Source organism: Lipotes vexillifer, unplaced genomic scaffold (genome assembly GCF_000442215.2).
Source record: "Lipotes vexillifer unplaced genomic scaffold, Lipotes_vexillifer_v1.1 scaffold521, whole genome shotgun sequence".
In the NCBI taxonomy this organism is placed as follows: domain Eukaryota; kingdom Metazoa; phylum Chordata; class Mammalia; order Artiodactyla; family Lipotidae; genus Lipotes; species Lipotes vexillifer.
Window position 1 is genome coordinate 1,264,911 of NW_006778737.1, and position 72,089 is coordinate 1,336,999.

At 37.2% G+C, this 72,089-nt stretch overlaps 3 protein-coding genes across 3 annotated transcripts in view; 1 reads left to right on the top strand and 2 right to left on the bottom strand.

Annotated features, from left to right (window-relative positions):
* Window positions 1-9,638: 9,638 nt before the first annotated feature.
* On the top strand, window positions 9,639-41,401 carry APPL1 (adaptor protein, phosphotyrosine interacting with PH domain and leucine zipper 1). The gene is made up of 22 exons (XM_007451765.1): window positions 9,639-9,800; window positions 15,040-15,138; window positions 16,376-16,435; window positions 16,960-17,031; window positions 19,501-19,588; window positions 21,394-21,435; window positions 21,994-22,052; window positions 24,805-24,951; window positions 25,852-25,934; window positions 26,668-26,826; window positions 27,522-27,710; window positions 29,181-29,223; window positions 30,418-30,474; window positions 34,606-34,697; window positions 35,103-35,285; window positions 36,804-36,856; window positions 37,456-37,630; window positions 37,731-37,767; window positions 38,402-38,548; window positions 39,119-39,169; window positions 39,469-39,558; window positions 40,387-41,401. Exons 1-22 carry the CDS (start codon window positions 9,747-9,749, stop codon window positions 40,531-40,533), a joined length of 2,127 nt encoding a protein of 708 aa, XP_007451827.1. The 5' UTR covers window positions 9,639-9,746; the 3' UTR covers window positions 40,534-41,401.
* Window positions 41,402-45,121: 3,720 nt separating this feature from the next.
* ASB14 (ankyrin repeat and SOCS box containing 14) lies at window positions 45,122-59,172 on the bottom strand. Its single transcript, XM_007451766.1, has 9 exons — window positions 59,051-59,172; window positions 56,161-56,238; window positions 55,605-55,738; window positions 55,349-55,507; window positions 52,883-53,128; window positions 49,486-49,657; window positions 48,471-49,017; window positions 46,669-46,822; window positions 45,122-45,928 (listed from the first exon to the last, which is right to left on the bottom strand). Exons 1-9 carry the CDS (start codon window positions 59,170-59,172, stop codon window positions 45,750-45,752), a joined length of 1,791 nt encoding a protein of 596 aa, XP_007451828.1. The 3' UTR covers window positions 45,122-45,749.
* A 1,922-nt stretch (window positions 59,173-61,094) lies between these two features.
* DNAH12 (dynein axonemal heavy chain 12) overlaps window positions 61,095-72,089 on the bottom strand; it is a 222,311-nt gene continuing 211,316 nt past the window's right edge. Inside the window, exons 70-73 of the mRNA XM_007451772.1 lie at window positions 64,440-64,577; window positions 63,892-63,983; window positions 62,501-62,568; window positions 61,095-61,285 (exon numbers count right to left, since the gene is read on the bottom strand). Coding sequence (XP_007451834.1) covers window positions 61,095-61,285; window positions 62,501-62,568; window positions 63,892-63,983; window positions 64,440-64,577 — 489 coding nt within the window. The remainder of the gene's footprint in view (window positions 61,286-62,500; window positions 62,569-63,891; window positions 63,984-64,439; window positions 64,578-72,089) is intronic.

Consider the following 72,089-nt stretch of genomic DNA (forward strand, 5'->3'; position numbering starts at 1 on the left):
CAATGCAGCCAAAATAAATAAATAAATAAATAAATAAATAAATCTTATATTATTAAAAAAAAAAAGAAAAAAAAATACTTCAGGAAAACCCAGAAAGAAAACAAAGGTAATTGAAGCAAGTGTTGCAAAATGTTGATAAGTGCTGCATTGGACTGATGGGTATACGTGGATTCATTGTCTCTAATGAATAGAAATATAGTAATGTGGGTTCATTATTTTCTCTACTTTTGTAAATATAAATAACAGAATTCTCTCATTCTTCTAGGAACACCAATCAATAAATACAAAATTTCAATATAAGAATATAATAAAGATGTGTGCACAAGAGGCTATGGGAGCAGAAAGGGCCCAGATCACTTGAGTGAGACTGAGAAGGGCTGAGGAGTGGTAAGAGCCCAACTCTGGTGTCATACTACTTGGGTCCAAATTCCAGCACTGTGCCTTTTTTTAACTATGTGACCTTGGGCATGTAACTTAGCCTCTCTGTGCTTCAGTTTCCTCTATAATTAAATGGGGGTAATTATAGTACCTAATTGAGGATGAAATGAGATAATACTTGCAAAGCCCTTGAAGTAACACCTGACACATAGTAAACATTATGTAAACTACTTGCTATCATTTATTACCATTATCAATGTTACTATGAAGGCTTTTCAGAGATGTCTTCAGGTAGAGATGTTTCAAGGAAAGGTCAGAGAAAAGCAACGTAATAAAGGCCAGTCAGGTATAGGGGTGTGTGTGTGTGTGTGTGTGTGTGTGTGTGTGTGTGTGTGTGTGTGTGTGTGTGTGTGTGTGTGTGTGTGTGTGTGTGTGGGTTGAGGGGAGTAAGAGGAAGGAAGTGAACCTGATTCCCATATTTCTAGCTTACGTGACCAAATGGATAATGACATCGTTAACAGAGGGAACAGAGATAAAGGAGAGTTTACACTTGAAAACTGTATTTCTAATTATATAAACAAATGACAAAGTATTTAGCAAACTGAATTACCTCAGAATTAAAATATAGTTCCCAGATTGAGAAAGTAAAAAACTGATGAAAAATTGGCAGCATGCAAGTTAAATGATAAAGATTCTAAAAATACTTTAGGGGATTTTATCTGGAATAGTAAACATTATTGTTATACAGCTCACATATATAACCTAAATAAATGAGTTCATTTTAGTACTAGAAGATAACTGGAAATAACATTTCAGAAATCTAGCAACTCAGATATTTGTGGAATTGCCTTAAAATAAATACATATTTCTAAAAGGTTATAATCAAATAAGGCAGGTGTCATGGTTACCACTGGATCCTTTTACATAAGTACTACCTGAGAATTCTCGGCAGTGTTTGGGTCCCCATTAAAGCAGATATATGTATGGGGGGCAGGGGCAGAAAAGAGCAAAAATCATCTCTGGAATATTTTACATTGAGTACCCTGAGGTCATACCCCTCTCCAGGAACTACGCTTTCTTCCTGTCAACAGCCATGACATCTATTTACTTAATAATTTCTCTTTAAGATCTGAAAAAACTTTAAGGGAAAAATAAACAATTTAGCAATATATCATGTCATTGGTCTATTCATGAACATACCTATGCACCAATTTTCATTTTAATATTTTCTACTTAATTTTGAAAGAATCTCAAACTTTCAGAAAAGTTGCAAGCATAGTACAAAAAACTTTTCTCTCCAACCATTTGAGAGTAGTTGCTGACATCATGCTCCATCACCCCTAAATACTTTAGTGTGTTTTCCTGCAAACAAGGACATTCACCTAAATAATCACAATAAAATCATCAAAGTCATGAAGTTAACACTGATACATCACTACCACCTAACCACCAAACCCAATTCAAATTTCACAATTGTCCCAAATAACATCCTTTACAGTGAAAGGATCCAGTTCAGAATCACAAACTGCCTTCAGTTGTGTTAACTTTAGTCTCATCCACTCAGCAACAGATCCTCTAGTATTGCTTTGACTTTCATGACCTGGACACTTTTGAACATTACAGTCAGTTACTTTGTAGAAAGTCCTTCATTTAGGGTTTGTTTGATGTTTCCTCGTGATTAGATTCAGGTTAAGCATCTTTGGCAGGATGACACAAAAGTGATGTTGTGTTCTCATTTCCTATCAGGTAGCACATAATTTTGATTTGTCTCATTACTGGTGATTTTAACTTTGAGCATTTGATTAAGATGGCATCTGCCAGGTTTTCCCACTATAAAGTTACTCTTTTCACCTTTATAATGTAGTATTTTTCTGGTGAGGTATTTTAAGCCTATGTAAATATTTTGTTCCTCAACAAACTTTCTATTTATTCACTTCTTTATATCAGCAGGGATTCATGGTTTCCTATTATATTTATTTATTTATCTTGGGCTGTGTTGGGTCTTCGTTGCTGCGCGCAGGCTTTCTCTAGCTGCGGCGAGCAGGGGCTACTCTTCATTGCGGTGCGTGGGCTGCTCATTGTGGTGGCTTCTCTTGTCACGGAGCACGGGCTCTAGGCAGGCGGGTTTCAGTAGTTGTGGCTCGCGGGCTCAGTAGTTGTGGCTCGCAGGGTTTAGAGTGCAGGCTTGGTAGTTGTGGCGCATGGGCTTAGTTGCTCCACGGTATGTGGGATCTTCCCGGACCAGGGCTCCAACCCATGTCCCCTGTCTTGGCAGGCGGATTCTTTTCTTTTTTTGGCGGTACGCGGGCCTCTCACTGTTGTGGCCCCTCCCGTTGCCGAGCACAGGCTCCGGACGCGCAGGCTCAGCGGCCATGTCTCACGGGCCCAGCCGCTCCGCGGCATGTGGGATCTTCCCGGACTGGGACACGAACCCGTGTCCCCTGCATCGGCAGGCGGACGGACTCTCAACCACTGCGCCACCAAGGAAGCCCAACCGGCGGACTCTTAACCACTGCGCCACTGGGGAAGTCTCTCCTATTTTATTTAATGAGTTAGAATCTCATTATTTATTGTGACGTTTAAATTTCCCCTGATTTGGCTAATGGGATCCCCCTTCAAGCTGACTTCTGTGTTCTTCTGACACATCAGTTTTGAGCACTTTCTACTTTCTAGCACAACAAGATGTCTCAGGCACGTTTTGTTCTTTTCTTGCTCTAGCCCTAGTGTCAGCCATTTCTCCAAGGAGCCCTAGTTCTTTTTAATGGAGAATGCGGTTTGGAAGCCAAGATATGGACTCAGATGTGCATTCATTGTTATTGGGGCATCTCTGCTCACAAGCCTTCTTGATGAAAAAGCTAAGAAACACATGCAGGTATGTGACATATACGCACTTTACATCCAGTTTACTCCTATACATTTATTGAAATCTGTGAGTTCACATACACACCTCTAATTCCAGTCTCGTACCAGAGGATTCATTCTAAACTTTCCCCCTTTCCATATTTGTAATTCCCTTCTCTGACAGTGAGAAATCTGGCTTCCCTTATCCTCAATATATTTACCTACTGCATCTATCCCCCTGTGTAACCAAACTGCCATTGCTTCCACTCCTTCCCCGCAAAGATGCCCTAATTCCTCACTTGAGCTCTGACACCTCGTCCCAGGCTGCCCTACTTCATGGAAGCCTTCCTTACTGCACTAGAGTACCAATAACCTATCCTAGGTGCACAAAAGCCCTTCTCTCCCTGCTTGGGTTCTGACACTGCACACCCAAGCACTCTGTGTGCCCACTCTTCACCCCACTAGGACTCTGAGACCCTGCACTAGGCTGCCCTTCTCCATGGATATTCTCCACACCCCTTGTGTTCTGAAGTCCTGCAGCAGGCTTCCAACCTGAACAAAAGCCCTCCTCATCACGCTTGGACTCCGAAACAGCCCTCTCAGGCACCCTCACCCCACATTTGCTCCAACATCCTGCTGCTTGGGTGCTGCCCCTCCAACCAAAATGCTGTTTTTACCCATCTTGTGCTCTGACGCCCCCCTATGTAGATGAGGGGGCTCACCTTGCACGGGCTCTGGCACCCCCACACCAGGGTGTCCCTTTGTGAGGATGCCCTCCTCACCCCTGCTGGCTCCAACACCCCATTCTGGGCCCCCGTGCCTACCCACCCTGCATAGACTCCTACTTTATTTGGCCACACCTAATGGCTTTAGGGCTGAATTATTCAGAAAGGGAAGAGAAAAAAACATACAGCTGCTTTTACATGAAATAATTGTCTTCTGTTATTAAGACTTTACTTTTGACCCTGTATACAGAACATGACTTAGCTAAATCACTCAGGTAATTTTTCCTTTAAACCAATACATCTCAGAAAGTATTGAGTTTACTTAAGACAATGTTAATTTGCCCATGATTTATGATATCTCATATCACTAATTTATACAGTTTCTCCAACATTTCTTTCAAATCACGTCAGTTAAAGATGTTTTTGGGACTTCCCTGGTGGTCCCATAGGTAAGACTCTGTGCTCCCAATGCAGGGGGCCCGGGTTTGATCCCTGGTAGGGGAACTAGATCCCACATGCACACTGCAACTAAGAGTCCGCATGCCACAACTAAGAGTCCGCATAGCGCATCTAAGAAGCCCGCATGTTGCAACTAAGAAGCCCACATGCCACAACTGAAAAAAGATCCCACGTGCCACAACTAAGATCCGGCGCAGCCAAAAACAAATAAACAAATAGATAATATTAAAAAAATAAATAAAGGTGTTTTTATCCAAAATCAGGGTAGAAGTCAAAATCCTCACACCTTTCCTGCCACCCTGATCTCTATGCAATTCTCAAAATAGCCAGCCACTCCTGCCTTAGGGATTAGGGCGTCTGCCAGGTTGTTCCTCTCAAGGAACACCTTCTCCTCAGATGTCCCCATTGCTCACTCCAGTGACTCTTTCAAGTTTTTGTTCAGATGTCACCTTCTCAATGAAGTCTACTCTGACAAGCCTATTTAAAATTGCAACTGCCCCTCATCCCATTTTCCCTGCTACTTTCCATAGCGCTCCCCACTTTCTAATATACTACTGATATACTTCTAATACTACATATTATGTTTATTTTTCATTGTCTTTCTTCCTACCATCTCCACTAAACTGTAGCTCCGCAAGGGCAGAGATTTTGAATATCTTGTTCATTACCTAATAAATATTTGTTGAATGAAGACAGCCATTTCCTGAGGTAGTTTGCATCCTAAAACTAAACTCAGAGCACCATCTAGTGTTCTTAGAAGGATGTCCTGATTAACTCTGAGACTTCTCTGCATCAACCATGATATAAACAGTGCTGGTTTAATCAATTCTCTGTAACTATTTTTTTACTGCCCTCTGTGGTTCCATAGAAAGTAAAATGATTTCAGTGATTAACCTGTCATGGGACTTACTGGTTTCTCTAAGAGAAACCTCTTCTCCACTGACTTGCCTATTGCTCCCCAGAACTTCTGGGAAGTAGGAATGTCGTGAAGATCTTATATCTTTTAATCTGAGGGCATCTCCCCTCCCCACACTGCCAAAAACCAAAAGACAAAAACAGGGTAATAGCCTTTGCTGGTTTGGTACCTACACCATTTCTCCAGAATATCACAATTTATATATAGTGATTAAAAATTTTTTGATTTGACCACAAAAGCCCCTAAATCAAAGTGATAAAACACTAGCAAGGGTAACGGTAATATTATTTAAAATAGTATCAGGATTCTCTAAGACAATGAGGACAATCTTCTGATTTAGAAAATATTGGCTTTAGTTTTGATAAAGAGGGAGAAATGAAGAAAATGAAAGCTGCCTTAAAAGCACTGAAACATTTAATATTTAAGAGTAAATAATGAAGGGAATACTTAGCTGATTTTTACTGAATGCTTATTGTGCCCAGCACTATTCTGAAAGCTCATTAATCATCTTCCCAACTCTATCATGTAGGTTCTCTATATTAAGCCCCATTTTTTAGATGACGAAATGGAGACACAGAGAAGTTAAGTAACTTGACTCAAGTCACAGAACTAGTAAAGAGTGAGGCCAGGATTCAAAGCCAGCTAGGCTGGCTCCACAGTCCACGTCCATGAGCTCATGCCCATGCATTTATTCACCTCCCAACAGAAACAGGAATGATGCTGCTTGGTTTCACAGTTCTTGGCTTGGTCAAAGAAATTAGTTTACAATGTCCTCATCTTCCAAAAACAAATCAAGGCAACCATAAAAGAAACAGGCATATACAATTATCCTAGAAATAAAGTTTTATTCTTTTCACAGTCAAGAAAGTAGAAGCTATGGAATTTGCCTTTCCAAGGATTTATGTTTTAGCCACAAATTTGCAATCTAAGGATGCTGTGGCAAAGAGCAAAAGCAACATTAATATTAAGGTCAAAAACTAGAGGGTGGTTTGCAATGGGCACAATGAAGAATCGGTTGGTCCTGGCTGCCCACCCACCTCTTTTGGAACACACTCCTCAGAACTTTTTTTTTTTTATTCTTTTCCTTTCCTGCGATACGCGGGCCTCTCACTGTTGTGGCCTCTCCCGTCGCAGAGCACAGGCTCCGGACGCGCAGGCTCAGTGGCCACGGCTCACGGGCCCAGCTGCTCCGCGGCATGTGGGATCTTCCCAGACCGGGGAACGAACCCGTGTCCCCTCCATCGGCAGGCGGACTCTCAACCACTGCGCCACCAGGGAAGCCCATCCTCAGAACTTTTGATTCTAGCCCCCAATTGCCCAAAGCTTCTCCCTACTCGACCACTGGTTCAAATGTTTTAGAGTCGATGGAATGACTCAGGTTCCCCAAATATCAATTAATATACTCATTTCTTGAATTTGGTTCATCTCAGCTGAATGCTAAGAAAACAGCTGGATTATCTGTTAAAGTGAGTCTCATTAAGGAGTGATTTATTAGGTAACATCTAGAATTATTTGCATTATATATTATACTCTCAAAATGAGCATGAATTACCCCAGAATTTCAGATTGATGGAGTCTTTCAGGGGATGTTTGTAAGTGGGAAGATTCCCAAGCTCTCTAGGTAATTCTGGAAATGGTGCCCCTCTCACCACCCTCAGCTGGAACCAAAGACTCTTTCCTAAATATTTACTTGACCCTTTAAATTTTCTAAAATACAAGGTTATGTGGTAAAGGGAAATGGTTATTTTCCATTTTGGAGAGAGTTTTTCAACATGTGGTTTGAGGATGACCTGCTTTGGATTCACCTGGGAGATTCCCAGTCCTACCTCTGACCTACTGCATCAGAATCTTCAGCTGGGCTCAGTAATCTGCATTCTAACAACCTCCCCCAAATGACTTTTATGTGTGCATAAGTCTGGTCACCACTAACCTAAGGGGATAATTTTAAAAGGTAAAGCACCAGTGTCATTTGGGTTGTTGGATTCTTTCCTATTATATACCGCAGACCAGAACTTCAAGAGGTATCATGTAGAAACTTAATTATAAGAAGATCAAATATAATTTTAGGAGACTAATAATTAACAAATCTACTTACAAGACTGTATGTCTTTTTGTTGTAAATTATATTGTGAAACGTCTCAATGAATTCTTTGGTGGATGTCGTTTAATGCTGCCTTGCCTTCCGTAAAATTAACCTGCTGGCCAGTTTTTACTACGCTACCCACACAAGTCTCCAGTAACCCTTGAAGCATTCTCTGAACAAGCCTCATTTCCTGTATAAAAGGAAACGAGTTTGGTCGACTGTACAGAACTTAGGCTGATTAAACTTAAACTGGTTATCAGACTGCAATTCTGCAGTTTTAGAGGTGTTTTAAAATAAGAAATACAATCATTTTTCTGGTTGAGCAGAGTGAACAGTAGCCTAAAGCTAGAGGATCCAAATGGAAAGCCTTTTAAGATTCTTTCTAGCTTTATAATTTGACTAAACTGCCTCTCCACCCAATCGAAGTCAACTTGTTTTTGTTTGCTTTGTTTTTTAATCAGCTGAGCCTGGCAAGAATTCCTTGCCTCTCTCTGATAATATAATAGCCTCTTGAGAATCCTTGCACAGTTTAGGTGCACGTAAAGTACAAAAAAGGAAACCATTTAACTTGATGATAATACCCCACCCAGATAATTCAGATACCTAAGATAATTTTTCATTAGAATTATTTAGTTTGGCCAAGTTAACTGGCCGAACCCCTTCAGCTGCACCGTATAAGTCTCCACTTTGTTTTCACGGATCACTTACCCCTGATTCTTATCAATTGTCACTAACTTTCTTCTTCTTCACTTGTAATCTAATTACAGTTCAACCAAGAATGTTACTTACCCTGAAAGTCTTCCTTCTTTATAGCCAGGTTGCATGCCACTGTGCTGATAGACAAGAAATGTCGAAGGCCAGAGTTGTATTGCTGAGATCTGTATGATGCCGGGTACATCCAAGCAGCTGAGAACCAGTAACCCTGTAAGAACTGACTCCAAACCACCTTTCCAAAACTAAAGATCTCTTCTACAGGGTGACTAGTTGATAAACAATCTAAGGGGAGAGCTCTTATTGAAAGTTTATTGAAATCCAAGGATTATTCTGTGAAACTATACTGCAAGTCTACCTGGTAAAACTTTAAAAGCTTGATTCTATTTTTCCTTCAAGAGATCATGGTAAAATCTAGTATTTGAGTTTAAAATAAGTAACTTCCATTCCGGTTACTGTATTTGGATTTGTTCCACTGTATCTGGATTTATTCCAATTTATCTGTGGAATCGGGCAACTAATAATTTTTATTCAGCATTTCTTATACTTCTTGAATGAAAATGGGATGGACTGGTGGGATTAATGGCTAGATATTTAGAAGACACTAGTGATTCTGCCATTTTCTCTGTATAATGATTCTTCTCTAAGAAATGTGGACATATAGAGATGGACAAAAGAGGCAGAAGTTCTAATCCAGGCCGAGTTCTAGACGTAGAGCTTCACTTTTTTTCCCCGTAAAAAAAGTTGGCTGAAGAAGCTATTTAAAGATTCTTCCAAAACTTTAACAGAAATGCTAATCAGTTACCAGCATAATAAATCAGTGCACCCTGACTTTAAAAAGATGTTTTGTGATTTATAGGAAATATGGAAGTCTGAATTGTGGCGTGTCAGTCTCTCAAGGCCAGGTAAGAACTGACGAACTGGCAGCAAAGTCATGTTTTTAACTGAATATACTGATATGCAAGTGCTCAGAAAAAAATCATACGGAGTCTACTGTCCACGAATTTACCAGAAAGCCAAGTTAACGACACAACTGATCGTTCAGATCTGAGTTAGCCAGCACCATTTTGCTGGAGAGGGGAAACTGGACGCTTCAGGCAGGGTTGGGAAGGTTATAATTTGAGGAAACTAAAGAAGGCGCCAGCAGGGAGGTCTCCGTCATGGTCTCTGACGAAAAATGTTGCGGGAGTAGTCAAACCGCCCCAAATTCCCCAGTGCTGTCCTCACTCGAGGCTCTGGTCCCAGGTGACGCACGCCTTGCTGGGGGAAGACGGTCCCCTACGATTTACAACCAAACGCGCGGAAGCACGGCTGGCACTCGAGGTGCGCAGTAAGTGCCGCCTCCACCGCCTCAGAGGCCCAAGCTCGCAGGCAAGCCCAGAGTAGGGAAGGAACCTCCGGGCCAGCCCCGTCGCGGTGACGGGCGTTGCCGCGAGCCAATGGGCGCGCCTGGAGGCGGAGCAGTCAGGCCAAGGGGGCGGGATTTCCCGCGCGGCAGCGCAGCTCCTTGGCGCCTGGCGAGGGCGGCAGACCCATCGAGAGAGGGCGGGTCGGGGTCAGCTGCTGCAGGCGGGCGGGCGCGGGAGCTGTGGGCGGCCGCCGCGTCTTTTGCTGCGGCCCTCCCTCCGCCACGATGCCGGGGATCGACAAGCTGCCCATCGAGGAGACGCTGGAGGACAGCCCGCAGGTGAGGCGCGGGCGGCGGCGGGCTGCGAGGGAAGGAGCGGGGCTGGCCGACCCCAGGCCTGGCATCGCAGCGGCCGCAGGTGCCAGCCCTGGCCTAGGTGGGCGCCGCCCCCAAGTGCCCCCGCCTGTAGCGGGCGGCGCCCCGAGCGCGGAGACCCGGCCGCCCTGCCGAGGCCCGCGTGGGCCTGCGCCGCTGGGCCGAGAGCCGCGCGCGGGGTCTGGGACGTCGGCAGGCTGCGACAGAGCCGCGGCCGCCTTGGCTCGTGGGCCCGGCGGTCACATACGCGCGCGGGGCTCCCTTGTATTTGACAAAAGATGCTTTATAATCGCCGTGATGTGAGGTGGTAAATCCCGATCCTGGAATTTTCTCTTCGAAAACCTCTTCGGAGAAAATGCAGAAGGAGAAAAGACCCCGTAGACTTAATGATTTCTGACCAAGCTAGGGAAGGAAATGGATTATTTTTGGGGGGGGGGAGATGCTGAAAGGCTGTTGATATGCCCGTGCGTAGAGTCCTCGGCGAAGCCCGTCAAGGGTACCAGAGCCTCTCGGCCGAGTGTCGTGGCCGTGAGTGTAGCCGCTGTCACTTGGACCATGCACGCCCAGTGGAGGATGGCGCCTTCGCGGCTCCACGACTGCTGCGCCCTCGTTGCAGACTTGGCTTTAATAAACTCATCAAAATAAAAGCCCTGTGTTTTGTGCGTTGGGAATGATGCTAGTGTGGTTGCTCTAGCTTAAGATAGTCTAGGAACACGTAACCATTACTGATGTTTTCAGTACTGAAGTATGAAATCAGCGATGTTAAAAACCATGTTGGTAGGTGCTGTAACTTGCGTTGAGAAACTTCATCCCTAGGTCTGTCTCTTACACAATGAGGGATTTAAGACGGTGTTGCTGGTTGGCTACCAGTTAGAATGAAGAAAATTTTCTCAAATGTTGTTCATTTAGAACTACAACTGCACATATTTCATGTGTCTTGACGGTTTAATATGACTCCAAAAGAACAGAAGGGAGGGGCTGGATCCCCCTTTACTGTATGATATGTCTGCCATGGGTGTGGTGCCAATTTTGATTGCCAAGTTGAAGTTGGGCTCTGATTGTGGAATTGATTTGTGTTTTTTTTCACGCTGAAAGTTATCTTTACAGGCCAGTTGCCTGCTGGTAATGTACTCTTATCAGCCTATATTGACACAAAGAGAAACTGACTTCTTGGCTTATTTTGACTGCCAGAATAGCCAGTTCAAATGCTTAACGATTTCTGTAGTATAAAGTCATAAGCTACATTTGTTTCAGATGTTTAGCAAAAATTTTGTGGGATGTATTGGTCAGGTGTACTTTTGTCATTTTACTTTTTTATTTTATAAGACTCAACAGGTGCCTTACCTTTCTTCTCATACCTGGGCTCGCTTTTATAGCTCATAAAGACTACACACTGCTCAGAATGGGTTACACAGTGCCCTAGCCATGACTTAGGAGGGTATAATCTCTTGACTCATCTAATATCTTGAACTTTTCACACAATTAGTTTACAACTTGAGCTTCTTTTTTTACAAGCATGTGCTGTATTAGTATTAGTTTTTTGGTAATTTTTAATGAAATAGCCACGTTGATAGTCTTTCAATTTCTAGAAGTAGTAAATTTGAACTAGTTAATGTTTACTTGGGAAAATTAATTGGGACAACTGGGATTTAGAAGGGTAAGACACTGAGAAGCAATTCTTGGGGAAAACCTGTGGCAAGATGGAAAGCCCTGGATTGGGGATTCAGGATATAAGGGTTTTAGTCATTACTGCCGCTTAGTCATTACTGCTTAGTCATTACTTTAGTCAATACTGCCGCTTCTACCTTAGGGCAAGTCACTTAACTTCTCTGAACTTCAGCTGTTATAGATAGTGAATGTTTTAATCTTTGTACTTGATTATAAAAATAATAGTTGTTTGCTTCAGAAAAATTGGAAGATACAGAAAGCACACAGTTACCTGTCGTGCGCCCAGCAGCAAATTCCATTAACAGTTTGCTTTCTTTTTTCTAGTTTTTTTCTCTTACACCTTCTAATGTGATTGAGATTATATTATGCATAACGATTTTTATTTGGCTTTAACTACACATTGTAGCTTAAGTACCTCCACACTTTATTACATACTGAATAAAAAATTCAAAGGTTGCACATTTCCTTGACTCACTTAATATAGTTGTCCTGTTGTTGGACTTTTAGAGTTTTTCCCAAGTTTTGCTTTTATATATAGTGCTAAGATGAATGCTTTTGGGCATCAATTTTTGTTCTTATCTGTACTATTTATCTAGGATAGAGTCCAAGAAGTTGAGTAACAAAGAGGAGGAAAACTTCTAAAGCTCCCGATAGAGATGTTTTTATTAGATTATTTGATCCTAGTCAAAAGTGGCCTGCCAGTTGCTATGTAAAAAAGTTAGAGCCTGGGAGTCTTGAAAGACTACCCTGAATTACAATTATCCTTTTTTAGTTTTAATTTAAAGTAGCAAAGTATTAAAATAGGGGTATATTTGCAAGTCCAAATCCAGCTGATGGCACATAAACATCTTTAGAATTATGTTGCACAAACATACCATTCTGCAAAAGATACCCTCTACTGAAGTAGGAAATCTTAAGACTATACTAGATGCCTTATCAATGCTTATATATTGTTTTGAAAATCAGAAACAAAATTAAACATTCTATTTAGTAAGAAAAGATATGATCTTTAAAAAAATAACTGATTTTATATGTAGGTAAAAATCTTATCAATGATCCATCTAAGCTAGAACTGTGAAGGCAAACTCCAATCCCAAATGGAGGCTTTTCTCTTTGACATAATATGAAATACTCAAAGATTATGAGATGTACTTTTTTTAAATTCACGTTTTGACATCTCTTATATTGAGATGCCCCTTACATTTGATGTTGTTTTACTTGTAATTGCCTGCAAATGTACACACTTGATTATTTCTCCTAGAGACATGAGTGGCTAAGTGTAGCCTTTTAATGTTCAGCCAACAAATCAATTCACAACCACTTGAAGGATTATCAGTCTTGTTTTTTGTCTGAAAATATTTCTTTGACAGCTAGTAACATGAAGCAAGTGCTGCCATCAAAACTTGCTGACTGGGTATCAATAATTTGGAAGAAAATATTGGAGATAAAAGTGGAGCACTTCTGAGAAACATTTGTCACCTGCTCGTGGCACAGAATAATATTGGATGTGAAAACATGGCTAGCAGTGTCTCTTATGTCAAAAAATTACCCACAAGAGTTGAAATTTTAGGGTTATATTAAATTTGTGCAACTTGTGTTTTCTTTTTTGTGTTTATATGAGAGTTATATAAAAAATTCTGTCAAAGGTCTGTTTCCATAAATATAAAGTAAAAACTTCAAGACATTAGAAAACCTGAATTCATAGCTTAATTGCCAGCATTGTTTTATTTGTGACAGTAGTATATTAAACTGGCACAGCTCACAGTGGATGCCGTCATAGATTCAATGAAATGGTACCATATTGATTGCATTTTTGCAAGCTGCTAACTTTAAACAGTCATTATACAGTGTTGAACTCAATCTTATTAGCTTTACATAAGGAAGCTGTTTCAACCCCGTCTGAGGCTAAGAACATCTTTTTAATTTAAGTCCACTACACATTTTTGCATAAATGTGTTATTCCTTGAATTAGAATGCTAATTTTTGAAGAAAAAAAAATGTTAGTGGCACACTTTTCTTAAGAATGGCACTAGCGAAACAAGATTTCATGATGCTTTCTTTTTTACATCTTAAAATAGCACTTGGGGAATGGCAGTAGGGCACTAGAGCTAAAAAATAAAAAGATTCTGCCAGATCTAAATCTCTGGGGCATTGGGAAGTAGAGGACTGAGATAACTTGGACTTCATATACTGGCATAATGATTTTGTGCTGCTTTTTAAAACAACCATAGTGACTTAGCTTTCTCTTCTGAAAATAGGAAGCTAAGGAATAAGTTGATTTTTAGAAACCAGCTTCTGAGGCTGAGGTATAAATTAACTATTTGTAGAATAAAAGTACAAGGTCATCTTTTAGATTTTAAGCTGTAGTTATCTCAATAATCGTTGGAATTTAATTCTTATCCTGCCTTTGGGATATAAAAAGGTGAACATACTTTGCCTTTATGCTGAGTTTCCTTATCTCTGATCCTTTTTATTGACAGTCTTAACATTTACTGACTAACAAGTTTTTACTCTTAAAGTGAAGGTAATTTTTACACGCTCATGCTCATTGTGGGGGGGAAAAAAAAGCCTAACAACATAGAAATGTATAAAGAAGAAAAATGATTCCAAATTCTGCACTCAGAAAAAACCCAGTTAGCATTTTACAGGTCATGTTGGGGAGGAGAAGGGGTACTATGGTGTTATTTTGGATTATGAGGGGGAGGGGTTTGGCACTACTAGAAGAGACTATGGAGAAAGAGAAATAACCAGGGACTTCCCTGACGGCACAGAGGTTAAGAATCTGCCTACCAATGCAGGGGACACAGGTTCAATCCCTGGTCCAGGAAGATCCCACATGCTGCGGAGCAACTAAGCCCGTGCACCACAACTGCTGGGCCCACGTGCCGCAACTACTGAAACCCACGTGCCTAGAGCCTGTGCTCTGCAACGAGAGAAGCCACTGCAATGCTGCGGAGCAGCCCGTGCACCACAACTGCTGGGCCCACGTGCCGCAACTACTGAAACCCACGTGCCTAGAGCCTGTGCTCTGCAACGAGAGAAGCCACTGCAATGAGAAGCCCATGCACCGCAACGAAGAGTAGCCCCTGCTTGCTGCAACTAGAGAAAGCCGCTGTGCAGCAATGAAGACCCAACACAGCCAAAAAAAAAAGAGAGAGAGAGAGGGAAATAATCATACTAATTTATCCTGAAAAAAGATTTAAAATATTTATACATAGAATACTGTTAATATAGCCTTGACTGATTCTGTAGATTTGTTCTTAATTACAGACTTTTTAATTCATAAAAATATACCTTTGTTGTTCCTTCTGAGGTTTATATAACATAGTTGGAAAATCTATCTGTTTTAATGAAGTGAAATTGAGAATAAAGAACCCTAGCATCTTGGCATTACTATCAAAAGAGAGAAAATAGATCAAAACTCAGAATTGTTAGAGTTCTGATATCCTGTGATTTTTGCATCTTTTAGGAAAAAAAGATTTCCACTTGATTTGTATAATGGTTAACATAAACTTACTGCTTTTATTTTATACAGACAAGGTCTTTACTGGGTGTATTTGAAGAAGATGCTACAGCTATTTCCAACTATATGAACCAGTTGTATCAAGCTATGCATCGGATTTATGATGCACAGGTAAAGAACTAAAGGCTGACTCAGTACATTTATAAAATAAATCTTTAAGCCCATGAGGACAGAGATAGTGTCTGTCTTATTTACTGGTGCCTAGCCCTGTCCAGGGTGCATAGTAATAAACATTTGTTGAATGGATGAATGAACATTAAGTATTTTATATTACAGAGCTTACATTTCACTTACTAGTGTATAGTTTGTAGCACTACAAAAGTGATGAAGATTGAAGCATCTGCTCCTTTTCCCCAAACATAGTAAGGGCTTTCTTAGTGAAACTCATTGATAGTGATCTTTGTGTAAGATTTGACTTAAAACCCTGTATTGTCACCAGTATTTTCCCTAATCATGCTTTTAATCTTATGGGATACTTCCCCTTTTTGAGCAGAGGATTTGTAAGTAGCTAGCCTCTATCTAGTTAGAAGGTAATAAAGAGTAGATATAGCTCTGGGGTACTAGGAGATGAATTTTAAAAGGATGTGACTAGATTATTTTGGTTGAACAGGCATAAGATTTGAGGCTCTGTTTATGTAACTTAATTATAAGCCTTAACAGCAACCTGGGTTCTATGATAAACTCTCTTTGGGATTAATTAAGTGTACAAGTTTCTTTTTTGCCCCTTCTCAATTTCTCTTCTTTCTGGACTCAAATTTTCATTATGTACTAGTTACTTATTTATTTTTTTAGTGATAGGTTGCTCAAGAATTTGATTCTGACCACACAGATTAATATGTAAAAGAAACATTACATATGTCATTATATTCATCACTGAAAAAAACCCTTTAAATTAAAAAAAGTATTTCCTTCATATGGCTACATTGCTATATGGTATGACTAGGTCATATGGTTGTATGTTATTAAATGCTTCTCATGGTCTAGTATCAGCATCTAGAGAGAGGGATAATCAGTTATCAATGTAGACTCTCTGAAGATTCTGGCTAACATTTTGTACAGTTTACTTCTAGCTTTAAAGCTTTAACTATTCGTTTTTATTAGCTAAAAAGAAAAAGCACACACCTGGAACACTGCTGAATTCTTTGATGGTGTCTATTTCGTGGTTTGAGTTTCCCTTTAAAGTGCTTAGTGGTAGTTCCCTTTCCAATGGCTTAATGAGGGGTTTTGAGAACATGTTGTACAATATTTATGTTAAGTGATAAATAAAAGTGGCATAGGAATCTTCAATTATAACTTTTTTCTTAATCTGTACTACTGTGTTAATTTGAATGCTCATCTTTTCCTGTAGAATGAATTAAGTGCAGCAACACACCTGACTTCAAAACTTTTAAAAGAATATGAAAAACAGGTACTATATATGAAAGTTTTAAAAGTATAATTTAAAATATGCAGTGATACAGTATCTGTATAGATAAATAGAATTTCTTATCAATAATTCTAAGCCTTTTGGGATTCACAGAAGGTAATTTTGATATGCCGTTGAAATTCCATTATGCACTTATATCTAATTTTAATGATTTAATGTTAGACACAGAGGTTATCTAATTTACCTCTCTTTTTTCAAATGAAGAAACTGAGGCTTGCTCAAGGTTACATAGCTGGCTAGTAGAGAAATTGGAGCTAATTTTAAATCTTTGAACTTCTAGTATGGTGTGCATTCCTGTATACCATGTTGATTGGTCACTTAGCAAACATTTTAATTAATGTGTACTACTTATATGAATTACATTATTTTATTAAAACGATGTTTTTAGAGCTTATTCAAAATTTTAGAAGTTTTCTGAAGTTATTTAAAAATTAAAAATTATAATGTCACTCACAAAAGACATACAGCATTGGACCTTTACCTCATCTCTGTTTCTCACTTTTCAGCGTTTTCCACTGGGGGGTGATGATGAAGTTATGAGTTCTACTTTGCAACAGTTTTCAAAAGTTATAGATGAGGTAAATGCTTATTTTATTTTGCTTGGATAAGTGATCTTATAATTAAGTTACTGAAGTTGTTTAGCTTTTATTGGGAAGTTTTATTATTATAATTTTATGAGTAAATCTCAATGATTAAAGATTACTATTTAAAGAAGGGCCTTATTTCCAAATCTTGGTGCCTGTCTCGTAAAAACAACACTATCTTTGTCTGATTAAAGCAAATTGTTTTCCAGGAATAAACATATAGATGTGCTGTCTCTACTTTCATGTACCATTCAGCCTTTAATTGTGTAGTTTGATGTAGGCAGGGAGAGAAGAGTTAAGCTGTTAGCCATAGCTGGGCTCTTTATGGTTTCTCTGTTTTTTACATTGAGCAGTATTTTACCGTTCATTTTCATTAATCCTTGCTTCCAAAACAACCAATACCAACCCTTAATTTCTCTACCAGTCAGCAGAACAAATCATTAAGACCTAGAAGCCAAGAGGAAGCAAGGTGGTGAGAAATGTTTGGAGAATCCATCCATAACTATTTTGTACTACTGCAGTGAAAGCTCTTCTTTTCAGATGAGCCATTAGGTAGTTCTGTCTTTTCTAGTCTCTTAACTGGAAAAGTAGTTTTTTGAAATATTTTAATAACTCATCATAGCAAAATATTGTCACAGGAGATCAATTTAAAGAAATATTTATAGGAAATGGAATTTTTTATTGTGGTAAAATATACATAAAATTTACCATTAATGACATTTCGCACATTCACAATGTTGTACAACCACCACTGACGTTCCAGAACATTTTCATCATCATCCCAAAGGAAACCTACTAGGTGCCTATTAAGTAGTCACTCCCTCCCTCCCTCCCCTCAGCTCCTGGCAACCACAAATCTGCTTTCTGTCTGTATGGATTTGCCTGTTTTGGATATTTCATACAAATGGACTCATACAATTTGTGGATTTTTGCGTCTGTCTTCTTTCACTTGACATAATGTTGTCAGGGTTCATTCATGTTGTAGAAAGCATCAGAATTTCATTTTTTGTTTTTATTTTGTTTTGCTGAATAAAATTCCATTGTATGTATACCACATTTTATTTATCCATTCATTAGTTGACAGACATTTGATTTGGGTTGTTTTCCATCTTTTGGCTAATGTGAACAGTGCTGCTGTGAGCACTCATGTACAAGTTTTTTGTTTTTGTTTTTTCAAACGCCAGTTTTCAGTTTTTTTGGGTATATACCCAGGAGGGGGAATTGCTGGATCATATAATAATTTTATGTTTAGCTTTTTGAGAAACTGCCAAATTGTTTTCCACAGCTCTTGCACAGTTTTACACTTCTGCCAGTAATGTAGGAGTGTTCCAATTTCTCCACATCCTTATCAACACTTGTTATTTTCATTAATTTTTTTTACTATAGCCATCTAAGTGGGTATGAAGTAGAATCTCATTGTAGTTTTTTTGTTTTTTTTGTGTGTGTGTGTGTGGTACTCGGGCCTCTCACTGCTGTGGCCTCTCCCATTGCGGAGCACAGGCTCTGGACACGCAGGCTCAGTGGCCATGGCTCACAGGCCTAGCCGCTCCGCGGCATGTGGGATCTTCCCAGACCGGGGCACGAACCCATGTCCGCTGCATCAGCAGGCAGACTCTCAACCACTGCACCACCAGGGAAGTCCCCTCACTGTAGTTTTTATATGCATTTTCCTGAAGGCTAATGATGTTGAGCATTTTTTCCTATGCTTATTGACCATTATATATTTGAAAAAGTATCTATTCAGACCTTTGCCCATTTAAAAAAAATTGTTTATTTTTTCATGTTTATTTTACTTTACTTTTTTTGGCCGCGCCTCACGGCTTGTGGGATCCCAGTTCCCCGACCAGGGATTGAACCCAGGCCCTTGGCAGTGAGAGCAAGGATTCCTAATCACTGGACCACCAGGGAATTCCCTGCCCAATTTTTAATTGGGTTGTCTTTTAGTACTGAGTTTAAGAGTTCTTTATTCTAAAGTATACAAGTCCCTTATCAGTTATGTGATTGGTAAATATTTTCTCCCATTCTGTGGGTTGTCTTTTTATTTTCTTGATAGTATCCTTTGATGCACAAAAGTTTTCAATTCTGATGAAGTCCAGTTTATATTTTCTTTGGTTGCTTGTGCTTTTGGTGTCATATCTTAGAAACCATTGCTAAATTCAAGGTTATCACATGTTTTCTTCTGAGAGTTTTAAATGGAATTTTTCACATAATTTTAGGGTTCCCTTATGTAAATGTATTAGTACCTTTTTAAACTTTTTAGCCGCACCACTTGGCATGCAGGATCTTAGTTCCCCAACCAGGGATCGAACCTGTGCCCCTGCCATGGAAGCACAGAGTCTTAACCGCTGGACTGCCAGGGAATCCCTATACCAACACCTTTTTACTAGGTTTTGTTCAGTTTCCATAATGCTGGTTGGTTGTCTCTTTGTAGTTATTTGGCCTTTTTGGTCTTTCTTTTACCAGCTTAGCTCTTGTCATGCGGTACTTTCAACGCAGCTTGCTGATGCCATGATGTTCCCCATTACCCAGTTTAAAGAAAGAGATCTGAAAGGTATTGAAGTCAAGCTTATGTTTACTTTCATTAGCTGTCGGAAGATCACTACTTGTAAAATGTGTAATACTCTATACCTTAACCATTTTTGACTGTAGCAGGTGTCACTTTTACTTTAATTAGTTGCTAAACATTTACAGGAGCTCCTGCTAGATGTTAAGCTAGATACTGAGGAGTACTTACATGAATAAGATGTCACATCCCTTGAGAAAGCCCAGAGAAGGAGATGGGTAAACAGATAATTCTGGTACTCTTATAATTAGGGATGAGCAAGGTGCTGTGGGGGCTCAGAGGAGGGTGTCAGAAAGGCTCCCTCACGGATGTGCCATGAGCACTGAGCAAGGAAGAAGAATTTGCCAGGAGAAGAGAGTCACTGTTCTACTGGAGGGACCAGAAAGCACAGAGTTATGGGTAGAAATGCATGTGTTGTTTTGAGAAATTGAGTGTGGCTGCAGTGTTGGATGTGTTGGGGGGATGGCGGGAGACAACTCTAGAAATAGATTAGTTGGGATTAGATCATGCTAAAGATGTTGGACTTGAGTTTATAAGCAAAGAGAAGACAATGAAGGTCTTTAAGAAGTATACCTTTGTTTTTGGAGGATGGATTTGATGCTAGGAGAATGGACTAGGAAGTTGTGACACTCCAGTGAGGTGTTACCAGGGCCTGAACTGGGACAGTGGTGCAGGAGATGAGGCGTGTTGGTGGGCTGGAGTGGTGGGAGGTAGGGGCTGGTCCATCCAACAACCCATGTCTCAGTAGCTTGTGGTGGCTTTCTTTTTTTCCCATTTAGGATTATTATGTGATAAAATGAGAGTGTTTATAGACTTGGCTCTGCTTTCTTATAATTTACAGTCTCAGACAATCATACAGACTTGTTTACAAAGTATGTATAGATAGGGTAAAAACATTGTACTAATGTATCAGTGGATGATAAAGTATTTAAATTATACATGGAATAAAGACAAGTGTATTTTAGAGATAGAATTAATATTTGTCTTGGTACTCTTCAAGAATAATCTTTTCCAAGGTCAAGAAACAAGACCTCTTTTCTCCATCTAAGGGGACTGAATATCATAATCTTGTCAATAAAATGTTCTTTTTATCATTCAGCATTTGAACTTATTAGAGTCAGTATCAAAAAATCAGTAGGTTGGATTCTGGTACTAAATCAGAACATTTGTATATCTTAGAATTTGCAGTGTTTTTTTTTTTTTAATTTACTTATATTATGTATTTATTTTTGACTGCGTTGGGTCTTGGTTGCTGTGTGCAGGCTTTCTCTAGTTGCGGTGAGCAGGGGCTACTCTTCGTTGCGGTGCACAGGCTTCTCTTCTCTTGTTGCAGAGCACGGGCTTTAGGCGCGTGGGCTTCAGTAGTTGTGGTGCATGGGCTCAGTAGCTGTGGCTCGCGGGCTCTAGAGCGCAGGCTCAGTAGTTGTGGCCCACGGACTTAGTTGCTCCGCGGCATGTGGGATCTTCCCAGACCAGGGCTCGAACCCGTGTCCCCTGCATTGGCAGGCGGATTCTTAACCACTGCGCCCCCAGGGAAGCCCTGCAGTGGTTTTAAAATTTTGTTTTTGGGTCATATAACAATTTGTGGCAGGTACAATTTCTGGTGGTGTAACTGTTGTTAATGATAGTAAATGTTAGGCTAGTTGAAACACAATAACTTTTTCACTTTAAACGTTGAACTTTGAAATATTTGGAGTTTTAATAGTAGCTTAAATGGCAGTTACTGTTTTCTAAACAAAATTTAAGAGAGTTCATAAATATGCTAAACTGAAATTATTCTTGAACTTTTCCAGAAATATTGACATTAAAGGAAGTGTTTCAGATTGCTAGTAATGGTAAGCTCTGAATACTTTGTACATTTATTTCTTGTAATGATGCATTTGTTTATCAATACAAATCTGTGGCCAGATTTTATGTAATAATTGAAAAGAATGAACCTAATTAAAAGTTTAAGTGAATATTATTTAAATCCTTGTTATTTAAGTTGCACTATTTATGCTAGAAGAAATATTTTAAAGGAAGTTAAATCTTGTGGTTTCTTATCTTCATAATACCTGAGAAGGCGGTATATTTTCCCCTCCTTATTTTCCTGTCTATTCCATATTTTCTTTAATGAGCATTTGCTATTTCTGTACTAAAAACTACTTCAGAAAACTTTTAGTGGACTACTGTTTCCTTGGAATTAAATGTTTTTACCAATTTAATAAACAGAAACATACTTTAGGGGGATATTTGGCTGTGGGGAACATTTGGGTGGAGTGATCACATAGTAGGGAATTCTTATTTTGCTTTAGTACATTTGTTGAAAGATGCACATGTGAAAACCGTTAAAGCACTTATAAGTTTTGCAAAGTACTGTTGTATTTTTGTTAATAGTCATTTCTGTTTTCCAGATCATGACGCTGCAATTAACAGATATAGCAGATTGTCAAAAAAAAGAGAAAATGACAAGGTGTGATACATATTACTCCTGTTTCATTAGGTGGTCTCCCTTTTCCAGTTTAAAAATGGTAGCCAGCAGTTGCTTTGTATGCTTTGCTGTATTGCCCTTAGTTTATTCTTTCCTTCCAGTTATTTCAAAGCCTTTCTGTTAATTGTTAATTATCAGACAATTAATAATTGTCTTTTTAAACAAAATATTTTTCTGTTGATAGAGTTTTATAAGTAAACATAACTATTCCAAAAATGTAATTGATGCCAGGTGTAACATTGCCTCCTTTTGCTTTGTATTTTGATAACACTGAATTTGATTTATATATGTATTCAAAAGTATGTTCTGATATACAGTGGTTAAAAAGTTGAATTGTTACATACATAATTGAATGAAATTCTGTTTTGAAGACCTCCTCATTTACAGGGAATATATATATATATATTTTATGCTTCTTCAAGGAGTGAAATTCAGAAATATTATACTACATTTGAAGAGAAATGCATTTGAGTAAAGAACAAAGAACAGAGTATTAACAAGTTCATTTAGATGCTCCCTAAGATCATTTCTCTCTCAGTGCCTAGTCCAGGGCTTGATCAGAGTAGGCCTCCTCTAGATACTTGTGAGTGAGGTGGTCTCTGTGCCCAGGAATTGGCGTCTGCAGCCTAGGCTGCGGCTGCTAGTAGGGACACAGTGACCACTCTGGGAATCCACAGTTGGGTGTGATTACTGTGCAACAGCCCCTGTGACCCAAAAACGGAATATTTCTCTCACAAATTCAGTACAAAGATCTGCTTTCACTGAATACTTGATGGTGCAAATATTTATAAAATACATACATTTTTAGATCTACATTACTTTGTTACTTTGCCATAGAGAAGCAGTTAAGGCTCTAAGTATGAACTTTGTTTTATTTTACATTGCTTCTGGCTGTTCCAGGTATTTTTAAATACATTTTTCAATTTATTTGAAAAATTTATTGAGCACCTACTATATGTTGGGTACTATGGGGGAACAATGTGAGTAGGCTCCACCTCTGCCCTCAAGGAGTGGATAATCCACATCTATCAAAAGCTTCCTGTATGAAGGCATGTGACTAGAGCAGCTGCCAGAATACAAGGATGAAGAGAACACATGAATTAATACTGAGTTAAGTGCAGTAAAGAAGTCTTAACAAAATGCTGGGAGAGCACAGAGAGGACAGTATATCTTTGATTGGTAAGTTGGGAAAGGTTACACTTTAAGGAGGTGTCATTATGCATTGAAGCTGAGCAGATGTCAGTGGTTTGGGATTGGGGGAGAGGGCATTTCTTGAAGAAAGACGGCCTTTGCAGAAGCACATGGGAGAGTCTGGAGAGTGTAAAGGTTAAGAGCACTGGCTCTGGAATCAGACTGGTTGGGAACTAATATCAGCTGTGCCACTTATTTTCCTGAGGTCAAATAAGCTGGTTTGGTTTGGTTACACTGATTACTTAATTTCTCTATCAAAAAAACTCAGTAGTTGTGAAGAGGAAGGAGAATGCATGCCAAGTACCTGGCTTATAGATTTTATTATTATTTCTAGCAATAATTATGATAATGGAAAGATAATCATTTCAGTGTGTCTGGGTCATAGGATGTATTTGGGGGAGGTATGGCCAAACGACAAGAAAGAGGTAGTTTGGGGCCAGGTTACTATGTTAATGACTAAAATGTATGTTAGCGGGAGTGGGCAGCCACCAAAGGATTTTAAGTAGATGAGGGACACCATGCAATTTTGATAACAGAATGAAAATATTAGTGGAAATATGAAGGGGACAAGACTAGAGGGAATCCAATGAAAAGGTATTGGAATAGTTGGCAAAGATATTAGGAGAGTCTCAGCTAAGGTTGTTATTGAAAGTGGAGAGGAGGGAATACTTTTGGAAGATACTTCACAAGTAGAATTGACAAGACTTATGGTAGGAGGAGGAATAAAAAATGAGTCCCAAAATTCTTGGTTGATGGGATCGATCTAGGAAAAATTAAGAGAGCTAAGAAACAAAGTAGAGGAGCAGGTTTTGTGAGGAGGATACTGTCTTCAGTTTTGTACATTTCCAGCACATTTGCACATACACACACACATTCACGCATACAGGACCCATCTGGAGAACTGCTTCCTCTGACAACTGGGAGAGTGAGGGGCAGGAGATAAAACTTCGGGAGTCGTTGGTGTATTAGAATATTCTTGGTACTTGCTTTGGTATTCTGTGGAAAGCAGGAAAAGAGAAGAGACAATGTATGTTACGTAACAGGTGCTCAATAAATATTTGTTGTCTGAATACAAGAACTCAAGGGACATAGTTTAAGTGTGGGTGAAGGAAAACAAGTACAAGAAAAGAGGAGCAGTAGGGAGAGAACCAGAGAACTAGGAGGCAAGTGGTATGCTGTGAACTGAAAAAGGTCAAAGATTAATGACTAAGCTAATACCAGACTGTTGTCTTCTTTTCCTCCATGTGGTAGACCTTATCTGCCATGCCTAGTTTAGTTACTATAGCTACTATAGTTACTATAGTTCATAGCTATGTGTAGAATGCTGCTTTTAATGTGCATTTTTAAAAATAAAGTGGTTGGTAGTAAAACAGGAAAACTATCTTAGCCAATATTCTGCAGGATTTCTATCTCAGAAAATAAGACAGCTATGTACAATTGCTGGTGATGCACCTTTTTCCTTGGGTAGTCTCTTCCCCTCAGCCACTACTAAAGATAATTCAAAATTAAATAAATAATAGTATTTTTAATCTTTCACTCAAAGGTGAAGTATGAAGTAACAGAAGATGTCTACACTTCCAGAAAAAAACAACACCAGACCATGATGCATTATTTTTGTGCATTAAATACTCTTCAATACAAAAAGAAAATAGCATTGTTAGAACCTCTACTTGGGTACATGCAAGCTCAGGTGAATACTGTACTGTGTTTTGGATTATAACTGTCTTAAGAACTTTATATTAAGTTTGATTTTTATGTTAAATGTAAGGATATTACAAACTAAGGTCAAATACTCATTTGTGTCTGTGATTTTAAAGCATTTTTTAAAATGTCAGAGTGCTATTTTAAGGAAGTTAGGGAGAAGGGTTTTCCTAGCAAATGAAGATTTCAAATATTTTAGGGTAGATGAAACCGCTTACCTTGTATTTAGACCTTGCCCATCACAGTTGGGGACAGGGAACAGAAAGATAAATGAATTCCAAAGCTACTCCTATTGCTCAAGCTTCCATTCACTCTTACTTCATAATAGATCTGAAAGAGAATGGACATGTTTGAGCTTGTCTCATGTTCCTGGCATACTTCCTGAGTTAAAATTAATGGATGAACTCCAAAGTATTCCAAGAGCTGTACATCAGGAAGGAGGCTAGAAAATTAAATTTGGGTAACATAAGATGAAATAGCAGTCCCCTAAAAGCAAGAATTTAAAGAAATTTGAATATTCCTTTGAATATGAGTACTTATTATTCCTCAGATGTAAAACTTATCTTTGTAGTAAACATGAAATAGTTTATCCATATGACTTACTTGAAATATTTAAAAATATATTTTCCAATTTTAAAAACTTGCTTACTATATGCATGTGTTAATATATAAGATGATGCACAGTGAAATTTAAGTGTAGTTTCTTCAGTGGCTCTATGCCCAGTAGTAATCATTGTAAACTACGACCTATTTTTACACAGATGGAAATAATCCTTTGTTTTTTACTTAACTATGTGTCTTGGTGATTGTTTATATGATTCACTCTAAGTATTTTGTGTGTATGTGTTTCTGTTGTTCACCCTCCAATTCCCACACCCTCTTGCCCCAGATAAGTTTCTTTAAGATGGGTTCTGAAAATCTCAATGACCAACTGGAAGAATTCTTAACTAATATTGGAACAAGTGTACAGAAGTAAGTTTTTTCTTCCTTAAAATTGAAAATGAAGTTATGAGAATGATACGTTAACAGCTACGTACCATAATCTAGAAATATTTACCACTTAATTTCTGAGGGGCTATTTTCCCTGCTGTGAGAGTTTCTCGAGTGGCTTGTGGATGCTTCTTGGTTTTCTCACCATCTTTTCCACAGAATTTGAACTCTGAATTTCATAACAGTGTCAAATCTGATGGTATTTTATTGATTGTAGACTAGGTTTTATGTCTGAATACAACAGACACATAATAGTAATTATCCATAAGTGAATTATCTTCACAGTTATCTGAATTGTAGGGGATGGATGGGAGAGTACTAAATGAATCTTGCTTTTGCAAGCCATGAGAGATTAAAGAGACAGAGAAAGTAGTTCTAATCAGGTTCAAAGTCTGAGCAGTGATGTGGTTAATCTGCGATATGGAGGGAGATGAAAATGATTGTTTTAAATGCACAGGGAAGAGCAGTTTGAAAATTCCTCCAAAGTATGAGTCATTCAATGTGGCTTCATTAGTTTTGGAATTTGGTATTGTTCCCAAATATCTAAGTTTCAAATAAAACTTAAAGCTGCTTTATAACACGCCACTTTAACCACCCATGCCACTGCTGTTCTCTTTAGGAAAATATATACAGAACAAATATACATTTAAATAAGATTGGTAAGGAGTTCTTTGTCTGTTGTAGTTGGTAGTAAATAATCTGTTCCCTCTGTTAGTGTTCGCAGGGAAATGGACAGTGATGTAGAGACCATGCAGCAGACAATAGAGGATTTGGAAGTAGCCAGTGACCCCTTGTACGTGCCTGACCCAGATCCCACAAAATTTCCTGTTAATCGAAACTTAACCCAAAAGGCTGGATACCTTAATGCTAGGAAGTAAGAAAACTATTGTTATTTTCATATATTGTGTATCCGTTAAGGTAATAGCAAGTGAATATAATAAATGATATCTCCGAACTGTTCTGATTTTACTAAATGTTGAATCTTTTTACTAATACCACTATTAGTATTTATGCCAACTTTTTGACAGATGAGGTACATGAATAATTTTCAAAAGTAAAATTCTATTTAGATATTTATCAAATGATTTAGAATTATTTTAAAAAGTGAAACCAATTTGAGTTTAAATAAATCTAGCATAACATGTGAATGCTATTAAATATCATTATCATACTTTAAAATATATGTAATTACACCATCAAGTCAAATTTTAGTTTTTACCTGAAGATAGGATAAAGCAAGTTAACCCTAGCAGTAAAATAAATTCTTTTGTTTTGAATTTATTCCCTTGAAATACAGTTGGACTGTATTTTATGGAGCATCATAACAGCTGTAATTTGATCATTTCCAGCCTTGTTTTGGAAATATATACATGCACAATCACACATGTGGGTCAGTTTATGTGAATTTATTTTAGAGACTGAAAACCTGATGTTTATATTTTCTAGGCACCTTGGTGCCTTTTTGCAAGGTGGTTCTTTGTGATGTGCTTTACCTTTATCTTGTGTCTGGCTGATGATGGAATTTTAGGTGTGTTGTTATTAAAGAGTGAATGTACTTTCTTCATTTAGTAAAACAGGCTTGGTGTCATCTACCTGGGACAGACAGTTTTACTTCACACAGGGTGGAAACCTAATGAGTCAGGCCCGTGGGGACGTAGCAGGAGGCCTGGCCATGGACATAGACAACTGTTCAGTAATGGCTGTGGACTGTGAAGACAGGCGATACTGTTTTCAGATCACTTCTTTTGATGGCAAAAAGTTAGTATTTTTCCCTACTATTAAAAAAAATCTGTCATATTTTAAACTACTGAAATGTAGGATAATTCCTTTTCACTTGGACAATGTACACATATGTTAGAATTATTATGTATTAAGATAATTTTCTTTTTAATCTTGTAGAAATTAGTTGAATTTTCCTTTTTGACTTAGATAAATGATGTCTTAATATTTTGAGGTTGTCAAAGCAAGTTTATGTGGTAAAGACCTGGGATTTCATGTTAAGAGACTGGTCACTGAAAATCCAGCATGGTATGGGGAAGGCAGCACAAGTTAGTGGAAAGAGCTCCAACCTTGGGGTCAGAAAGTTCAAATTCTGGATCCACTACCTACTTTGCAGGGTTAGACAAGTTACCTGACCTCTCTGAGCTTCATTTTTCTACATGTAAAATGGAGGTGGGGGGGGTCCTTCATTTCCATTTTGTGAATTGTTATGTAGAATAGAAATCTAACATATGTAATGTGCCTAGCATGTCGTAGGTGCTAATAATAATATTTTTAATGTTAATCACATATTTCTGATCAAACTAATTATTTAGGCCATTAATGTTTATGTGCCATTTTTTAAACTTCTGTTACCTTTGCATTAAACAAGAATCCCATAGAGCAGCTTTTAAAACAAATTTTTGAGAAGCACAGAACTATACAAAAAGATGTATGAAAAAAAGCTATAATCTCATTAACCAGAAGCAATAATTAACTTTTTGGTCATTGCCTTACAGTTTTTATTTTTTATTCTAAGTACATTTTTAAAATAGGTGAGGAAATACTGAATGTTTATTTCATATTCCTTCTATAAACAAACAATGTCAATTATTGTGTGTCATTTATCACACTGGATGTTGGGAGTCCCTTTGTTCATTTGTCAAAATTACCAAACTGTTAACGTTACTGGATGTCTTTACATTTTGTTTTTTGCTAATGCTTAACATGATTTCCCATTTCACATTCCTGGTGTGATTCAAAATTAGTGAAAAAAAATTTTTTCTAACTCTTAAAATATTAACATCTATAGAAAAGCTACATATCCCTATGTTAGTGATTAATATGTTGAAAAGTTTTACTTAACCATATTCAAGGAAAAATAATAAATAATGAAGTAAAATTAGTATTTTCTATTAGGACCACTGATTTATGTTTGAAATATATATGGTAAGTGTCAGAAAGTTGAAATGCATTGTCTTAGTGTCAATGTACCTTTGTTATAGGCTGCCTTCTGAAAACCAGCACATTTCTTTTTTGGTACATCTTGGCATAGATAGACAAAGTCAAGAGTTGTTAAAATCTGAGTTCTGATACCTCTGATAGTCTCCTTTCCTTAAGATACTGGTTGGTTATGTGTTTTCTCTTTGTTTCATACTGATGTGTATCTTTAAAGATAAAAATTTCTCACTCATGTTAAAAGTACTTTAGAAAAAAGTTGACTGTCAAACTTTTTCTCTTTTTTTTCAGGTCTTCAATTTTGCAAGCAGAGAGTAAAAAAGACCATGAAGAGGTAAAATTTTATCTACTTAATTTCTTAAGCATCATCTTAAGATATTTTTCTGATGATAAAACATATTGATGTGTTCATTATAGAAATTTGGAAAATCCTAGTTAATTACAAATCTTTTTTTCATAAAAGTCTATTGTCCTCAAGCAACATTCTTAAGTTTCACATGGAATTTTACAACTGGACCTATAAGGAGAGACCTTAGAGATCATCTCTTGCTGTCTTTTTAAAAGCTCAAATTCAGAAATGACCTTGTGACTGCTGCTTTCTGGCAGGCTGTTAGTATCATGAGGCAAGTTTAATCTATTCCCTTCTCTTACCAACTCTCTGAGACAGTATTTGCTGCATTAAGAACATAGTGGCAGATGTAGCATGGCAGGAAGCAACTAAAGCTTAAAACCTTGGGGAAATGAAAGACAGAAAAACAAAAATTTGGGAGTGTTTGTTCTTCCTCGTGAGTCTTTTGTTTTTGGCTCCATTTTTACTTGTCGTTCACCAAATATGGAAGGTAAGTTGTTACTATATAATTGTGCTGGTAAAAGACAAGGTTAGAAATTATGTAGAGATCAACTTTTATTTACTTCTTATGGAAAAGAGTAGGTATTAAAACCTACTTCTGGTCTCTGAGGAATACAGACATATGTCTGTTCTTTGCAGGGTTTACCAAACAGAATATTAGGTTAGCTTTGTAAGGCTCCTCAGGCACTGGAATACTTGAGAGTGAAGCAGAGGATGTGGGGCAGAGAGTGTTTTCTGTGTTATTTATAAACCTGAAAGGGAAGTATGTAAAATACATGCACAAGGAATATATTTAGCTCTTAACTTTTTTTACATTGGTATTAATCATGGTATCTGAGTCCAGACTGTCTTATTTGGTGGGGATTAGAGGGGGGTGTGATATAAAAAGATAAATATAGACTATTAAATTACAGTTTAACATGATAGCTATATTTTTTATTTCCTTGTATGAAATAAATTTGGGATTTAAAAATAACAAATCTGTTCAGTGTTCTGTTATACCTTCATATGTTGTACATATATATGCTTTTGTATATAGGAAGGTATTTATCTCATAAGAAAGATTATATGTTATTCTAGTGAAACTTCTATGTCAGTTAAATATTAAACATTCTCTTTTAGAAGGGAAGCATTGTAGGAAAAATATTAATCGTATTTTTCTATTTTTTCCTCTTGCAGTGGATCTGTACAATAAATAACATATCTAAACAGATATATTTAAGTGAAAACCCAGAGGTAATATTTTTATTTTATGTATCCAGATCTGGCAAAATTGAATAATTCTGTGGCTTATATGGCTTTTATTGTATTTTCTCAAGTTCTGTAATCTTTTAATTTGCCCTTGAATGGGCAGCTTTCATATATCATGAATAGAATGAGTATCTGGTCTTCCTAGAAGAGTAAATTATTTCAGAACGTACTGAAATCAGTCAACCAACAAATGTAAGTAGACATCAACCTTGTGTTTAGCACTGTGTTGAGCACCATGGAGAAAGGGGATATAGAAGAAAAATAGGCCATGGCCTCTGTCCTCCAGGAGCTTATGTATGTGGGAAGAGAAAACTAAAACTTTAAGTAACATTTCATATAAATTGAAAGTGTATGGTGATGACTGAAAGCTTAAGATTTCAGAATATTAAGATCAGTATGGGCAGGAACGTACAGTGGAGAAAGGACAGCCTCTTCAATAAGTGGTGCTGGGAAAACTGGACAGGTACATGTAAAAGTATGAGATTAGATCACTCCCTAACACCATACACAAAAATAAGCTCACAATGGATTAAAGACCTAAATGTAAGGCCAGAAACTATCAAACTCTTAGAGGAAAACATAGGCAGAACACTCCATGACATAAATCACAGCAAGATCCTTCTTGACCCATCTCCTAGAGTAATGGAGATAAAAACAAAAATAAACAAATGGGACCTAATGAAACTTCAAAGCTTTTGCACAGCAAAGGAAACCATAAACAAGACCAAAAGACAACCCTCAGAATGGGAGAAAATATTTGCAAATGAATCAACTGACAAAGGATTAATCTCCAAAATTTACAAGCAGCTCATGCAGCTCAATAACAAAAAAACAAACAACCCAATCCAAAAATGGGCAGAAGACCTAAATAGACATTTCTCCAAAGAAGATATACAGACTGCCAACAAACACATGAAAGAATGCTCAACATCATTAATCATTAGAGAAATGCAAATCAAAACTACAATGAGATATCATCTCACACCAGTCAGAATGGCCATCATCAAAAAATCTAGAAACAATAAATGCTGGAGAGGGTGTGGAGAAAAGGGAACACTCTTGCACTGCTGGTGGGAATGTGAATTGGTTCAGCCACTATGGAGAACAGTATGGAGGTTCCTTAAAAAACTACAAATAGAACTACCATATGACCCAGCAATCCCACTACTAGGTATATACCCTGAGGAAACCAGAATTCAGAAAGAGTCATGTACCAAAATGTTCATTGCAGCTCTATTTACAATAGCCCGGAGATGGAAACAACCTAAGTGCCCGTCGTCGGATGAATGGATAAAGAAGATGTGGCACATATATACAATGGAATATTACTCAGCCATAAAAAGAAACGAAATTGAGCTATTTGTAATGAGGTGGATAGATCTAGAGTCTGTCATACAGAGTGAAGTAAGTCAGAAAGAGAAGGACAAATACCGTATGCTAACACATATATATGGAATTTAAGAAAAAAAAATGTTATGAAGAACCTAGGGGTAAAACAGGAATAAAGACAGAGACCTACTGGAGAACAGACTTGAGGATATGGGGAGGGGGAAGGGTGAGGTGTGTTAGGGCGAGAGAGAGACATGGACATATATATACTAACAAACGTAAGGTAGATAGCCAGTGGGAAGCAGCCGCATGGCACAGGGAAACCGGCTCGGTTCTTTGTGGCTGTCTGGAGGGGTGGGATAGGGAGGGTGGGAGGGAGGGAGACAAAGAGGGAAGAGATATGGGAACATATGTATATGTATAACTGATTCACTCTGTTATAAAGCAGAAACTAACACACCATTGTAAAGCAATTATACCCCAATAAAGATGTTAAAAAATAAGAAAAAAAAAGGATCAGTATGGATTTTAGTTTTAGAGAAAACTCTGTGGAGATGGCAGAAACCTGAGCTAGGTCGGATTTGTCCAGATTCTGAGGAAAAGAGAAGACATTGTAGATAAGAGAATAAAAACAAAAGCACAAATGCAGAAATGTTGTGTTTGTGAAATTAGTTGTATAATTAGAATTGAAAGGTCTTGTTGGAGAATAACAGAAAACTGAAATGAGCATACAAATCACCTGGGGACCTTGTTAAAATGCATATTACGTTTCAGTAGGTCTGGGGTGAGGCAACCTGAACTCTCAAGTTTTGCCAGTTATGCTTTGAGTAGTGGGTATCAAATCAGATGAAATCAGCAGTGTAGACAGAGTTGTAGATGCAGTCCAAACATGCAGGCAGAACCCGGGGTGCAGAGAACTCTGGAAGGACCAGTGAGTCCTAACTGCAGTGTAGTTGGGAAGAGACTTGGTTTAAGAGAGGAGCCATCTGACCTCTGCCAGTCTTGGTAGGCCCAGCTAGGCTGTGAACCCGGCCGCCTCCCAGGGCTGTTTGGGGCTGATGGGAGGCTGGGGGTGGGGGTTACGGTTTCAGTTGAGGCAGATTGGGGCTAATTTCTCTAGGAAGCCCTACCCTTCTAAGTCTTAAACTGTTGTTGGTGTAGCGGTTAATTAGACAGGACTGTTGGGGGACATGTAGGAGGCCATTATAGTTTAGGCACAAATTGAGGGTCTGAACATGGTGGTAACCTGAGGGAAGAGAGAAGAATGAATCATAGAAACAGGTAAAAAGAAATTGGCTGGACTAGTTAGTAACTGACCGATGTAAAGGATGAAGAAACTGACCAATATAAAGGATGAAGGAGACAAAGATGACTTCCAGGTTTTAAGCCCAAATGAAGGGAAGAACAATTTGGAAAAGAAGAGTTCTGTTTTTACCATAATGGTTTTGAGGTACCGTCCAAGACACATATGATTTGGATGCCTAGGAAAAAAGTTTTGAACTAAAGAAGCAAAATCTCATGACCTGAAAAATATTAGTTATTTCTGTTAGCTTTATAATGATCTAATGAGTTTAATCTAAGAATATCAGTGCTAACTGTAGAGAAGTCTTCTGCTTTTAGTAACTTGATCTCCTGCCAATCTTGCTTTTTCTTTCTGTTATGTCACTTGGGAACAACAAAAAATTAAAATGCAAATTAGATGACTTGTTAATACCTAAGGAATACAAAGGGAATATAGTGTTTGGATTTGAATAAGTCAGGCTTATTGTACTCTCCTGCCAATTATCAGAAGTCAGAGTTTTAATATTTTCCACATTATCCAGAATTATTTTATTTATATTAGTGAGAAGAAATTTTGATCAATTTGTGGCATTGTCTTCATACTTTTGCTAAGACACAGAAGTGCAAAAATGTTTTGTGATTATTTTTTCTAATGTACATGTTATTTTATTTAGCTTGTGTTTTTTTTTTTTTTTTTTTTTTTTTTTTTGCGGTACGCGGGCCTCTCACTGCTGTGGCCTCTCCCGTTGCGGAGCACAGGCTCCGGACGCGCAGGCTCAGCAGCCATGGCTCATGGGCCCAGCCGCTCCGCAGCATGTGGGATCCTCCCAGACCGGGGCACGAACCTGTGTCCCCTGCATCGGCAGGCGGACTCTCAACCACTGCACCACCAGGGAAGCCCTAGCTTGTGTTTTAAATAATGTTTTAAATTATTTAATAAGTTTAATATTTTAATAAGTTTTAAAATATTTCTTATGGAAAGCTTTTTTTCAAATTTGGCCGAAAATATCCATGATAACTTTATTAATAAATACACAGATATTTCTGAGCATAAATACATTCCAGAAAATCATGAAAACTTCAGCATCATAGTTATAAAATACTTTAATATTTTGTGACTATTTCCTACTCCTTTTAAATTTCTTTATTTAGCAAATTTGAGTGCCCATATGCTAGGCACTGTACTAGGTGCTAGCAATACAAACCTTAATCTAAAAAAACTTTGATAGTTAAAATTTAAAGAAAAAATATTCCCTATTATGTATATTAGTAGAAAAAAATCAGATTTTCCCCCTAGGTTTACAGGAAGTAAGAGGAAACTTAAGTTATAATGTTGTGAAGTTAATTATGTGTCTTAATACTAAGACAAGAGAATGTGGAACTACTTTAGTAACTTCAATTTACATTTTAAGTGTAACTCAGGGACATTCTGACAGTTCAGAGAGTTATATTTAAACTTTTGGTTTTCTTGCTTTACTAATTCGTCCTTTTTTAAAAAAAAAATAGGAAATTGCTGCACGAGTAAATCAGTCAGCTTTGGAAGCTGTCACTCCTTCCCCGTCTTTCCAGCAGAGGCACGAGAGCCTGCGGCCAGCAGGGTGAGTTACCAGTGTGTGGGCTATTTAAAGAACTATATGGGCTATTGAAGGTGTTAGCAAACACTTTGATTTTAGCAGTGCTAGTTACATTAGTACGAAATAGTTCTAGAAAATGTATTTCAAATCGGTAAATTTACCAGCAAGAGTGCTAAATAAATGATGATTCCAAATTTCCCTTGTGTTTGTCTCTAGGTTAAAGTGATTTACGTTTCTGGATTTAGTAATTGTAAAGAAAAAGTCTTTTGATAAAGTCTTTTGACAAAGTAGCTGTGATTTGGGATTGTGTTTATTAAAATTTGTTCTCATCGACTTATAAAATTGTATTTTCTTTTCTCATAGTTTAAGTGTTTAATTTCCCAAAGAGAAAACTAAATGCAATGCCTTCTTCTTTTCTTCTGTGCTTAGACAATCTCGGCCACTGACAGCTCGAACCAGCAGTTCAGGATCCATAGGATCTGAGTCCACAAATTTGGCTGCCCTCTCTCTAGATTCTCTCGTTGCCCCAGACACCCCAATACAGTTTGACATCATTTCTCCTGTGTGTGAAGATCAGCCTGGCCAGGCAAAAGCCTCTGGCCAGGGAGGCAGGTGGGTGATAGGAAGGTCTGTAGGGCTGTAGGGCTTATGAGCCAATTTCTACAGTTGAGAGCCATCTCTCATATATCTTGTGCATCAGCTATGTTTTACTTTCTTTGTTTAATTACCTAACAGAATTTTGATAGTTGGAGAAGAATCATGCAGGCTTTTCTCTGTTTTTTGCCTCAGTTAAATGAGTTTAGATAATTTAGTTTTAAAAATACTCAATTCTGAATTGTTTATCAGATCTACTTCTAAGGTATTTACTCATAAAATTACAGAAGAAAGATGACAGTCCTATTTTTCCGTCATGACAATATTTTTAAAATTCTTGAGAGTAATACATGTGCTACAGGTTTATTAGAAAACATTATCTAGGGGACTTCCCTGGTGGTCCAGTGGGTAGGACTCTGTGCTTCCAATGCAGGGGGCCCGGCTTCGATCCCTGGTTGGGGAACTAGATCCCGCATGCATGCCACAACTAAGAAGTCCACATGATGCGACTAAGAAACCTGCATGCCGCAACTAAAAAAAAAAAAAAAGTTATCTTGTTTCAGAATAAGAAATCTCCAGGAAGGAACACTGTCATGCTATGAATTATTAATGAATTACCTTTTGTTTATATAATGAGAAATCCTTGTCAAAGCAGTTAAAATTTTTCTTTGGCTATGGATGAAGGAAACGTGGCTTAAGGCAAATCATTTATTAAGTAGGTGGGGCACCTAATAAATTGATAATGTAGTAATATGGAATATACATGCCCATGACCAAGAAAAGATAATTTACTCTTGATCACAGAAATATACTTAGCATTTGATATGATAGGTCAGACATGTATTAGGGAGATAATTTCATGTTATCTTAAAGCCAGTGTTATTTTAGAACCACTTAGCTCTCTGTTTGTCTATAAAACCTACTTTGGATTGTACTTTTCTTCCTTCGTTGTGGGTGTGTCATGAGCCATGCACACTAAGGAGGGAGGGAGCTTCCACCTCTAGTTAGCTTTTCTTCTTGCATTCTGTTACGTATGTCTTGAGAAATACAGGTTTAAAACTAGAAAATGTTCAAATTATCATAGTTAACTTGCGACATGTACTTAGAGGACGTAAAAAAAGGTTTTTTACAATCCAAGGAAATTCCTGGCATTTTTCTCATGTACCTAAAGTTGTAGCTAAATTAGCCATTCTCTGTCCTACTTTATTTAAATTCAAGAACTTTTGCAACATGTTTTATTATAATGTTGATTTTTGTGTGTCTGTGGCTAAACATGCAATCTGTCCACATCTTCTAAAATATAGTAACTTTGAGTTCAGCCTGTTAACTTAGTGTGAGGGCAGAGGCCTTCATCACAAGTTAGTTGGTCATCAGTAGTGTTCCTTAACAGGAAGGGGTATTTTGGAGCTTTTTAAAAATGTGTGTACAAGGTTTTGTGACTTTTAGTTTTTAACTCTGGGTTCAGTGATTGAGGTTCCTTCCATGTGGCTCATGGTAACTGACCTCTGGTTCATAATTTTTTAAAATACTTTTCAGGCGTACAAATCCATTTGGAGAATCTGGAGGAGGTACAAAATCTGAAACTGAAGGTAAAACAAGTGTACTATTCTTATAGTTTAGAAATTCTCAGAGCAGTAAACTGTGTGAAGAATTTGGTGTTTACATTTCTTTTGCTGTATGCTGTTTTAATGGTATCTATACTTCACAGTTTTCTCTTTTCACTCATAGTACACTTAAAGCAACAGAACTTAAACTTAAGATTTCATTATTCGCACAAAATTATAGATTATGATACTTTTGACCTCATAGTCAAATTTTCATTCCGTAAGATATCCTTTGACCTTTTCCTAACAGCTCGTTTTCTTCTGGTTTTGGAGCATAACTTTTTTTTTCTTTTCCCCATAGCTATTTACTTCGATATAATTTCAAACTTACAGAAAAGCTGTAAGCATAGTAAAAGGAATTCTTTTTAACTCAGAAGTACCAATTGCCAAAGCATAACCTTTTGCTATTTGAGTTTGAGATCTTAATTTTTCTATAAGATGAACACTGTAGTTAGGAGTTATTTCTAAATGCTTCTGCTGTGTTGAATTTTTCATTGGAAAACCTAAAGAAAGCAGTGTATTTTATTCCTTAGGAAAAGAAATTTGGGATTTAAAAATCCATAATGTACCTTGTTTTGTTGTAGATTCTATTCTTCATCAGTTGTTTATTGTCCGATTCCTTGGTTCTATGGAGGTGAAATCAGATGACAATCCAGATGTTGTTTATGAAACAATGCGCCAAATCTTAGCTGCCCGGGCCATCCATAACATCTTTCGTATGACAGAATCACATTTATTAGTCTCTTGTGATTGTTTAAAGTAAGTAGTAACCTGTCCCTCAAAAAACTGTAGGAAAAAATGTTTACATAATTTTAGCCTAATTAAAATTTGTCTCCCAAATTTTTAATTATTATTATAGGTTAATTGATCCACAGACACAAGTTACAAGGCTCATGGTGAGTTCTGCATGTTTAAAGCTTTATTTTAAGTCTCTTTGTACATATACACATCTTACATCTTTATAATAATCCTGATTCTGTATATTCAGATATGGTAGCATGAATTATGATTGGTCTTTAGGGTGTTATAATTGAGTCTATGGCTATCTCTACAAAAAAGTTGTAACATTCCTTGTAACTTAAAGAATCAATGCAATCTGGTGTGATACTTAGTATTTATATTTATCCCTCAGTTAGGGAGCATATATCATACACTAAAGAAACTAAAAATTAAATTAAGGGATTAAAAGGCCAACATGATTGAGTTTATTTTATAATTATCTGTTTTGAAATGTGCTTCTAATTAATCATTTAATAATATAGACTATTTTTGTTACTGAATTTGAATTTGTAAAATGTGTTAATGACTAATAAAACAAATTCAGTATTCAACAACCTTTTAATTTCCTGACAATCCAAACCAAATATGACATTGTTTGTTCTTGGATTACCATTCGGTTAAGAAAAACAATTGACTCTAATGTTCTATTTAGGATATTAAATAACTTAGTACATGAGTTTGTCATATATAAGAGGGCTGTTTTAATGGTTTGAAAAATTTCATGTTTGCTTCTGATGTTTTCTGTGGCAGTTTCCATTACCCAGTGTAGTTTTGTATGCTACCCACCAGGAAAATAAGAGGCTTTTTGGATTTGTTCTTCGGACATCAGGAGGGAGAAGTGAAAGTAATCTGTCATCAGTCTGCTATATATTTGAATCAAACAATGAGGGTGAAAAGGTACGTGGCTTTTCAAAATGTGTTTCTGTTGTGAAATACATGTCATAGTCAAAGTTCTTACTAAGATTTCTGGAGAAAAACTCCCAAACTTTGCCTAGTCCAGCTGAGTTGCTTGACCAAAGTCTCTTGTTTTGAGGAGAGCTGAGCTGATGGGTTGGGCCATCTGACTCCACAAACCTGTATCTTCCTGGCCATTGATAGCTGTTGCAATCTTCTGGCTTTGTTAACTTATCCTGGGAATGCAAAATATTCCCATAATCAGCCATTTCCAAATGTCTTCATCTTAGAGTAGCAGCAGCAGCTGCTTGCTTTGTTCTTTGCAACTTTACCTTCTCAGTAATGAATTTGAGATAACAAGAAGTGGGGTATGTGAAAGAGGTGAGAACCAGCAGTGGGAGCTCACAGACTCTGAAGAAAATACACAAAGGATTGGTTTTGGAGCTGGAACATTCTTAAATCAGCTTTTGTTTGAAGCAGTGTATTAAAATGAGTTATAAAACTAGTTACATCAGCCATTTGAATACTTGATGTAAGAACTGCCTGAGGTTTTCTTACTTGTTCCCCCTTTAGATTTGTGATTCTGTTGGACTGGCAAAACAGATAGCTTTGCATGCAGAACTGGTAAGAATCCAAGACACTTAATTATCCAAGAATGTTAACTAAAGTAATATAAGATCTTTCATATTAGCAAGTAAATAAAAATGATTTTGCTATGCGAGGTTAACAATAGATGCTATTGCTGATACATAGCATTTAGAATTTGGATAAATGGCTAACATTAGAATGTAAATCTTTGGTGTGCTTTCTCATATAAATGCAAATAATAATTTGAAAAGGTTACAAAGGTAATATTAATTGACAAGTTAAAATTTAAAGTTATTTCATATTTAATTCATTAGTTGTATTCATCTGGTCTTCAGGATCGCAGGGCATCAGAAAAACAAAAAGAAATAGAGAGAGTAAAAGAGAAGCAACAGAAAGAACTCAGTAAACAAAAACAAATTGAAAAGGTATGCAGTCCTAATGTCTAGATCTTCTCTGACTAGATATGATATTTATGAAGAGTTTCCTTAATTCAGCACTGTGACTTTCATATTGGAAATTTCAAGTGAAGGTCTGTTTCTACTTGCTCAGCCACTTCATACATAACCAGATGATTCATAGCATAGCAGAAAAGGATGACATCTGTCTTCTTGGCTGTGCCGCACGGCTTGTGGGATCTTAGTTCCCCAACCAGCCCTCGTCTGTGAGAGCTCAGAGTCCCAACCACTGGACTGCCAGGGAATTCCTGACATCTGTCTTCTGATACAATGTTTACATTATAGTTATATTGACATGTAGTGTGACTTGCTGTTTAGCAAACATACTACATATTCCAGAAGAGGTTGGAAGGTTGTCTCTGTCAAAGTAGGTCTTTTGAGAGGAGATATATATATGGCTTTCATCAATGGTAGTTGTGTGTGTGTGTGAATACACACACACACACACACACACACACATATTAGAGAGAGGGAAGGGAGGGGATGTGGAGTGATTCATTATGAGCCTTTTCTGTAGTTTATAATGAGAGATAATGATGGCTTGAATGTAAGTTGTTGGCCATAAAAGTGGAGAAGAGTGACATGTTGGCTTTTATAGGTTTCCTAGAAAAGTGTCAGATTTTACTTCGGTGTTGCATTGGTTGTGTGTAGTCTTTCTTTTCAGTAAGTTGCCAGAATTATGCATACATATTTATGACAGAAGAGTTGAAGTGGCTCTCAAGTATGTATTTAACTGCTTAGTCTCCTATTTGATTGCAAAAAATTAACTTTAAGTTTCTTTTCTGTCTTTTCCACTAGGACTTAGAAGAACAAAGTCGGTTGATAGCTGCTTCCAGTAGACCAAACCAAGCCAGTAGTGAGGGGCAGTTTGTTGTCCTTAGCAGTAGCCAGTCAGAAGAGAGTGATTTGGGAGAAGGAGGAAAGAAGAGAGAATCAGAAGCATAAACTTATCCTTACTTTTTGGTTGATATTCGCCCCCCCCACCCCTTTGAATTTGTTGACAATTTCTGTGGTGAAATGGCACAAGGTAACAACAATGCTGAACTATCAAGGAGACTAAAAGTTATATTTGCTTGTTTATTCTAACTTCATTTTTTAAACTACGACTGACCTTGATAACTTAGGTTTGCATTGATTTTTTTTTTTCCCTTAGAAATAACATACTGTGCAGTAACTTCAAATTTCACATGTCTAAAAGAAACCTGTTCATATCCCTGAAGTAGAGTGCTGAGGAATTACAGTTGCTCAAGCCTGTTCTTCCTTCAAATTGTGAACTTATTACCTTGCATTGTAATTGGCTGTGACCATAAGAAATCATTTATTCTTCAGCTTCAGATATTCATGGATATGCTCCCTCTCTTTCATTAGGAACAATTGCTGGCAGGCAGTGAGGAAGCTTTTGACTGAATAGGTTTAAAATCCTTATACAGATAATTCTACAAGTTTGCAAATATTTTAACAGTGTTAAATGTGCAATAGAACTTTTACAAAATAATCAGAATAGAGATTTTAGACTTAAGGTTTCAAGTTGTGGCAGGTGGTACTGTTGATTTCAGGGCATTTTCTTGGATTGCTCGCATTTCTCTGATGTACTACACCTGATGCCAGTGGGAAAGAAGCTTAAGTGTCTTCATTTCAAGATTGCTACAGCCCTTGGCATTTTATTATCACATTCTTAGTTCTCAGGTTGGGACTTGAATTGTTGCTGCAGAGCAGTAATGGTTAAAATAAGATTTTGGAATTTATTAAAAGGGATTTTTTTTTTTGTTCAAATACATTTTAGATTAGGATTTAACATGTAAAGATATTGTTACAGGATACATTGTATTTTCTGCATTGTGTGAAATAATTTTTATTGAAAATCAAGTGACATTTAGAAAGAAGTTCTATAGCAATTGTTTCCTGCTTAAAAATTCTCAGAATTTAGTTTAAAAATGTAATCTTTTAAATTTCAGACTGATAGCCCACAGTATTTTCATAATTCCATGTTTTTATAAAATACTGATCATCACTTTATATCCGTGAAGGCAAATAATATATGAGAATAGAATAATTTGCACTAATTATTGTAAATACTTGTCCTCTTTAAATAAGTAGAGCGAAAGGTCTAATTCCATGAAAGACTGAAAAGCAATTGAGTGCTTGTTATAGGAGAGTCAACCCAGGAAGGATTTTAACCTGGTACCAAGGTTAAAATGACATTTCTCTACTGCCTAATTCTGTGTCAAAACTTTTTTTTTTTAACTTGGATTTTTAACATTGCTGATAGAAATTATGTTCCTGTGTTTCACATGTAAAAGTATATATGGCCAAGTTAAATATATTGAATAAAATATTTTACACAGTCATGCATTTAAAATTTTCAAGAGATTAGCCACTAAGACTAATTTTACAAGGGAAAAGCCTTTTGTTACATAACATATAGTTTTTTCTTTTTAGTTCTGATTTAGAAATGGCATATAGTTCTCACAATATAGTGTGGATGTTTCACACTGTATATACATTGTTTTCTGTAGGAATGGGATAGATAATTATATATAGGATCATGATTTTTTTTAGCCATGTGCCAAATGGGAATAATGATTACTTAATCATTATTTTGAAGCCTTATGTTACCAAAACATATAGTAAAAAAGTAGAAGTTTATGGAATACTTTCTGAAAAAAGTTTATTTTGTCCTTGCTAAAGGGAATGCTTTTACAGTAGTTTGTGTATCATTCCTGTCGTAGAAATTGAAATTTCTTCTGTGGTCAGCATTTGCTTAGTCACGGCAGGTCCTGCTTTTAAGACCTTTTTGAGAATTAGTAAGCTTTTTGTTTCAGTAAGTCTTTTACTATAAAGTTGTCACCTCACTTAGTTCAGGTGTAACTTGTCAGCCACCATGCAGGGAAGGTGGTCAGCATTAGGAGGCAGTTTTACTAGGCTGGTGCTTTGCATGGTAGTGTACTACAGCCCTTGGTGAGCACTCTGGGTCAAAGTGTAGGCTAAAGTTAAGGGTACTGGCAGACTTAGGGATGCTGGACAGATTTGTGGTTCCTTTTACGTCATGTTTTGATAGGAATTTCCACAATAACACACCCATGTCCATAGGTCGGACCAAAGGGCTTTCCAGTGCCAAATAGAAGTTATGTGTGGGTTTAACAATTTTAGATGATTCAACTTCTGTTCCATTACTGTAGAACCATATGAACGATTCCATTACTGCAGATATTTAAGGATCAACTTTAATAAATTCTGTGTTTTGTTTAAGGAAGGCTCCCCATGGATTTCTGCGTAGTGTTAAAGCTGATCTTTGTTACCCTTTGAAATCCCTTCAAGCTTTTGGATGCTTTGGTGGTGATTGAATTAGATTTTGGGATATCTTTCTCAGACTTGAACTTGCACTTAATGGCTTTAGAAATTAACAAAACTGATTCTTTAAAAGGAAAGAAATTAAGTCTACCTAATTCTGCTAGGCACTCTTGCTACCTATGTCAACAGTACTTTTGTAACTATGGTAGTGAAGTCAATAGATAGGAAACTGATGATTCCTTCCCCCTTGTAAAATTGGGAAAACTTGCTAACAAGGGACTAAAACTGTTGCCTTGAACGCAGTCCCCAGTCTAGTTTTTGCCATGTCTACAATGATTACTTTGTGTTTAATTTCAAAAGAATTCTCAGATTCCACAGTCTAGGGGTGGTAAATTTATGTTACTTTTATGCTTGAGGAAAGGATAGTAGGGTGTGCATACCATTCTACATAACATATAATCATATGTGGTAAAGGCATCTGAGTTAATTTTGAGTTATATATAGGAACTGCAAGTACTTAAGATTTGAATCTTCTTATACCTGTTGACAGACCCTAAGAGCCTGTGTTTTGTAAAACCTCTGCCACCCAAATTAATAAAATGAAAATATTAACATTGGTTTTGATAACAGCCTCCTAGCATTCAAACTGTACTTTAAATATTCAAACACACTGATTGTAGCAAGCAAGCCTTTGACTTTATTTTTATCAAGTTTGGCTTACTTTTCTTTCATGAGATTTTTTTCTTCCATATTAATTAATAATTCGAAACTGGAACTATATTATACTTTTTAACCAATCTCTTGTGGCTGTACTCATGTAATTTACTTAGGTTAATATGAGAACTGGGGATTAAGTTATAACTAATGTGCAAAACCACTTTGTATATTTGGTGATTTTGTAATGTAAGTGAATTGGTTCATTCTTGTTTCACTGATATTGTTAATCATGCATATACAATTAAAAATTATGCTTCATTTCCCTTTAGAATTAAATTTGAAAAACTCGACTTTATGTGATGGTGGTATACATGTGGAGTGAAGAACTTATTTTTTCATTTTGTCAAAATAAGTATTCCTGACAAGGCTTCAGGAAGTATGCTGTTAGGAGATTTTTAATGTATAATAAAGTCCATGATTTTTTTATAGTCTTTTTTGTATGAAATATTTGATATATACTCTGAATTTTACTTCTCCAAGTAATTTCAAATGATGCTTATAAAACAATTGGACTTTTTCTTAATCTGTTATGATACTGTTATTACACATCTAACCCTATTGCAATTCCATAACAGCTAAAATGGGGAAAAAATGTCACTTATGGGGAAATAATACTAATTCATATCTAGTGACTTTTTTCCTTTAGAAAAATTAAGAGAATTTTCAATAATTACCCTAGACATGTTACAATGTATACTTGCTATATTGGGTCCTATTTAAAGAAATTCCTGTAATTTAAAGGGTCAGGTTATTGTGTACACCAGCTTAAGTGGCTTGGGCCTGTAGTTTTAATACTAATGCATATTCATCCCCTGTGCTCTTTATGGTTTCCTGTAGCACTTACCAAGTTCTGTTCTTCTACTGGCAGTTTGTTTTAATTTGTTTTCAGTTTTATAAAATGTATACACTTGTAGAAGGTCCAGGGAGTGGATGAAATTAACTTCAGAATTATGTAATTTCTCTAGGTGCATGTATATCCTAAATATATTTGTGTATCGACATACATATAATCTAGCACCCATTTATAAACAGACACCACAATTTGATTAAAAAAAAATAAAAACTATTCATGCCAGCTAATCTTGCAAATTTTTTATGTGAAAACTGTATTACTAGTAATTTTAAGTCTGTGCTTACTGAAATAGTCTGTATAGCCATGAATTCCTACGTCAGAAAGAAATCATATAACTTCAGTTTCCTTAAGAAGGACTATATTATGCTAGAAAAAAAAGTATGCTAAGACTAAACATATAAACATCAAGCTATAACTGACTGGGCCTGTGGTCATCATCCTGCCTCTCTGTTCTCTCTGTTGATGTGCCATATAATGGTACACAGGTATGGCTGAATGAATGTTTTCTTAGTTTCTTTCCTCGCTTCCACATACAGAAACCTGTACTTAAATGCAGCATAGAATATATAGAAATAAAATTTTAAACTAACACCTATAACTGCTTCTATCAGTGAGCCCCTCCTCTGTGTCTAGAAGTGGACTAGGTTCAGTACAGAAATCATAAGCCATCATCCATTTGAAAACACTTTTAGTGATCACATTAACCAATAAATGGTAACCCTTAGCCAGGGTTTTGTAGAAAGAAGGAACGCATGTATCCCATTAATGATGAAATCGCAATTGAAGGTTCTCTTTCAATTAACTGAATTACCTCAGTAATGGACTCTGCAAGTAAACAGACACTAAGCTGGCCTTGGGACTTTTGTACAAGAACAGCTAATTTTAGGGTCATGTACTGGGGTCCTTTATTCATTGCAGTCACTAAGACATTTTATATATGTACTTCTCTATAAGAAGGATTACTGTTAAGAATTATCATGAATTATCAGAGGTAGCATTTATTATTTTGAGCATGTAGAAATGTGGATTTATACGTTTAAAGTAAGATGAATACAGCATTAGAACTGATGTATCTTAGTTAATTGAAATTTTTACTGTTTGGGTTTTATTTTTACAAAACTGCCTTTCAGTATGCCAGCCATCTGTTGAGAGGCTATGTTCAGAGTGACTTTTTAAAGAATGTAGACTGCATTGAGATTTTAGTTGCTAGGTAAAGTGAGAAATATGAATCAGTGTAACAAGTCACATTTTAAGAAAGACATCTGCGGAATTATATACCTTTTTATCCAGAATAGTTTGATTACCAGGTTCCTGTGAAAATTCCTTGTTCATAAAGGTCATGTTCTTTGTAAAGGACATATGCCTTTAGACGATTGGGTAACGGAAGAAATGACATGAAGATGGGGCAGCGCAAGTGTAAACGTCCCATACACTTCCGGATCTTGAGGCGGCACAAATGTTTCAGGGAGCGAGGGTTTGCTAAAATGAAAAACAGGCACATTATCCAAAAGAAAGAATTGCTTCATTTTTTTAGTGATCTTTAGCAAATGTATTTTATACTTAAGCCACCAAGATTTTCATTTGCTGTGACTAAACGGAAAAGTTAATTGGGAAATAGCTTTCCACTTCTCACTGCAGATCTCGTAGCTGTGGTTTCAGAGCCATGTCACGTTCGAGTCCAAAGACTGGCATCAGTTGTGGGTCTGGCCTGTGAGACCTAAAGCTCCTACGTCTGTGTGTATTAACCCCCTGTCCTGCCCCTTGGGGTCAGGCTAAAAACTAAAGATCACTACCCTGTGGGGAAATTATATGAAAGAAATTCTTCTTAATTTGACTTATGTGCTACTGTGAAAGAATTTGCTTTGAAGGGTCATTTAATATCCTCTGTAGCCTTAGATCTTAGCATTTTCTCATCCCTGTTTTTAGTGCCATTTCATAGTTTTTAATTCCTGTGTCTATGGTGTACCATAGGATCAGAAGAAAAGTATTATCTACCTATATAATAAATAATTACCTAACAGATTTTATCTATTGGGAAATGGTAGTAAGTACAAATTAAGTGCAGTTATAAACGGTAACATTTTTTAGATAGGAATAGTATTTTTCTTGGTTTCTTTAGGTCAAGCTTTTAATTGAAGAGAACAATGTTCTACCAAAGAAATAAGAAGAGTTCAGTTAGTATTTTTTGGTAAGAATCGTCAAGAAAGAAAGATACTCACTCAAGATAAAATGGATTTCTGACCAGAGCCTCTGTTTTTGGAGCACAGCTTTCAACTTTGAACAGATCCTAACTTGATCAACATAATCAAGCATCACTCGAACAACCTTTCCAGAGAGATGTTGCAGCCATGACAAAGTTATTACTTCGCAGAACTGAGGAAGAAAATCAGAACTATGAAAGTAAATGGAAAACTAAGTATCTGTGGTTTAACACAGTAATCAAAAGAACACTAAACTCGGAGTCAAGAACCAAGGTTTGAAGTTCCTCATTTATAAACTAAGGTGTTGAACAAGAAAATATTTCTTAGCTCTAACATTTGGAAAAATATTTACTACCAAGTCTTCCAAACTTTATAAGATACGAGGGTTTAAAAACAGACTGTTACATAATAGCTTCTGTCCCCTTTGGTTGCCCGCATGGCTGTGTGGAATAAAGATTACCTTTCCAGCTTCACTTGCATCTAGATGTGGCCATCTAAGTTCTAGCCAATGAGATGTCACTGGAAGTGTGAGCGACTTACAGAATGCTGTTAAAAGAAGAGCAAGGCGTGTGCTGCTTCCTCCTGCCTGCCTTCCTGCTGGTTGGACTGGATGTGAGTTTCTCCTGTGAATCATGGAACTGTCCAATTAGAAGTCTATTTACTCTCGCCTTTATTTATAGGAGAGGGGAGTAAGCCATCTTATTAGAGCCTCTCTTATTTGGGGTTTTCTATCATTCATAACCTATTCCCTATTCTGATACTTGAAACGTATGATAGTTTCTGCCTTTAAGTAATTTACATGTCCTTACACAAGATGCCCATGTAAGAAGGCAAATACTACTATATGAAAAGTCAGGAAATAATACAAGATGACATATTGCTTAAATACCAAGTCCTACATTAATCATAACCTAAAAGTAATATACAATATTAAAATATTTTCCTCTTCAGAACTGACTCAAAGTTCTTTCTCCATTTTATTTATATTTTCAGATTTTAATAATATGAATTCAAGTATCTATAGTGCATCTATTGTGTGCTAAGCACAGATCTGTAAGCTGAGGAAAGTGGTGAACAAGAGCTTACATTCATGTATTTGTGGGGGAGATACATAATCAGTAAAATATTAAGAATTTCAGAAACGGATAAGTACTATAAAAGAAATGAAAAGCATTAAAGAGAATGATTAGGGAACAGAACTGCCTTAGGTAAGATGCATAAGGAAGGGCCTCTTTGAGGAGGTAACACTTGAAATGAGACCTGAAGGGTGGCAGCTATTTGAAAAATCGGGGGAAGAGCTCAAGTTGGGGAAAATAGAAGTGACCAATTAAGTAGGGGGAAAATAGGAGACTGTGGTGTGATGACAGCTAAGAGAAAAATGTCTCAAGAAGAGAGTGGTCAACTATATTTATTGTGATCCTTTTTTCATCAAAATGTGACCAAAGAAAACCATTAATCAAATGTTAGAGCCAAAAACCTAGGGGTACAAGTATCAGGAACCCAGAAACATTTTAACTAGATAACTCACTTCTTCAAAGAAAAAACATAACGTATATAAGGCTGCATTTATTTTTCACAGCCTTGTTCAGATGTTGCTTCATTTGTGAAACTCCCTAACTAGAGTTAAATCACTTTTTCCTCTAAACTGTTTCTGTACCTTTTACATCTTTCTACTATCATGTTTATTTTATCATATATTTATCATATTAAAATCTTTCCCTCCATGAGCTTCTGGAGGGGATGGAGTTTTATCTTTTGCTGTAGTTCAGGGACACGGATAATGACTACATAGGGTGACACAGCCAATACTGTGCACTTACCATAGTATCTTTGATAACTGTAGATGTCCAGCCTTCAACAAAAGTATAGAAAGGATGAACTTTGTCTCCATGAGGACAATCAAAGCATCGCTCTATGTCATACCCATAATTCAACAGCATCCTGAGCATGACTTCATCTTTCAGCGTGTATTGAAGTGCAGATGGGAAATGTAAAGGGTTGACTTTGCAGAAGTAATTAACGTTGGCCCCATGCTGTAGCAGCAGGCTTATCAGCTCATAGTTGCCCATCCTTAGGGCTATCTGGAGGCAGTTTACTGGGTCTTGATTAGGCAGAGCTCCAGCACTCAGAAGCAGCTTAACTGAAGAGAGGTCACCATTTGATACAGCAAAATACAAAGCTGACTTCCTGTGGTCATCATAGTGTTTGCGAATTCTCTGATCTAGCATGAAATTTACATCAAATCCAGCCCGGATGAGAAGTTCCAGGCATTTGGGGTGTGCTCCTGCTGCTGCACAGTGAACTGGACTGATGCCACTCCGCTTAATGGCAGCAAAATCCGTGACTGGAACCAAAATCTTTAGAGCTCTGAGAAAGAATTTCAAAGTGCATTAAAAAATAGTTTTTGTTAAGATGCTGCATTGACCTGTATATGATTGCTTTATACTAGCACTGGATGGTATTAGCATCAGTTGGTTTTTAGACACCCCAACCAAAAAAAAGCATAGTCCTGCATCCAAAAACTCAGATACCATGTAAAGTTAAATGAAACTAAGGTGTAGATATAAAACTCAGAATTACCCCAGTCAGTGAAACCTGAGGCTCCCCATATTGCCAAACGACCTGAAAATAAAATAGTTTTATGTCTCTTCAGGGTCTACAGAGGATGTCTGAATTTACCACTTTCTAGCTGGTCAAGAGTTTCTCACCTTTAAAAGGGGTGTTGGAGTTGTAGGATCAGAGATGAAGAATATAAAATTCCCAGAAGCTGCCCCCCCTCCAAAACCCCATGGCTATTACTATTTCTATTATTTGCAATAATGTAGTTGAACTTACAACAAGTGGCCTCTGTCAGCTGCCACATGAATGGGCAGGTGGCCTGAATTCTTAGGGATGTTGGCATCAGCTCCATACTCTAGCAAGAGAGTTACAGAGTCTGGATTTCCTCCACTAGCTGCTTCAAGTAAGATGGAAGAAGAATCAGAGGCCTGACCAAGAGCATTAGCTCCTAGGAGGAGAAAGAGTGATGTTATGCAGAGTCTTTTCCACCGTATTGCTTAAGTATTCTTAAAAGTGTACCACCACTACCAAAAAGCAATTATTGAGCAGCTACTTTAGCAAAACACTAAGAATCAAAGACATAAAGTATGTACCTCCTGTCTCAGACAGTTTACAAACTAGTTGGGGAGAGAAAATGGTGTAAGCAGTCTCTAAGTTATAAGTAGGTTGGCTTTCAGAGTAATTTTATAAGTTATTTGTTTCTAACTTAAAAATCCCAGGAGAATTAATTTTATACAAGATGGTTTTATTTCCAGACCAGCATACAAAAGCTCGCTTACCTCATAACACACTATAAGATGGTCTAACAATCCTATTGAACTATGTCACCATGACATCTAATGAAGATCTTATGGTGGAAAAGCATGTTTGTTCTGTTTTAACTTGTTCCTAGGAGACTGTTCATACTAAGAGACACTAGCTGTTTGTAGTTGAAGATAGGGACTGCTGATAGTTAAAAGGGTATATTGTAGTACCCTGTAAGCTAAGTGCTGTGTGAGTGGTGTGGATAATAAGAGTACAGATACAGGCTGTCTTCTTGAAGATCTCAGGGCTGGGGTTGTGAGCAGGGCTGGGAGGTGAAGGAAGGAGGGAGGAATTTGGGGTCAGTTGTGGAAGGCCTCTCAGTAAAGGCTTTGAAGAAAGAGTAGCATTCAAATGGACAAAAGAAAAGGAGGACACTCTGGGCACCTTCACAACTCATATAAAAAAGATATAATGACTTTAGTGTGGACTCCATAATCTTCAGAATATAAGGACTCTAATATTTATTGACTGTCTTGCATGTATAAGCAGTAAGCCAAAGCCCATTTATGCTGCATGTTGGCTCATCACAGTCATTTGTTCTTCTCTGTTCTTTATTTTGGCAATATCATCCACATACAAATTCTATTTCAATATATTATTCCTAATTTATATGGTGTCATTGTGCTTTTCATGGAATGGCACTCTATTGCTGTTTTAACTCGGAGGAAATTGAAAGATCTTTCTTCATGGAAAAGATTATGATGAATCAGATCTCAGTCTTAAAAGCTCATATAGTTTTAGATGCAAAACTCCAGACTTAAGTGGAGTTGTACAGTGGGAGGAGAGATGAAAGTGACTTCAGTCTTTGGAAAATTATGTCCCCTCCTTACAAGTGCAGAATGGGGTATCCAAATGATGCCATTCATTGAATAATCCATCTTGAAAATGAATTCCTAGAAGACAGATTATCTTCTCTATATTCTGGAAGGAATCCATAAAATGCTTCCTACAGAAGAATTCTCACTGTAGCATTTGATGAGGAATAATCCATTTTAGGTGGGTGTTCTCTTAGTGAAAGTTCTGCATAGAACTATGAGAAATCTATTATATGCACCAGGTTTTTTCTTTTACTGAAGAACTTATTCACATTTTTTGCTAATACACATAATATATATGTCCTGATTATCATCACTCAATTAAATAACCCCTTCCTGCATATTTTTTTCTAATTGAAAAATTTGTAAATCGATTAAAATATTTTGAAAATTAAAAAAAAAAAGAATATAGTGGCTCCCCCAGAACCCCATTCCTAGAATGCATTAAGAAATGTCTAATAAGCCACCATGTAATGAGTACTCACTATGTGCTGGTTTCTTTATGTACGTAATAATTTCTAAACTTCACAACAACCCTAGGAAGTAGATGCTAATATCTTCATTTTAAAGATGAAGAAACTGAGTTTAATTGAGATTAAATTACTTCACCAGAGATGCACAACTACTAAGCAAGATAGTCGGGATTCATGTACAGGTGGGGAGACCCAGGTGCTATTTCTATGATGCCATGTTGCCACTCTAGCAATGCAGGGTAATAAAGTAATGTGATTTGGAACGAGACAGATGTGGGTTCAAAGCTTGGCTCTTCTATTTAGTAGCTATGTGCAGATGACTGTATAAGGGGCTTACCTAAGGGAAATGCTCCCTCACTGACCTCACTGAGGTCAACCGATACTGGTTTCTTTGAAAGGTTAAGGATTTAAAATCTGTCGCCTCTCCTGTTTCTTTATATTTTAATCAATGATCTACACAAAAGGTTGCTCTTTTTGTGTAGATGAAGGATCCAGTGTTTACTTTGTTATTCCAGCTAATGACTTTAGACATCTCTGGTATCACTCATTTAAAACATCTTACTTAAGATGTCTTACGGCCATTGACTGGGAACTAGCCTCCCCTATATGACAGGAAAGATTTAGGGAAGTCTAAAAAGCAGAAAGTTGTTCTTAAATGTAGGAGTCCCTGCAGTCTAGAAAACTGGACACCAGGACCATGTATTGTTAGAGAAAGAAATAAGACTTCTGGATACTAATGGGGAGGAGAATAAAGAAGATAATCCTAATATTGGGACTTTATTAAATCTTGGTAAAGATTTCCTTCTTCGAAAAAAAAGCTTTAGATATTACACTGCTTCTTCTAACAGTGTCATCAATGAGGGTCTCCTCAAAGACAGTTTTCTGAGCCAGGATCTCTGCCAGTTAAACCAGGATCTAAGATGGCCGCAGCTATAGCATGGGTGGCAGGGGAGGGCGTGTTTGAAGGGAAATTCTACAACTGGTACCATCCCTGACCCTCACTTTCCTCAAGGGTAAAATGAGGATAATGCCTACCTCACAGGGTTTGTAGAAGATTATTTGAGGTAAAATAAGTAGCTTAATACCTGGCGCTTAGAAAGTACTCAATACATATAAATTGCCTTCCCCTTCTCTCAGAGTTTTGTTTATTACTAGAGGGGAGAACTGGGACCCAAAGAGAAGAAATCAGGAAGAATTCCCTAACAACTTAATTCATCTGGTAACAGGTTGGACTGCCTCATAACTTAGCTTAAGCAGAGACAACATGAAGGGGATGTTGTGGAGTGTTTCATTCTATGAATCTAGAAAAGAACACCACCACACAAAAAATTAAACAAAAAACAACCATCCTCTTAACATGGTCCTAGTAATTTTAGGGAAACTGCTTCACAGCAAATAAGAAATATTCAATCCCTATTTTAGGGTCTTTCAGTAGCTAATATTAACACACACTTCAATAAAATCTTAAATTTGGCTTAAATAAAATGTTAACTTCTATTACACTGAAGCTCTCCATAAAGAGGAGAATGCTTAGGTCATGTTATCCTTTAGTAGTGTGCTGACTGTATAGGAAAATCTTGCCTTTCTGCAGTAACAGTTCCATGATTTTAGTGTGTCCGCTTTGGGCAGCAAGAGCAAGAGGAGTGAATCCATAGGAGCTCTTTGGGTCAGGGTGGGCCCCAGAAACCAGCAGGAGCTTCGCTATGTCCCGTCTGCCCAGCCTGGCTGCTTCGTGGAGAGCTGTCCTCTCGTTGGCACACCGCAGATTGACATCTGCTCCATGGCTGATCAGCAAGGCGGCCATATTGTAGGAGTCTTGTAGAACAGCTGGGAGATTAGAAGTGAGGGAGGCATCATGTTCAACCGGAAATTAAGGCCAAGAGTATCAGATCAGCTAGTTTCCCTCAGGCTTCTTAAGGAGTTCTTCCTTCCTATCCCCCATGTACCAGCATTTGGTGTTTAGGAAACGGATTGTAAAATGAGGCATATATCAAATAATATTAATAGTGTTTTACATCAATAGGCTATTTACTTTTCTGTAAACCATGACCAATTATTCATTGTCTGTTGGCAGCTTATGTAGCTGAAAAACAGTTTTCATTTATCATCTTTATGTTCTCAAGAAAATGGGAACTTAAGTACCTAGTACAGTCCTAGAAATGTTTGTAGCTGCTTTACATGAAGAAAAACAAAAACAGCAATAATTAGGAAATTATTTTTAACCTCACATTTTATTAACCAATATTCTCTAATTGGCATTTCTGCATTTATGCTGTTAATTTGCATTGGATGATAATCTTTAGTCCTTCAAGATTCTAGAGCACCTTAATTTATCCATCTCCCTATCCATTTGCTAATTGTTGGCACCAAGTGTGTTTGGGGAATCTTGCTAGGTGTTAGACACTGAATCAGTATGAATTCTGCTCACAACCATTTATAATGTGCCATATAAAGGGCTATAATTGCACTAAGACTAGCAATATAGAGCGCCAAGAGTGTTGGGTCTTTTTTAATTCATTGAGCTGGCACTTTGTGTGCTCTTTCATTCTGGAAAGATGAAACATGTTCTTTGTTTTAGGGAATAATTTTCTTGACTTGTCTCATTGACGGTATATTGCCTCTACTTTGTCTGTTCTCTTTCTACCATTCCTATTACTCACAGGTTCCTCCTCTTCGGTTATCATCCTAATTCTCTTAGTTATTCTTCTTACTGATTTTTCATTTCTTATCTTCTTCTTCTGGAAGCTTTCCTAACTTTATCTCCTCGCATTTGAATTTTTTAAAATTTCTGCTGTCATATTTTTAATTTTCAAGAGTGTTTTTTGTTTTGTTCTTCATTTTTTTTTAGTAGTGTCCTGCTATTTCATTAATTTTCATTGATTTCTCTGAGGAAATTAATGATAATTTCCCCCTACCTTTTATTTTCCCCTAAATAATCTGTTTCCTCCAAGTTGTTTACCTTTGTTTGTTGAAGACTTTCCTCAGATAGTCCTTGGATGTCTGCTCATGATTAAGAGCTGGGGACTAAAAATCTGCCTGGAAATTCTAAACATTGACTGTGGTCTTAACTGTAGGTTGATGTGCCTGGGCTATTTGTTGGGGAACCTCCAGTTTTAGTATTTTTAGTTCTTTCTCTTTGAGCTGATCAGATTCTCCAAAGAAGCCTCCTCTTGGAGGGTGAAGTTCTAGCTGCTGGCTTTCTAGAATTTGGTGAAGAACTGGGAGGTCTCAGCCTATGTGCTTAATTCCTCCAGTGTTTTCAACCCAGTACTCTTGCCCTTGCCAAATAACCCCCCATCCAGAGAGCCTTTGCTCACACTATTCAGAGAAAAAACTTCCAAAATTCTGCTGGGTGGGGGAAGAGTCTGACCCAGCAGGGTGGATTGAGAGAAGTGATCTAGATACCTGACTATTTGTTTAATAGTTTTCAACCAATTTTTCTATTTTAGCTGCCCATCCTTCATCCCTGCTCCATGAGGTAACTATAGCCAACAATTTCCAGGCCTTTTGATATAACTGTGCTGGTTTTTGGCTTTCCCCACTCCAAGTTAAGATTTGGCTTTCTTGACACTTACTACTCATCCATCTGCTCTTCTGATTTTTAAAAATCATGTTATTGTTGTCTCCTCTTCCATTCTTCCCATTTTTTGTATCTTAACCCTTTAAAACAGTTGATGAACTGTAATCCTCCTGAAGACTCAGGAGGCAGCAGAATTACTCATTCATATTTAATCTGCCATCTTTACCCAACCATTGGCTGCTTCTTCCTACTCTGCTCCTCTCCTATATTTCTTATACCAGAATTAACTTGTTCAACTGAGGTACTATGTAAAAATGATCAGCTCATAATTGGGCAGAGACTTTGCCTCAGGCCACCTCACAGGCCAGCCTATATAAAGCTTCTTGAGGGTCAGGTACCCATGTGTGGTTATTTGGCACCAGAGTGACAGTGCTGCAACTATGCACAAGAAACTGCCTTTGAAACCTGTGGGCCTGGAGGACACTCAGAGCCACAGACTGTTCTCCAGAGCTAACGTGTTAATTTACCTGTAAGAAGAGGAGAATTGCCTTCAACATTCTTGGCATTTGGATTGCAGCCATTGAGAAGAAGCAAACAGACATTTTCTAAGAGGCAACTGCTGACAGCCAAAAAAAGTGGTGTTTCACCATTGTTGGTGGTTTGCTCCCACACACTGGGTTTTGAGGCTGAAATAAATCCATTAGACCACACAGATTAAGATACAGAAATAAATTTTAAATTTATTTCTCAGAAGCATCAATAAGAGTTATAAAGGGAGTTTACCTTTCAGGGTTATTTCCAAAATGTTCCTATTTAATTGCACTGCAGCCTTATGGAGAGGAAGCCAGCCTATCTCATCTGCTTCATCAAAAGCAGAATGGTACTTGGTCAACCCTGACAATACATCTTCCTTACCTATTAACAAGTCAAATGAGAACATATTCACATTTGGCACATATACAAGGCAGCCCATACTGCTTCTGAATTCCATCATCAAGGTTAGTGCATGAGACAACAGTATTCTAGCACTACCTTTAATGAAAGACACATTTAAATGGCATAGGACAAACAAGCAGTAAGGCCTTTCATCTAGCATTCCGTACAGAAAACAGCTCTGTCCACCGAGGAGCCCAGGAGCTGTTTGCTAAGTTTTGCTGAAGTAGTTTCTCCCAGGAAAGGCCCCATCAGACTCTTGACAATTAGCTGTTGACCCCATAGTGTTCAGCACTTGGGAGATCCTGCTTCTAGGCTTACTGAACTTAGAGGGGAAATGCTACCAGTTGTCACCATCACATCTTACCACAAGTTGAAGGGGATAGAATAGGAAGAGTACTTAACTGTCTCTATTGTTTCAACTATCCTCTTACAGTCTGCAATCAAAAAGCTGCAGAGAAAAAACATGAATGTAATTCCAAAACTGAGGAAAAAACTAAGGCATTTGATAAAACAAAAGGAAAGGGTAAAGGCAATAGTAGTTAACCAGGAATGAACTCATATGAGGCAATGACTGAGGCATAATAGAAATACTTCAAAACACAAGAGGGAAGAGATATGGGAACATATGTATATGTATAACTGATTCACTTTGTTATAAAGCAGAAACTAACACACCATTGTAAAGCAATTATACTCCAATAAAGATGTTTCAAGAAATAAATAAATAAAAGATATATGTATATATATTTAGGAAAAAAAAAAGAAAAAGAAAACGTAGTATGGCCCTTAATGTGTTCCAGGGAAACTCCCCTCCCATGTGTCTTCCCTCATCAGCTTCTTTAGGGCAAGAACTTTGAGAGCCTGGATTACAGTTAGCCTTCAATCAGTGTCTGCTGAACTCAATCAAACATGCCTAGGACTGAAATGTCACACTGTCACATGGTAAAATTTAAATGGCCACTCTATAATGTCAATGATTCCAGCAAAAATTATTATTTAAAAAAATAGTAAATAATCATGGTGTAAGTTTTAAAAAATATTCATGATCAGAATCTGTATTCAAAAAACACAATTAGCAGTTTTTTTAAGTAATATTTTTATTAAAATATTTAAAGTTTTAAAGCTCAACTTATAAATCTTATATTATATTTAAATCTAGTAAATAAGGATTGTCACCTTCCCTTTTTCTTTGATTATTCAATGAACCCAGCTTGAAAACAATAAATTCCCTTAGACAATCGGTCCTACTTAAAATTTAGTCAATCTCCCTATCTTAAAGTCAACTGATTAGCAACCTTAATTCCGTCTGCAGCCTTAATTCTCCATTGCCATGTAAGGTTACATATCCACAGGTTCTGGGGATTAGGACTTGGACATCTTTTGGTGGTGGTGGGCTTTACTGCTCCTGTCTCAAGTATGTTCTATTTTCCTAATTCCTTTAAGTGCCTGATCAAATCAGTAAGCCTTGCTAAGTATCATACAATTCTTGCAAGTCTAATGACTGAAATTTATAACTGTAGTCAATTTTAATTTCTTTGAAACATTTCAGTACTCTTAATCAAAATCTCTTAAGCCTTTCAACCTAAAATCATGACTTCAAAGTTAATCACAAGGTTTAATCACAAGGTTAATACAACAGGTAACCCAATGAAATCCAATTTCTTTACAAAACTTTTAACTATTTAAAGATTATTCCTAAATTTAACATAAAAGTGTAGGAATAGTGTAGTAAAGAATGCAGACTCTGAAGCCAGGCTGCCTGGCTCTTTACTTACTAGCTCTGTGACCTTGGGTAAGTCATTTAATTTCTCTATGCTATGCCTCAGTCGCCTCATCTCTAAATGGGGAAAATAATAGTACCGACCACATAGAGAGGTAACGAGAACTAGAATTTAAATGAGTTAATACATATTTATGAAATGCTCAGAATAGTGTGGCACACAGTGATCACTCCATGAGTATGTTACTTAAAAAAAAAATACTGTAGGTTTGATATACTCCAACATCTCTGTATTTAATTACAAAATCTCTTGGGGTTAAAACACATTTATCCAGTTTTACCTCCATCAGGCAAATAGAGGTCACCACCCCAAGCAAATGGGTTTAATACCCCTGAAAAATAATTGTAACTACTCATGGACTTGAAGTTGCTGATCACCCAGAGAGCATTTGACTAGCTGTGCTTGGCCGCAGACAGCCCATATCCAGGGCAATTCTCTTACTCCACTGAGGGATCCATGGGGTCCTTTTCTAGTGTTGTCATACCAGAACTCTGAGTTCACACCCTTCAGAAGGGGTTAGTCTCTTCTGGGTTTAAGTTTACATAATTACTCCTTTTGATTTGAGTAGATTAAAGACTTTACCCTACTAAGGTTTCTGTGTCTTGGTTGGATTTATGCATTTCCTTAGCTCCCCAAAGACAAGATGCATTAGTGTTCTCTAGTCTTACATTTCCTCATGTATTTCTTCTTTCTGATTTCTCATCTGCCTCTCCTCACCCATATTTGCTAGTAACCTCCTCCAACTATTTTCTTTCTTTTTTAAAATTAATTTTTATTGGAGTATGGTTGCTTTACAATGTTGTGTTAGCCTCCACTGCACTACAAAATGAATCAGCCATATACATACAGATATCCCCTCCTTTTTGGACTTCTTTCCCATTTAGGTTACCACAGTGCATTAGGTAGAGTTCCCTGTGCTATAAAGTATGTTCCTATCAGTTGTCTATTTTATACATAGTATCAATAATATCAATGTGTCAATCCCAGTCTTCCAATTCCTCCCTCCCCACCCCCTTCCCCTTTGGTATCCATACATTTGTTCTCTATGTCTATGTCTGTATTTCTGCTTTGCAAATAAGGTCACTGATACCATTTTCCTAGATTCCACATACGTGCGTTAATATACGATACTTGTTTTTCTCTTTCTGACTTACTTCACTCTGTGTGACAGTCTCTAGGTCCATCCATGTCTCTACAAATGACCCAATTTCATTACTTTTTATGGCTGAGTAGTATTCCATTGTATATATGTGCCACATCTTCTTTATCCACTCCTCTGTTGATGAACATTTAGGTTGCTTCCATGTCCTGGCTATTATTTTCTTTACTGCCTGATTAAATTCTGAATTATTTCCAAATTTCTCCTGTCTGGTCACATATCAAGTCTCATAGATATTCAGCTCCTTGGATTCTGACCCTCTCTTCTGTTTTTGTCACAACACTAGCATCGGTGCTTATGACAAGGCTTAACTGTTGAATACTTATACTATGTTGCCAGTGAGATACCATTACCTCTCATCTTCAGGTGACTGCTGTGTAGTTTCCGGCTTGTGAATATCCTGTAAACTCTGTTGAATGATGAGCTGGGTGTCAAACTCATCATCTATGTCTTCATCATTGGTGTAATTATCCATGTGAAATGCAGACAGATTTACTTTAAAGTCAAAATGAATTAAAAATATTTTTCCAGTTGTGAAAGATTATCAACTGATTAAAATTATAAATGAAATTCAGAAAACTAAAAAATTAATAGGATTGATAAATGAAAAAGTGCAAAATTTAGAACACAAAATATTCATTTAAAAAATTTTTGAAAACCCAAACAGTTTTCTGAACTGACACAGATTCAACATAAATTAGAAGTTTTCCATGAGCAGCCATCTACTTAAAGCTTATTCAGGAAACACAACCTTTCATATAAAACTTAGGTCAGTGCCACTGTAACTATGAAAATGTTCATATCAATCTATTTTAAACTTGGCTTATGAGTTTTTCTCATTAATTGTAGCTCTCACTCCAAAGAATATCTTTCCTACACGCAGGGAGTATAATGCTGAAAATAATATTTTATTTAGTTAGTAAATACTAAAAATAAACATGTTATAGGAATAAATGTATTCTCATAACATGTAACAGGAATAGTGGGAAAAATACCCCCGATATATTTTACTAGGCAACATCTCAATGGTTTTAAAAGAACATTTCAGTTTTAGTATAGAATAGGTTTGATCACATACCAAAGACTTTTTACCTTTTATTATATCCTTTAGGACAGCACTGAAGTTTTCACTGTTAAGGATTAGCACATCAGAATTTTCATTTATATTTAGGATCTCCACTCCCGTGTAGTGACCATTCCATTAATAGCTTTACTATAAATACTTGATCATAAGACAGTCTGGCACATTCTCCCTGTTTTTTATATGTGGTTTAGCTCTGTTTGAAAACATGATCTCTTTTTTTCACTGCTGTATTCATTAAATTTAAAAGATTAAACATTCTATTTCTGGAATAAAATGCTTTTGCAGGAGGTTGGCCATATGAAGTGAATTCGTTCTCTTAGGGCTCATGCACATAGACACTACAAACCAGAATCAATTTTCTACTTAAGAGAGGCCAAACATTTTGCACTGACTGAATTATCAAAAGTGACTGTCCCAATGGTCCTGATTCACTGGGATGCTGCACCTACATTTTCTTTGGATTACACAGCTGCGGCCTAAAATGTCCAGGGAATCCTAAGGAAGGAATAAAAGATAATAAAATAAGATAATAAAAACAAGATAATAAAATTTTGACATAATTTTATTTTGTTGAAATGTTTAAAAATTGTTAATATACACTAATACGATAAGTGCATACTAAATAATAAGAATAACAACTACTAAAAATAACAAAGAGCCCACTTGGCATTTCCAATTAAATATGAAGCAGATGCCAAGAAGCATGATACCACCTCCAGTGTGTAGGATTTCCCTCCAGTCATCTCACTGCCTTTGCATGTCAATTCACTGCTTTGCGTTTCCTTTCCTTGTCACAGGGGTACTGTGAGAAATGGAACTAACGTTTTAAAAGTATGAAGAAAGGGGTTTCATTCTGAAATTGTTTCAACATTTTCCTTATTTACAATTTATTTATGTATTTGAAATGTTTGTGTATAATCACTTCGCATAGGTGAGTGGAAATTATTACTGAAGCTGATGAAATGACTTAACACTTGTGAAACAGATAATTTCTGATATTAGTTAAATTTTATCCAGTCTTCCTAAATCTGTTTTTCACATATATATCAGAGTAAAAAGAGGAACTAAATAAAAAGTCTCAAAGATTTTCCACATTTCTTTTCATGTTTTTCTTCCACAGATGTCTGTGACCTTGCGAGTCCATGTGGAAGGCAGTGCTCCAACTGAGACTGGTACATCAGGGAGAAGAACAAAGACAAAGATTATTTAAAAGAATTACACCAAGATACTGGGGTTTTATAATATATATATTTTCAAGTAAGTGAAGGCAATTTTTTTAAACTTCTTTCAGATGTTTTCTTAATTTGTCCAGTTTAGTCATCCAACTGACAAAGCAGAGCAACCCCACGTTTGATCCAGTGCCGAGTGGGTTGGTCTGTTTTCAATAACATTGCAATGACAAAATTAGTCGAATGTCCTGTGGTGGAAAGAGTTCCTTTACGTTCACTTGTCTTGTAAAGAGGACAGACATAAGCATTCGACTTCACAATCTGAGACTTTTTAGCTTGAAGAAAAAGGAAATATATTCATTTGATAAAAGGAAAACAGCCACTGGTACTAAAAGAACACCTATTTATCTTGTAATAAAATGACCACTACTAAATCTAAGATCATGATTATGATATTGAACATTTTAAAGTTATTATTGTTGTGTTTTTACAGTTGGCATATAATTATGGTTGTGAAACAAGGTAAATGATTTCATACGGTGCATGATTCTAGGTCTGGAGGACAGGAATTGATTTTAAAGACCTGATCACTTAGCAGGTATGAAAACACTCAAGAGGACTTGGGAGAGAAGGAGAAATTAGGGAAGAAGGAATAAGATACAGCATAGGTAACAGAGGAGATGCAGAAAGAGAAACACAGCTGCTTAGAGCTCTAATACAAGAAATCCATAAATTAGAAGCTGAAGTTACTATTTGTTTTCAGCAAGTTATTACTAAGAAAAATATACCAACTCTTACCTACTCACAGAAAGAATCTATACACAATCCTTGAAAAGCCAGATATGAGATATTAGGAATCTTTCTAAACTGAGGCCACATTTGTCATAGTTATAAATGAACAGCTTTAATAATAAAAAATGCTTCATGGGTTGAGTGGTGATTGGGTAATTTATAAATTTTTCATTTATAGTTATTTGAGAATTAAAAAATAGAGAAGAAAGAAAAAACAAAAGAATGAGCTTCAATTGTTCAGATTCGGTGGGGAAATGATTGCAGAAGGAGGGAAGGAACAAGTAGGTTTCCCAAGGGGGCAAAATTGGCCTCCACCCCGTGTGGCTTGCAACATCTGTACCTTGGGGCACCTGGCTGGCTCCTAGGCCTAGGAGTTTCTTATAGCCAGAAAACTCTAGTCACTAGCTGGAGACTGTGTCAAGCCTATTTGTGTCTCTGAGAGGTATGCAAAGGCACTTCAGAATCAAAATATTGATGGGAAGCTCTAGACTGAAAAAGGAGAAGTGTAGGGGAGGGGCAAAAGAAACATTATACCCCATGGGTTAAGAGCAAAAAGAGGCAGAATAATATTCCTAAAATAATATAAATGCAACCCAAAAAGGGGGAACAATATATTTCCATTGTAAACATTGTCACTATTTACTATAATTGAACAAAATCTTAATAGGTTTGAACAGAGACTTATTTGGGGAAGCAGTTATAATATCTATCATTATCTTTCCTAAAACTCTACAAAGTTCTGTTAGAAATATATTTACTTGGTTTTATCCATATTATGGGCATCAGGTCAAACAGAAGTTTGGGGTACTGTTCGGCAAGCAATCCGCTGTGAAGAGAAATTGACAGATGTTTAATAGAAATAAAATAAAATTTGCATCTTAGAAATTGCTACTTAGCTATTGGCTTTTAATACAAGAGAGGACCAGAGATATGCAGGAAAAGAAATGTAAAAACAAAACCAAACAAAACCAAGGGAGAGGCAATGAAGAATCGAGGGAAACAGAAGAAAAATATGGAAAGGCAATGTGTCACACAGTGGACAAATATCAATTCCTGCCATTTTAAAAGCACTGTCCATGAGGCAGACACTATGCTGTCACATTTAACCTTCCCAATAGTCTTGTCCCCATTTCTAATCCTATTTCACAGATGAACAGTGGAAGGAAGCTCAGAGAGATTGAGTACTTTTCTCACAGTAACACAGCTCTTAAATGCCAGCATGAGGATTCAAACACAGATCTATCTATCTAGAAAATGTGGTTTATTTTCCCTATGCTACATTGTTTGTTTCTTTGCTTGCTTGTTTGCTTGCAAGAGGAGGGAAGAAAGGGATGAAAAGATGAATACATATATAAGGAAATGTAAGTTAAGAGAAACGTCAGCAGAATGATGAAAATGAAAAGAGAAATAATCAAATGAACCATGTGCAGCTAAATCTCCTCATATCACTGTCTTAGAACCATCTCTGTAAAACCACCTTCATGCTCCTTCTTAAGTGACTTTCCCTGCCTTGGGCTTTAACCCTCCCTTGAGAGCAAAGTGTAACCCTGACTCTGGAAATAAAAGATTATGCTTAGTAATGGATTGTTGAAGAGCAGGGCTTCAAGAGAAATAATCTTTCCCTTTCTCGTATGTCTGTGTGTGTGTGTGTGTGTGTGTGTGTGTGTGTGTGTGTGTGTGTGTATACGCACACACATATGCACTGTTTAGTTTCCTAAGCTGGAAATTCAGTATTTATTTAAAATATGTACTTATTATGTCATCAAAATGCAAGAAAAAGTTTTCCATTCACCAGGAGAAATGGGAACTTTACTATAAACTGTTTGAAACTGAGGTGCTCCTACACATTACCAAACAGAACGTAACTGTTATAAAACAGAAGAAAGAAAATAATTTCAACTAACTTTTCTGCTAGTAAGACCATTGAAATATTAACTCAAAATTGCTCAGAAGCTGAAATTACTCACTCATTAACTGTCCGAGCCTGAGTAATGATTTATGGCAAGAATTCTGATATTATTTATTACTTGTCATATTCTCTAGAAGTCTTTTGGTTGAGGGGGATGGCAGCGGGGAAAGGTAGCAGACAGCTTATCTCACCCATGATTCAGCTACAACTGAATAGGTCTTTGCAGTTGAAACTACTGACCTTGTTCTGTCCCAGCGTGCTCCATCCAGATATAATCCATGGATATAAACGCCATCTTCTGGTGTTCCCTCAGATGTATCAGAAGAAATAACCTGAAGGCAGAAGCACACACTAGCAATGATTTCCTCCCTAGACAACTCTGTCTCATAAAGAAAGCAGTAGCTAAATCTTCAGAACATATTCAGGGAAACTCCTCCATATAATAGCTTCTTAAACTGTAAGACTTTTTCAGTAAAATGTAAATCTAAAAATATATAATACAATTCCTTTTGACATATTTTATATGGTTTTACTGTACCTCATATTAATTTTTTGCTAAGATAGAAAAACAGCCTTAGATTATTTGAATTGAATATTGAGATACATAAAAATTCTCTCATAAAGATAGCAAGACAAATATTATATACTTTCTTCATGAACACAAAGAATGGAAAGAAGTAGAATTGTTTGTAATGGGCTATAAAAATATGAATTCCCCATATCCTCCTTGCTTAAATACATGCCTTTGATGTAATGATATACTCTGGAGTTTAAGAAGTTTATTGTACCTCAAATTCATATCCTAGTAAATCAATAGGGATGGTATATTTTCTGGCATAATTCTGCATCGCTCCAGTTAAAAAGGCTTGGGTGAAAAAGAAACCTGAGAGCCAAAACACACGAGGTTTTCCTGAATTATACCAGTCCTATAAAGGAAAAAAAAAATGCATTATGTTCATTTTTCAACTTAAGAATCACCTGACATACAATTCCTGATTCTGGTTTTTGTGTAGGTTGCCCACACTTTCCATCACAGGACTCTCTTTCTTGACACCAAACACACAACCTATCTTGGCCTTTCTACCTTTTATCCCTTCTAGTTACTCTTCTTGGAAAATTCAAACTAAACTTAACATTAACCTGAATAAAACAAAATTTGAAAGATTCAAATCTTCTGCAAAAAGGCAAATGTAAATTATTTGAGGGTTTATTACATTACTTAATACCACTCAACTGAAGAGAGAAAAAAAAATACCACTCAAAAGCAACCATCTTGGGGCTTCCCTGGTGGCACACTGGTTAAGAATCCGCCTGCCAATGCAGGGGACACGGGTTCGAGCCCGGGCCGGGGAAGATCCCACATGCTGCAGAGCAACTAAGCCCCTGTGCCACAACTACTGAGCCTGCGCTCTAAAGCCTGCAAGCCACAACTACTGAAGCCTGCACACCTACAGCCCGTGTGCCTCAACAAGAGAAGCCACCACAATGAGGAGCTCATGCACAATGAAGAGTAGCCCCTGCTCGCCGCAACTAGAGAAAGCCTGCACACAGCAACGAAAACCCGGCTCAGCCAAAAATAAATAAATAAAATAAATAAATGTATTTTAAAAAAAAAGCAAACATCTTTAGACAACTTATGCATTGTCTAACTATAGCCCTCATGTGTTGGTTCCAGTTCCTTAATCCTCTTAAACTCCCTGCCTCCACACCCACTATCCCTGCTCCAGGTTAGATATCCTGGCCTTCTTTCTGTATCATGTGTACCTCTTCTTGTTTCTTCCCTCTGTCTGCTCAGTACATCTATAATGATGCTGTAAGAGTACACTTCTCCATGCATGGTTTAGATCAAGTTTTAACATCTTTAATTCTTCAGCAATCTACTACTACCCTACCAAATTAAAGTCTAAAACATCTTGGTCTCCTATTCAAGATACTTCACAACCTGGCCCCAAATTGTATTTATAGATCCATCCCTTTTAGTTCCCCTTTAAACATCTTACATTCTAATCAGAATGAACTTTTGGTGGTCTCTTTGCACTGGGTGGACATCTGTTGTTTTTTCTGCTTATCTTAAAGTGGCACTACTCTTATATCCCTCTGGAGGATGAACCCTCCTACACTTTGAATCGAAACACTTCTGGTGGTGGAAATGCACCTTCTGGAAGTGGGCATGTCATTCATGCCTAGCTGATCATACCTGCAGTCATAGTGACTGATTCAGGAATGGACATGTGACCCAATCAAAGCCAGAGATGTAGACTTTTGCTGGGACTTTTGGGGAAAAGATTCACTCTAAACTCTTTGAAGTTTTGTGGATGTAAGGCCAGAGTTGCTGTTGCTATCCTGCTACCATCAGACAAGAACCTAACTGAGAATGGAGTTAACCCACAGAGACTGGAGCTGAGAGAAGTGCAAGAAGCCAGGATCAGGCAACCACATTTGTACCCTAGGCCAAATGCTGCCTGGAGTCACTTTACTCCCTGGCTTTTTCAATTACATGAGGGAACAAACTTAATTTTTGCTTATGCCAAAATTTTTACAACAGAATCAATCCTACATGATATAGTGCCTTTCATCCTACAGCTGTCTCTTAAGTCCTCTTCCTTTATTTGCAGTATCCAAAACCATTCATCATTTAGACCAGCTCAAATGCTACCTCATCCAATAAACAAACTCTGCTTTCCTAAGTTAAAAGAACTCTCTCTCTTCTTTGAATTCCCAGAGCATCTTATATGTTGCTCTTAGCTTTTTCTTATATACACAGATTACCTTCCTGTAGGCTACTGGCAACTTGAAGGTAACCTGGCAACTTTATCCAGCAACAAAGCGCTTTAGACAAAGTGGGTCTCAATTCACATTTGAATGAACAGATGAATTGACAAAACGAACTTTGTCTCTGAGTGAGCAGCACACTATGGGGAGAAGCCAGCTTTGCTCCCTGGGAAGAAGAGAACAAACCACTGCTGGAGATGTTGTAACAGTACAAGCTGTGAGATCAAGAAGAAGAAGAGAAAGAGATGGAGCTTGACAAGGGTACAAACCAGGCAGAACTAGTACCATGCACAAGAAAGCTATAAGAACCCAGAGGCAAGTGTATAGAACATTCCCTTGCTCACTCCAGGGCTTCATTTAGCCAAGAATGTCATGAGTGTCTGGGTCAGCTACTTACATACAATCTCTGAATCAGCTACCATTTACTGAGTGCTTAGTGCATACCGTGTAGGTGCTAAGTAATTTACATGCATCACCTCATTTAGTCCATGAAATAATTCAGTGAGGAATTATTCCTCCCATTTTACTGATGAGGAAACTGAGGTGTAGAAAGATGAGTATCTTGCTCAAAGTGACACAGATACTAAGTGTCAGATCCCAGATTTAATCTGAGATTCCAGCCAGTGTGCAAAAAGCTTAAAAAAAAAAAAAAAAGGCACAAACAGGAGGAAGGGAAGGTAAGTAGGGTGAGCAGTGAGAGAGAAATGAGGAAAGAAGAAAAAACTCCAGATGACTAAATTTGTTTAATTTGTTAACTCTAAGAATCATTAGGAGGTAAAGTCAAGAGTCCAGGAGAGAGAAAGATGATGGGAAAACTGTACAGCTTCTGCAAGGGTAAGAAAACAATGGGGAAGATCCATTCAGGGGAAGATTTGTGGTGAAGGATGATAAACATGCCCAATAATGAGTGAGATTTTCCTTTCTCATTCAAACAGAATGATTCCAAGGGGAAAGCCAATTTCGGAAAGTAGAGAGTTTGATATGAACTTTATATTAACAATAAAAACAAAGGAAATTTGTCCTGGATATGATTCTAGCTGGCACCATGCCAAGACCCCTCTAGGGGACCAAGCTAAAGACTCTTCAAGGCCCTTCAGGAACAAAGCAGTATACGAGAAATGTAAGCACTTCCAGTTAAAATTTCAGAAAAGTTTAGGAAATGAAAAAAAGCAATATTATGTCAAGGGGAGGATGGAATTAACTATATGTCAGATGCTTTTGATAAGGGACAGAAAGAGGCTGGTACATACAAGAAGAAGTCAAACACATGTCATAGACATGTTGGCTAGAAATCGCACAGGTGCACATACTCTCACCTATTAAATTAGCAAAGATTAAAAAGGAGAACACTAATTACTGAAAAACAGGCACTCACATTCACTATTTTTGTTTGTTTGTTTTGTTTTGTGGTATGTGGGGCTCCCACCGCTGCTGCCTCTCCCGCTGCGGAGCACAGGCTCCAGACGCGCAGGCTCAGTGGCCATGGCTCACAGGTCTAGCCACTTCATGGCATGTGGGATCTTCCTGGACCAGGGATTGAACCCATGTCCCCTGCATCGGCAGGCGGACTCTCAACCACTGCGCCACCAGGGAAGCCCCATCATATTCACTACTGATAGGCCTACAATTGCCTAATTTTTACGTAGGGTGATTACATAATGTATATCAAAAGCTCTAAAAATATCCAAACGGAATAGATTAAAACATTAAAAGAATAAAGAACCATTGATCAAGAAGGATTTTCTAGGAACACAAGGATGGTTTCACACTTGGAAATCTAGTGATATAATTCAACACAATAATAAGCTAAAAAAGAAAAAAAATCACATCATCAGCAATAAGTGCTAAAAAAGCATTTGGAAAAATTAAACAATTTCTGGATTTTATGAAAGAATAGTTCACATTTACTGAATGCCTATAACTGTTACCATATGAGATAAAAGTACCCACTTTATGGATGAGGAAACTGAGGCTAGTAAGTGGCAACTCTTCTAGAGCCTAAACACTTATAGGGGGTTCCCTGGTGGTGTAGTGGTTAAGAATCCACCTGCCAATGCAGGGGACATGGGTTCAATCCCTGGTCCAGGAAGATCCCACATGCCATGAAGCAACCAAGCCCGTGCACCACAACTACTGAGCCTGTCCTCTAGAGCCCATGAGCCACAAATACTGAGCCCCTGTGCTGCAACTACTGAAGCCCGCATGCCTAGAGGCTGTGCTCTGCAACAAGAGAAGCCACTGCAACAAGAAGCCTGCACACCGCAATGAAGAGTAGCCCCTGTTCGCCCAACTAGAGAAAGCCCACACACAGCAATGAAGACCCAACGCAGCCAAAAAATAAATTAAAAAAATTTTTAATGTAAAAAACCCCCTTATATTCTGATTCTTTTGTTAAGTGTATAATCTACATAAAAAGCTCCTATAAATTAAATTTAAAAAAATTTTCAAAGACATATGGGCCTAGGAGGTGAAGAGGCAATTCAAATCAAAGAGGAAATAAAAAAACACATAGAGACAAATGAAAATGAAAACACAACAATCCAAAACTTACGGGATGCAGCAAAAGGAGTTCTAAGAGGGAAGTTTATAGAGATACAAGCTTACCTCAGGAAACAAGAAAAATCTCAAATAAACAACCTAACCTTACACCTAAAGGAACTAGAGAAAGAAGAACAAACAAAACCCAGAGTTAATAGAAGAAAAGAAATCACAAAGGTCAGAGCAGAAATAAATGAAATAGAGACTAAAAAAAAATAAAATAGAAAAAAAATCAATTAAATTAAAAGCTGTTTTTTTGAAAAGATAAACAAAATTGATAAACCTTTAGCCAGACTCATCAAGGAAAAAAGGGAGTGGGCCCAAATCAATAAAATCAGAAATGAAAAGGGAGAAGGTACAACCGATTCCACAGAAATACAAAGGCTCATAAGAGACTACTACGAGCAATTATATGCCAATAAAATGGACAACTTAGAAGAAATGGACAAATTCTTAGAAAGGTACAATCTCCCAAGACTGAGCCAGGAAGACATAGAAAATATGAACAGACAAGTTACCAGTAATGAAATTGAATCAGTAATTTAAAAACTTCCAACAAACAAAAGTCCTGAACCAGATGACTGCACAGGGAAATTCTACCAAACATTTAGAGAAGGGTTAACACCTGTTCTTCTGAAACTATTCCAAGAAATTGCAGAAGGAACACTTCTGAACTCATTTTATGAGGCCAGCATTATCCCGATACCAAAACCAGACAAAGCCACCACACACAAAAAAGAAGAAAATTAAAGGCAAATATCACTGATGGACATATTTGCAAAAATCCTCAACAAAATACTATCAAACCAAGTCCATTAAAAGGATCGTACACAATGATCAAGTGGGATTTATCCCAGGGTTGCAAGGATTTTTCAATATCTGCAAATCAATCAATGTGATACACCATATTAACAAACTGAAGAATAAAAACCATATGATATCTCAATAGAGAAAAAGCTTTTGATAAAATTCAGGATCCATTTATGATAAAAACTCTCCAGAAAGCGGGCATAGAGGGAACATACCTCAACATAATAAAGGCCATATACAAACCCACAGCAAACCTCATACTCAACAGTGAAAAATTGACAGCATTTCCTCTAAGATCAGGAACAAGACAAGGATGCCCACTCTCACCACTTTTACTCAGTATAGTTTTGGAAGTCCTAGCCACAGCAATCAAAGAAGAAAAAGAAATAAAAGGAATCCAAATTGTAAAGGAGGAAGTAAAACTATCACTGTTTGCAGATGACATGATACTATACATAGAAAATTCTAAAGACACCACCAAAAAACTACCAGAGCTCATCAATGAACTCAGTAAAGCTGCAGGATACAAAATTAATACACAGAAATCTGTTGCATTTCTATACAGTAACAACAAAGTATCAAAAAGAGAAATTAAGGAAACTATCCCATTTGCCATCACATCAAAAAGGACAAGAAAGCTAGCAATAAACGTACCTAACAAGGCAAAAGACCTGTACTTTGAAAACTTTAGGACACTAATGAAAGAAATTGAAGATGACACAAACAGATGGAAAGATAGACCATGTTCCTGGATTGGAAGAATTAATATTGTTAAAATGACCATACTACCCAAAGTAATCTACAGATTCAACGCAATCCCTATCAAAATACCAATGGCATTTTTCACAGAACAAGAACAAATAATTTTAAAATTTATATGGAACACAAAAGACCCTGAAGAGCCAAAACAATCTTGAGAAAGAAGAACAGAGCTGGAGGAATCAAGAGCCCTGACTTCAGACTATGCTACAAAGGTACAGTAATCAAAACAGTATGGTACAGGCACAAAAACAAACACATAGATCAATGGAACAGGACAGAGACCCCAGAAATAAACCCATACACTTATGGTCAATTAATCTACACCAAAAGAGGCAAGAATATACAATGGAGAAAAGACAGGCTCTTCAATAAGTGGTGTTGGGAAAACTGGACAGCTACATGTAAAAGAATGAAATTAGAACATTCTCTAACATCATATAAAAAATAAACTCAAAATACATTAAAAACCTAAATGTAAGACCAGACAGTATAAAACTTCTAGAGGAAAACATAGGCAGAACACTTTTTCACATAAATCACAGCAATATTTTTTCTGAATCTGTCTCCTAAAGTAAAGGGAATAAAAGCAAAAATAAACAAATAGGACCTAATTAAACTTAAAAGCTTTTGCACAGCAAAGGAAACCATCAACAAAATGAAAAGACAACCTACTGAATGAGAGAAAATATTTGCAAATGATATGACCAATAAGGGATTAATATCCAACATATATAAATAGCTCATACAACTCAACATCAAAAAACAAAACAAAACAAAACAAAACAACCCAATTAAAATATGGGCAGAAGAACTGAACAGACATTTTTCCATAGAGGAAATGCAGATGGCCAACAGGCACATGGAAAGATGCTCAACATTGCTAATCATCATGGAAATGCAAATCAAAACCACAATGAGATATATACACTACCAAATGTAAAATAGATAGCTAGTGGGAAGCAGCTGTAGAGCACAGGGAGATCAGCTCAGTGCTTTATGACCATCTAGAGGGGTGGGATAGGGAGGGTGGGAGGGAGACACAAGAGGGAGGAGATATGGGGATATATGTATATGTATAGCTGATTCACTTTGTTATACAGCAGAAACTAACATGATTGTAAAGCAATTATACTCAAATAAAGATGTTAAAAAACATACACACACACACACGAGATATTGCCCTGCACCTGTCAGAATGGCTATCATCAAAATGAACACATATAACAAATGCTGGCAAGGATGTGGACAAAAACGAACCCTTGTACACTCTTGGTGGGAATGTAACTTGTTGCAGGCATTGTGGAATATGGAGGTTTCTCAAATAACTAAAAATAGAACTAACATATTACCCAGCAATTCCAGTCTCAGATATATATCGGGAAAAAAGCAACACTAATTTGAAAAGATACATGTGCCCCAATGTTCATAGTAGCATTATTTACAATTGTAATATATGGAAGCAGCCTAAGAGTCCATCGACAGATGAATGGATAAAGTAGATGTGGTATATATATATACAATGGAATACTACTTGGCCATTAAAAAGAATGAACTTT

What these genes read in the sequence shown, in the direction of transcription:
- APPL1 (XM_007451765.1), top strand. Translation starts at nt 9,747, where the DNA reads ATGCCGGGGATCGACAAGCTGCCCATCGAGGAGACGCTGGAGGACAGC. An exon ending in TTTCAAAAGTTATAGATGAG is followed by an intron (nt 17,032 to 19,500) that starts GTAAATGCTTAT and finishes TTCTTTTACCAG; the next exon opens with CTTAGCTCTTGTCATGCGGT. An exon ending in GAGAGCCTGCGGCCAGCAGG is followed by an intron (nt 34,698 to 35,102) that starts GTGAGTTACCAG and finishes TTCTGTGCTTAG; the next exon opens with ACAATCTCGGCCACTGACAG.
- ASB14 (XM_007451766.1), bottom strand. Translation starts at nt 59,172, where the DNA reads ATGGATAATTACACCAATGATGAAGACATAGATGATGAGTTTGACACC. An exon ending in CAGTTATCAAAGATACTATG is followed by an intron (nt 46,823 to 48,470) that starts GTAAGTGCACAG and finishes TTTCTTCCTCAG; the next exon opens with TTCTGCGAAGTAATAACTTT. An exon ending in AGAAATCCATTTTATCTTGA is followed by an intron (nt 45,929 to 46,668) that starts GTGAGTATCTTT and finishes TTTTCATTTTAG; the next exon opens with CAAACCCTCGCTCCCTGAAA.